At 39.7% G+C, this 72089-nt stretch overlaps 4 protein-coding genes and 2 long non-coding RNA genes across 18 annotated transcripts; 2 read left to right on the top strand and 4 right to left on the bottom strand.

Annotated features, from left to right (window-relative positions):
• Positions 1 to 26649: 26649 nt before the first annotated feature.
• Positions 26650 to 39573, bottom strand: LOC110894559. 13 transcript variants are annotated; one of them, XR_004874688.1, is made up of 10 exons: positions 39492 to 39573; positions 39315 to 39393; positions 39069 to 39123; positions 38740 to 38844; positions 37880 to 38232; positions 37491 to 37538; positions 37298 to 37412; positions 27214 to 27291; positions 27029 to 27119; positions 26650 to 26943 (listed from the first exon to the last, which is right to left on the bottom strand). It is a non-coding gene; the product is annotated as an uncharacterized LOC110894559 (long non-coding RNA). The 13 variants fall into 13 exon arrangements; XR_004874690.1 differs by having other exon boundaries at positions 37298 to 37354; XR_004874683.1 differs by having other exon boundaries at positions 37298 to 37538.
• Positions 28621 to 29600, top strand: LOC110894558 (lysine-rich arabinogalactan protein 19). Its single transcript, XM_022141778.2, has 2 exons — positions 28621 to 29289; positions 29390 to 29600. The coding sequence occupies exons 1-2, from the start codon at positions 28648 to 28650 to the stop codon at positions 29465 to 29467; spliced, it is 720 nt and encodes a 239-aa protein (XP_021997470.1). The 5' UTR covers positions 28621 to 28647; the 3' UTR covers positions 29468 to 29600.
• LOC118484847 (formin-like protein 14) lies at positions 29630 to 32012 on the bottom strand. The gene is made up of 2 exons (XM_035980881.1): positions 31104 to 32012; positions 29630 to 31031 (listed from the first exon to the last, which is right to left on the bottom strand). The coding sequence occupies exon 2, from the start codon at positions 30467 to 30469 to the stop codon at positions 29912 to 29914; it is 558 nt and encodes a 185-aa protein (XP_035836774.1). The 5' UTR covers positions 30470 to 31031; positions 31104 to 32012; the 3' UTR covers positions 29630 to 29911.
• Positions 39574 to 43903: 4330 nt separating the features above from the next.
• On the top strand, positions 43904 to 44883 carry LOC110894560 (lysine-rich arabinogalactan protein 19). Its single transcript, XM_022141779.2, has 2 exons — positions 43904 to 44572; positions 44673 to 44883. The coding sequence occupies exons 1-2, from the start codon at positions 43931 to 43933 to the stop codon at positions 44748 to 44750; spliced, it is 720 nt and encodes a 239-aa protein (XP_021997471.1). The 5' UTR covers positions 43904 to 43930; the 3' UTR covers positions 44751 to 44883.
• Positions 44884 to 44912: 29 nt separating this feature from the next.
• Positions 44913 to 47274, bottom strand: LOC118484846 (formin-like protein 14). The gene is made up of 2 exons (XM_035980880.1): positions 46387 to 47274; positions 44913 to 46314 (listed from the first exon to the last, which is right to left on the bottom strand). The coding sequence occupies exon 2, from the start codon at positions 45750 to 45752 to the stop codon at positions 45195 to 45197; it is 558 nt and encodes a 185-aa protein (XP_035836773.1). The 5' UTR covers positions 45753 to 46314; positions 46387 to 47274; the 3' UTR covers positions 44913 to 45194.
• Positions 47275 to 49030: 1756 nt separating this feature from the next.
• Positions 49031 to 50741, bottom strand: LOC110894561. The gene is made up of 2 exons (XR_002566465.2): positions 49447 to 50741; positions 49031 to 49364 (listed from the first exon to the last, which is right to left on the bottom strand). It is a non-coding gene; the product is annotated as an uncharacterized LOC110894561 (long non-coding RNA).
• Positions 50742 to 72089: the final 21348 nt, after the last annotated feature.

Below are 72089 nucleotides of genomic sequence, written 5' to 3'. Positions count from 1 at the left end.
TCATATGGAGTTAAAATCCAACATCCGACATAATAAATTTTGAGACTTCTAAGCCTTCGACTCGTTCCCCATTTACCAAATTTTAACCCGTTTATGCATTTTATCAAACAACCTATTTATTTGATTCCTATATCTCATAAACTTCTTCTAATTAATGTTACCTACTATATTAGGTTCTATTCATAGGCTTATTACACAATTTAAACCCGTTTTCGCTCGTATGCTTATTTTGACCCGTTAAGGATATGTAAGCACTTTAAAGCTTGAAATCGCTTTCATTCATTTCTAGCATCTTATTCCTACATTTCTCAACAAGTAATCTCCCACTACAACTATATATGTTTTGGGTTTAATGTGGATATCTATATGTTCCGAGTTTTTACCCCTCGGATTACCATTTTACGGCAAAGACTCATATAAAGCCCTTCGACCCAAGAATTTATGTTTTTCACTATCTAACTTGTCCTAAGCATTCATATAATCATAAAACTTATTTCCGAACCACCTTTAAGGTTCGTTCGTCTGAATTAGCTTACAAGGGCAATTTGGTCAATTTTCATCCTTCTTTAACTACAAGGGTCCTTTAAATACTTGATTGACCCAAAATCCGACCCTTTTAACTATAATCTTATTTATAAACCTATGTGCTTCTAAAACACCATGAACATAATTAAATTTATTCGGTTTACCTTAAAGATAACCGAATATCTACACTTTAACATTGTCTAATTCTTATAGAACTCCAAATTCTACATGATGAGTTGTGTAATTATACATACCTAGCTCGGATCAATATATTGACCCGTTTCAATACCTTGCCTTCGTAACCGCTAAGCAATAGCGATGTACTTATCCATTTGCTATTTATTCCTATAACATGTAACTCGACAAACCATTAGACAATATTGTCAAAGGGTGATAATTTCACCTTTTGACCCGTTTATTTACCTAGTGATCTTCATCACTTTAAGTAAATGCCAAATTTCATGTATTATGATAATTTAAAGTCTACTAGCTAGAATACGAAATCAAGCATAACGTAACGGAACCGTAGTTACGTACCTTTTAAGCACTCTTTTTAAACGCGTATTTCCCGGCTTGTCCACTTGAAGATCCGGATTCCTTGCCTAAAGAGTTCAATTCACAATCCGTTTAGAACCCTTTTTATAAGTCTTTACGCACAATTTCTTAACATATTCAAATCTGCGTTTTACTCAACCTTAAACACTTTAACCCTCATTTAGGCGTTTCAGCAAACACTTAGCGGGTCAAATTTCTACATGATCTAAACCAAGTTCATGACTTGAAATCACCATCCAAATTAACTTCAATTTGACAATACACACATATTTTTTTAACACCAATAATTTTAGGGATTATCTCAAAATTTCAATTTACACTAGACAAGAATCTTAATCCTAGTGTTTATCAAGTTCTACTAACATATTAATCACCCACTATGGTGATTTTGATCCATACAATCATCATGCAAGGATTTGACAAGAAATCATCTAGGGTTTGTCCCTAGACCCTATATCACTCCCAATTTCATGTTTACAATCACCTAATTAAGCTCAACATTCAAATTTCAATCACATGCAAGAATTTGGGTTGAATCAAAATGACCTAATTCGACATACCTTATGATCCCTTTGACGAGGTGATCACGATTCTATGCTCAGATTTCGATTTCAAGTTGATTTAGGCCTTCAATTTGTGGTTTTTCTGTGAATTAGGGTTTGGGTGGAGAACCCCTTGCCGCCCTCTGCTTGTTGATCGACCTGACACCTCAATTATGGGGTGTTTGGTTTTGTTTTCACTAATTTAGTAATATAAGTTCAAGTTTTGACAATATTAGTCCCTCACTTTTGTTTAACATAAGGTTTTGTTGTTTTAACCCTATTTAAGTTATTTTTAGACTTGTAGTTAACTAGGTTATAATTTTCCTAGTTATTCATCTTGTTCAAAAACCCGTTTTTTTAAGTCCCGTTAAATCTTGGGCCTTTTTATATACTTTGCTTTCTCAAAGTATTTCCCATCCTTTTAATAAATATTAAATTTATCTATTTAAATCCTGAAATTTACCGGGTAAGTTTTACCACTAACTGTATTTTACCCGTCTTGTAGTATTAACGTGGTTAGATTACCAAACCCGTTTTCGGGGTGTTACAGTAGTATAGCATAATCGCGTATCATAGCATAATATCGTCTAAAACTGCAGCGACTTGTTAGCGTCTTGAGATAGAATAGCAACACGAGTCGTGTGTGTCAATCGAAGTGATAGCAAAAATCGAAAAAAAATTTCAAAATTAAAACACGTAAACAGACAAGTACACTTAAAACACGTAAAATGAACGAGTTATCAGATTTGGCAGTTGCGAGCTCATAATCGAAACACATAAAATCGAGGAATAGATTGTCTGCGACTACTAGACATCGGCTACCCAAAGCGATTCGACTATTCTCAATGGACTTGTCGTCACTTTTCGACTTTCGGGTTCGTGTTGCTGCCTCGATTCTTGGGAATTCAACACGCATACCCTAGGTCCTACTTGTGAGTTCAGGTTGTTGGAGTCCGTCGAGGCTTTGGTGAGAAAAATAAAATCCGGAACAAGTTGTCAAGTTTAGGGTTTCATCCCTAGCTTAGCAACTTCTTCCTTGTTTTAGTAAAATTGAGGAGATTATTCATCAAAATATGGATTTCACTCCTGATTTGGTATAATTCTCCTCATTTGTTATTGAAAATCATGAGGAAGTCATTGATAAATTGGTAAAATTAGCGTTGACCAAGCAATTTAGTCGGGAGTTTGCGGTTTTCACACCTAATCCTGACTAAATCGCTTGATTCTATTTGAAAATTCGAGTGCGTTGACCAGGATATAGTCTGTTGGTTCCTAACTATAGTCTAGGTCTCTAAGACAGCGACCCAGACTAGGTCGTGTCTAGCCTAATTCCCTATAGTTATGGCTCTGATACCAATCTGTCACACCCCAACCGATGGCGGAATCATCGGGGCATGGCACTGAGCGAAACAGATTGTCCAGAAGTTTCCACAACAACTATCATTACCATTTAGTTTAATTAATACGTCCCATACCGTATCCCAAATAGTAAAACAAATTATTACAGATAACAACTAGTCAAATATTCTGTTCCGACAACTCAGATTCAAATATAAATATGAAAATTGTTCAATTGCCTCTAGAGACTCGATCTGCAAGATCTACAGACAACTATGCTCTAGACGCTTATTCTAAGCTCGCCTTCCTAGCAGATAAGCATCCTAATTGCCTGTCACATACGTTAAAATAAAGTCAATACACGAAATGTAAAGGTGAGCATACAAGTTTGATAATAGCATATAGAGTTCAAAATAGTTCACGCGTAACCAGCACGTACACAGAGGAAAACGAAGCATGTTAATTATCGACATGGATCTATTGATACCAATGACTGCGGGTTGAGTGTCCGAGACAGTTCGCAATACATGATTACCACCGTAATCCATGCAAGTAATTGTCCTTAACAACCCCCGTGTGAACGGGTGCTGAGTCCAAACTATAGTACTACGTCGTTAAGGCAGGTAGACAGCATTCCACGTGTAAACATAACAACAAGCATTCATTTAGTCACGTAATACATATAGAACGGTTAGCGTTGGAATAATTGAGTAGTGTGTTCGATTGTGATTTAGATAAGTAACGTATGTAACACCCAAAAGTGCTAAAGCAAAAAGGGTTCGAGTATACTCACAGCGATTGGTTGATGGATTGAAGGGAGCGCTTGAGAGTAGGGTTAGCCTGAATAGTTCGATAGTATAATGATGAGTGACGCGTTAAATGGAAACAAGTGATGATGGGTCGAACGGCCTGGTCGATTGAACTGTAGGTTCGATCGAACGGGTTGTTCGTTCGGTTAGACAGTCCGTTCGGACAGCCTGTTCGATCGGCCAGTAGGCTCGATCGGTTGGTCAGCCCGTTCGGGCAGCCTGTTCGGTCGGCCGGTAGGCTCGATCGGTTGGACTATTCGAGTGGATTGTTTCTTCCTTTGAGTAGGATGTGTTTGTGTATGATGGCTTGTCCTTTTGAAGTTTTCGTTGTAGTATTTGAGAACATTGAAGTGTTCTTACCTTTCAGGTCGATTGATCGAACGGCCTGTTCGATCGGCCGGCTTAACCGATCGGTTAGACACTTCAGTAGTAAGTCCTCGGCAGGATGTCACCTGATCGAACAACATGTTCGACCGGGTGGCATTCCAATACGTCAAACGAGTTGAAAATCGATTAAGTGTTGAAGCATAGTATCTCATTATCCGAAGAGTAATCCAACCCAACTCGTAGTTCGATCGAACAACACTTCGTTCAATACCAAACTTCATGAAATTGTTAAAGTGTGGGGGCCACGTGCTAGCCGATCGGCTGACATGTCCGATCGGTTGGGTTGTTCGTTCAAACAGCCTGTTCGATCGGTCAGCATTCTGACCTGGTCGGCCTGTTCGTCTAACACTTGGCTGTTCTGATTGTTTGACGTTATATCGAGGTATTTTGACAACGAGCTGAACCATGGCAACTTCGTTCTTACTTGTTTCCCCTGCTCGGACAGGAATCACCCAATGTCCGGCCGGTGAACGGTTTAGAACGGTAGTTTAACGTTTAACCCGAAATCGGTGAACCTCGTAGATAGAATCCGAATCTTGAACCACACAACCATTAGAATGATTAGTGAGTTGGCTCAAGATCCGTTTCTACCGGTTTGAAGGCATTGAGTGTAAAAGAGTTGAAAGAAAGTTGGAAATCCTTCTTTCAATCCTTCACATCATGTAAATGTTCAGATCTGTGATAGATCTTAGTTTGTTTATGTGGAAATCGACTAGATCCAAGTGATTCTTGGTGGATTGAGGCCAAAACATAAAGTTCTTGAAGAACACCATGATGACATCATCCTAGAACACTTAGATCTTGATGATTTCACGGTTAGAAATCAAGATTTGAAAGATAGAAAGGTGTAGGAGTGTGCATAGATAAAAAACGTACAAGATTTAGGATGAAATCTTATCGGGTTTGAGAGAAATCTGAGAAATAGTGAAGAACACGAGCTGGTCGGTCAGAGGGTTTCCAAAAGTGGAAAGAATGACAATGACAAGCCTATTTATAGGCTTCCAAAAGGGGAAAGAGCTGGCCGATCAGCCAGGCATCCCGATCAGACAGCCTGCTCGATCAGACAGTCCGTCCGATCGGCTGGGCTGTTCGATCGGCTAGGAGCCTGATCGATCCACAGCCTGCTTTGAGTGTTCGGTGCGACGATTTCTGATATTTCGATTCCGATTGAAGACGATACGAATACGATAGAGTTTCCTATTCAAATTGCTTTTAGTCCCAACCACTATATCTATATACAAGCATCTATATTTCACACTATCCTCTCGTTACCATTCATCATGATTCGATTTCGATTGAGTTCGATTGAGTTTCGAGTTTCGATTCGATTGATCACCACACATAACATAAAGTAAACACGCACAGGTAACACGTAAGGCGCACACACACGTAATATAACACCAAATTCGCATAATTCGAGTTTCGAGTTCGATTGATGATTCGTTTAGCTTGATTATTGATTGATTAACTTTATTGCATTGCTACTTCCTACTATTCACAGTCGCAAAGCGTTTCGCGTCGATTAAACATTCGATTCGTTCGATTACCTTGATTAACAACACTTACTCCACATAATACAAATAATAGAACATAAAATAGACTAATTACAGTCAAAGAAGTCAAACTTGACTTTGACTTTAACTTTGACATTCGGTAACACGGGGTGTTACAAAATGGTTATTCATATGGTTGTCGTAACGTTGGCTTTGGGGTTTTCCAAAAAAAATTGATTTTTTTTTACTTTTCATCCAAAAGTATTTCATAAATCACTTTTAACTCAAAACTATTTGTTTTTTACTTTTAACCCAAAACTTTTTATCTTTTACAATCTATCCTCGTAACTTTTTTTACTTTCAACTTTGGTCCTTTATAGTTTTCATTTTCCGCAAATTTTTCTCTTTATGCTTGGTTCTATATTTTGTGACTTAACACATCGCAACGTGTGTCTTTGGTTTAACGTTTTTACATTTCGTTCTAAATTTTTCGAGTTAACACGACGCAACGTGCGTGTGTGGGTGAACATTTTTACATCGTCTATTCTTTCCCCGTTTGACAGGTTTAACATAACGTGCGGGTCCTAGATTGACTTAGTTATAACTAAAGAATCCCCGCCGCATTACGGCGGGTCGCAATCCTAGTTGTCTATTATATAAAAACTACAATGTATTTATTAAAACTTATTATTACTAAATACAATTTTTTATTATTGTGACAATGTTTAACTTAAATAACAGAAAAAAACGTTGAACGGAACACGTTTTAGACATATTACGACTGTATTTTTTGTTTCTTTCTTTTGTTTGCTGTAGGGAGTGCACCAAAACAAACGAGGTTCTCACCCGCCACAACGCGCGGGTCTCATGCTAGTATTTAAATAATTCTTTTTAATTACATTAACATTTTATGAATCAAATAAAAGTTTGGTACTTGTGGTTTACCAAAAGTTTGAATTTGGTTTTTAGTTTTCCAAAAGTACATAAATGGTCCCTATGGTTTGCACTTTGTAACACATTTAGTCCCCGGCTTTTTCCAAAAGTACATGAATGGTCCCTGTGGTTTGCAGTTTGTAACGTATTTAGTCCCGAACTTGGACACCTTTAAATTTGTTGGCTAGGGACTAAATGCGTTACGAAGTGCAAACCACAGAGACCATTTGTGTACTTTTGAATAGCTAGGGACAAAATCTAAAATTTTGGTAAACCACAAGTACTATCCGTGTACTTTGCTCAAAGTTTTATTTGACTCATAAATTTGTTATTATTGTGTTTAAATAAAGAAAATCAAATTTGAAGTTTTTGTTTGATTATAAAAGGAATATTATGCTTAAATTTTCAAAAAAAATAAAAAAAAGAAAAGAAAAGAAAAGAAAAGAAAAGAGAGCAAAAGCGAGATTATCTAAAGAAATTATTTTTTCAATAAGTTTCGTAGAATTTAGAGAGGATCACCCTCTAATTTTTTCACCATCACTAACTTCATCTTTTTTTAATTTATATCGACACTTTAACCCGGTGTAACCTCGGGCATGTAAGCCATCTCCAGCTATACACACTGTTTTGCCTGTTGTATTAGAAGACAAATATGTTCACGAGGAGACACAAAATATGTTTTAAGGCATTCGTGTTCAACTCAGTCACAACCGTCAACAAATTCGTTTGTTCATTGTTGCAATCAAGCTCAAAGTAGAATACTTGACTCGCTGAAGACTTTGGTATTAATCTTATAAGGGTATGTAGCATTATTTTATCTTATTGGTAATTCTTTTGTATCTGGTATTGTAGTAAACGTTTCCTACGAGTATCGTTATTATTACTAGTGGGGACTCTTGCTTCGTGGTGGATCTTTACATTTAGTGAGTTTAAATTGTTATTTTTTTTAACATTCTTATGCAATTCCATCTCCATTTCATGTCCTTTTCATAGGTAATAAGTTTGATATAACATTTTACATTGAAGCTACCACAGATAGACACAAAAGCCACCTAAACAAAATTTTTAACAAAATTCCTTCATGACAGTCTCATACAGGTTGCGGTTGGGTTCCACTCTACTGTGACCTAATGAGTATGATCAAACTGGCCAAATATTTCTTCTTCAAAAGAACTTTAATATAAACTGATATGTGCCCTTGGTTTTTATAGGCACATAATGTGTGATGCGTTCATTACACTGATGAGAATCATCATTGTTGCGTTGCGTTTACATGATGAGATGATATTATGCCGATATCCATAATGCTTTTTAATTGATTACCAATTTACCATCAAATCAAAGTTTGATAACTTGGGGCAACCACATACCCTAAATATGGCACCAACCACTCTTAGACCACCCGTAGTCCTCAGTTATTTGGGCCTTTTTTTATAAAACAGCGCCCCACCACGCTACACCCACTGCCCCCCGGGGCGTTTTTGCTCAGAAAGTTTGAAAAGCGTTTTTTAAACAACGCTCTTGCCCCATTTTGAAGATATTGTTGGCCCAATCACATGTAACCATCTTTTTCTTTGGCCAATCATTTTTTTAATGGTGTTTTATTTGTTTAATTCTTTACACCCCTTTTTAACATAATGCCCACATCCCCACTTCACTTATTTTAGAAAAAAACGTCTCATAATGGCTCATTGCTGACTGGACCGCCACATAGCGGATAATGCCCAAACATGTTCCTTTACCACTACACATGGTCTTAAGCCTAGTGATGACATGTCATTAGATTTATCGTTTTACTTTTTTGTCGTATTATTTGCTTTTCAATAGGTTGTTGTGACTTAAATTCTCGACATTTATTGACGCCATCAATGATAAATCAGCAAAAAAAAAAAAAAAAAAACACCAAATAAATATAGTGCAGGAATAAAAAAACACAATATGATAAGGATTAGCAACGATGAAGTATATGCCTCACATTATGTGGTGAATCGTATTCGAAACCATGATATGTTGGTTGTATACCTGAAGCAAATTAATTCTTCAATCGTGATATGCATGATTAAACCGTGAATGATTCGTTGTATTTTTGAAGCAAACATCTTTTTAATAGTGAACAAATAAAATTTGCCTGACGAATATGACTTCGTCGTGGGTGGGCCATTAGGTCAAAAGTCAACAGTAGGCCAAGTGGAATTTAGGTCGGTCTTTCAAGTTTTTTTTTTTTTTTTTTTTTTTTTTAGTAAACTGCCATTTTAGTCCCTGTGGTTTGGGCACTTTTGCTATTTTAGTCCAAATCTCAAATTTTTAAATCTGGGTCCCTGTGGTTTCACTTTTATTGCCATTTTGATCCAAAAATGAAATCAAGTCATATTTCTCAAATTAAATCCTCCTATTTTGTCCTTTTCCTTAAGGACAAAATGGTCATTTGTTATTTATTTTATTTAAAGCTTTAGTTGCAGAAACAAACACTATCTTCTTTACATCCATTAAACCCCCTTCAATCTTCAACCCTGATGATAACAATGGTTAACCGGGCAGGGTTAACTCACTGATCTCGTCAAGAAGGGTTAATCCCTTCCTCCCGAGGATCGTTGACTGGATCACCGGTGGGTTGATCTCCTGCACAAGGAAACAAACCGTGACTCGTAACAAGGAGGATGGGGTGGGGGGTGCTCCTTGTTACCACTCTCCGGCGTAAGAATCAGTAATCTGCTTGGGAAACAAAGTATGATAGTAGTAGTGGTGAGAGAGTTGTGAAGCGATACCTCAAACCTGGTTTGGGGTTCGTATTTATAGCCGAGGAGTGAAGGAGGAAGATGATGGACAGACTGACGACGTGCTGCACCCTTGCAGGTGTGTCAGGCTTGTCGGGTGTGGAGGTTACGCCACGTCAGTCTGTTACTTACGTAGCCCTGACAGATGATTGTCATTGGTGCTACTTGCACTGTGGTGTCAGTCCCACTTGTTGGGCGTATAGGATGCGGTGCGAGCCGCATCGCTGCCTGCGGTAACATCTGATGTTACCGCGTCCCTTGCTTGTGATCAAGAAATACGCGAGACGCGGTGCCAGCCGCATCGTCGCCTGTGGTGACTGTTGCTGTTGTCCAGTTTCCTTGTATTGATAGAAGTGTTCACTGGACGCGGTGCCAGGCCGCATCGCTGTGAATACTTCCGTTTTCATACACCAGATGTGATGCTATGCCGCATCACTCTACCGTTCTCATATTCCAGGTAAGTCCTCCTCCATCACTGGACAGATTGGATTCAACCACTGTGTCGATGCGTTCCCGCACAGACATAAGTAGGTTGTTAGCTAGTGGGGGTTTTGATAAGGGTAATGGTCACTCGCGGTCGATGCTGACGCGAGATCTGGGACCATACCCCTTCAAGTCCCCCCAGTCTAGTGTTGCTGCCATATGCAAGTTGCATGTGGGAGGAGTACTGGACTATGGTGTTTAGAAGGTAGTTTGGAGTCTGGAGAAGATCCTAGACCATGTGGATGGTCTTTGCTCTTTGTAAATTAAGCTGGAGATCTGGAAGGGTCATTTGATGCCTCTTCCGTACCGGTGAGAATGTTTCGTCTGATGCGAAATTCTCAGCCTCTGGTTGGGTGCCACCTGTTGGTGTGTCGAACCAACCTTGAGACCTTGCTGGGCATATGCACAAACTTCGAACCAATCTCTGAGATGTTGGTTGAAGGTGTGCACAAACTTCGAACCAACCTTTGAGGTGGTGAATAAAGAAGAGAGTTTGCTGATGTCATGATTGGACATCAAATGATGATCCCTTTTGTGGGGTGTTCATGTTCTTCCAATTAGCTCTCTAGTAACCACACGTCCTTTGTGGTTACCTCGTTGCTTGACATTGTTGGCCACGCTTGTGGGAACAATGTTGAGTACTTGCGTCATTGTTGGCCATGTTTGGTCGAACAATGTGATTCTGGATAATGGTCAAATAAACATGGTCATAGGCATGGTAATGCCCACCATTGTTTATTCTATCCGTCTTACAAGTAGGGTAACAAAGTCATAAGCAGACTTGTTACCGCTTGTTCGATCGCTTGTTGTTCGACGAGATCTCGTATGATCATTGGGGATCTCGTCCGCATCTCTTCCTTAGCCACCTTCCTTCACGCTCCAATACCGAGGAGTTTTCCTTGAAGTAGTTTCGCTCCTCGATGTGAAGACTTAGTTGTGGCTCTTCCGTAGCAACCGTTTGCGGAAGCTATGGTTGTGTCCGCAGCGACTCATGAGTCTGCGGTTTTGTCACCCCATACTCGCTTGAAACGGGTGTGTTGCTCGGATGTGGCTCTTGAAGGATCAGGAGTCAGGGTTGTTGATGTGCGTGCGCGTACATTCCCTTCCTTCTTCTCGTTGAAGAAGTTGTTTATGCACCCTCTGTGGTTGTGAACCGGACAGGAGGGATTTGAAGCTTGAAGAGAATGAAGGCAATGCGGTTTACCTATTTCTGAGATGCGGTTCAGTCCAAAGAACAACGCTGGTTCTGAGTATCTGACACACCTGTACGGGCTCGTGTGTGTCATCTCCGCATATTCCACGTGTGCTCGTGGGTATGTGCGGATATGTTTATACCCCCACAACCATGGAAAGATATAATTTTTTGGCTATTTTATGGGGTATGTAAAAAAGACGACATGCGGTATGGGTTATGGTACGGTATACCAGAAAAACCGCATGCCGCTTATAATTTGGATAATGTGGTCGCTTTTTGTTGCATACGTGGCTGATCACACGTGTGAGTTGGTGGAAGTTGGTGAGATCTTTGTGGCATGTGCTGAAATGAAAGGACATTTGCACTGCCCGAGGCATTAAATGCACTGTAGCAAGGAGTGTAAACGTCTCTCTTGTCAGGCGCGTGGGTAGCCCCGCGCGCGTGATAACCATCAGCGGAACTGTAGGTGTACACGTGTTGCCGCATAATTGGTTCTTTTTGAACATGATGATTCGTTTTCTCCCTCCGCATTAATTGCGATGGGTATATAAGGGGAAACCGTTCGTGGTTTCCCCGAAATTTCAAAAATTTTCCGTTGAGAGAAACATTTCCTTTGTCTTCTCCGAAGAGATTTCCTGAACTTCCGGTGAGGTTATTTTGAGTTTTTAGTGCTCATCTTCTATACTTCTGATGGCTGAACCATCGAATCCACACAATGTGGAGGGTGAGAACCCTGAACAGCCGGTAGTGGCGGCTGATGAAGACGAAGATGATGACGTTGACGCTTCTGGTGGTGGGTTACCGGTGTTGAAGTGGTCAAAGAGTGGTTTTCAGAACTTACTGACCACTGTAAAAATGGCTGATGATTGGAAAGCAACTTACCCACAAGAGGGGGACACCGGTGCCGATGCTCCGACCGGTTATATTACCATGTGGGCAGATTTTTTCACCGAAGGCAACCTTCGGTTGCCGGTGACGGTGTTTGTTGCGGAGGTGTTGGAGTACTATCATCTCCATATCTCCCAACTTAGTCCATTTGGGATGTTCCGAATCAGGAACTTTGAGTATACCTTTCGTGCTCATGGCTTGCCCATTACTGTTGAGAATTTCCGGCGGTTTTACCAGTTGACGGTGAACACCGGATTTTTCTCTTTTAATCAACGGCATGGGAGTTTGAAGTTGATGACACCCCCTAAGGGTGTGACCGGCTGGAAGAAGAAATTCTTCTATGTTAAAGCCTGTGCGGTATATGCCAATATGACTTTCCGGGATGTCAATATTGGTGTCACTGATGAAGATATTCCTGTTGCCATCGCGAAGATTGTGGACTGGTTCTCTAGGCTGCGGCCTATTGAACTCAAGAAGTTAGACAACAACCAGCTGTGGGTGTTGCGGATGATGCTTACTAGGCCGGACAGGAAGGCAAGGCCCGTTGTGTGGGAAAAGAGTGGTGGTAAGCCTGTTACTCTTTATTGTTTTCCTTGCTTCATTATCCTTGTAGTAATATGCATGCATGTGTTGTATCAGAGACTGCGGTTGGTCTGTGGAGGATGTTTGAGCCCGATTTCAAGGGCAAAGTTGAGCTGATTCCGGTTGAGCTACGGGAAGGTTTTAATCTAGAAATTGTTGGCAACTTCCGCGTACCCAAACGTGATGCGTTGCAGGCACCCGTGCCAGAAGGCCCATGTATTTTTTTGTAGTTGCTCTTGTTTTCATAGATCACCTTTGTAACTTGTTTGCTTCATTGTTTCGATGCAGGTATTCTTGGGGATCTTGGGAAGTTTGAAAAGAGTATCCCCAAGAAGCACGTGGAAAAGAAGCAGGTGAAGAAACCCGCGCGGGGCTGCGGTAAGGAAAAAACTGAGGGTTCTGCTGCCCCTCCCTTGGTACCACAGGCCGCAGGTATCTATCGATCTTCTTATCGCAGATATACCGATTACGTGGTAGTATCTGATACCCTTGAGGGTTTGGGTGTTCTAGGTAGTGGTGCGGCTGCGGGTGGAACCGCTGCGCCCCCCCCCCCCGGTTGTTGGTAAGAAGAGAGAACCAGAGCAAAAGGCTGCTGGTGGTGGTGAATTAAAGCGTCGGAAGCTGCAGTCTAAAAGGGCTGCTCCGGCGCAAAAGAAACCTGCGGTTGCTGCTGGTAAGTATATAACTGTTGCAAGTGTTTTGTAAGCACAACTTGTTTATTGATAGTTATTGCCTTGTTTATATTGCAGAACCCGTAGATGCAGGATATTCTTTCTTTGATGCTCCTTTGTCTCCCTCGCATACCACAGCTGCGGGTGCGGGGTATCAAAGGAGCCTGCGGCACCTTCTGTAAAGGTGGTTCCTGATCCCCCCATACAGGTGGAGGAAACGGTGGAGAAGACTGCTACCCAGATTTTTGATACTGTGGATTCCTCCAACAACCTGATCAGCCCAACTGATGGCGATGGGTTGAACTTGAGGTTTTCGGATGCTGGGAAGCAGAAGTCGGATGCTGAGCCGCAGAAATCTCCAGCTGCGGAGAAGGTTTCTGGTTCTGCATCCGGGGGTGCGGGTTATGAAGGACCTCCGATTCAACCTGGGGAGTCTGAATTGGAGTATTATTACCGCACCTATACACAGGATCGAAGTACAATTTATCACCGACCCCCCTGGACGATTATGCAGGGGGATGATATTTCCAACGATCCTTCCGCGTGCAAGGAGATTCTGGGTGGTCTGGGCACCCCATTTGAAACTGAACGTGTCCGTGCCGCACCCCGTGAGCTGCGCATCAACCAACTTTCTACGATGTTAGTAGGAAGCTCCATTGTGGCGAATGCCATTTTGGAAGATTACAAGGTGCTAGGCCGCAGGGAAGAAGAAGCTGCTCGTTTGCGGGCCGAAGCGGAAGAGTTGGTGAAGGCTGCACGTGCGGGTGTGGAGCAGCTTGAAAGAGATAGAGCTGCTTTTGATAAGCAGAAAAAGACTGCAGAGTGGGCTGCAACTGCTGAGCTGAAACAGGTTCGTACTCTTGCCAAGTTACTTTCTGATGAACGCAAGAGTTGGAACGAAAAGTTTTCCAATGAGCGCAAGAAGTGGAACGAATCTTGGGCTAAGAAGAATGACAATTTGTTTCGTGCTCGTCAGGAGTTGACGAATGCCAAGGCAGCGAACGCTGCTTTGGGCAAAGAGAAGGCTGCAGCTGAGGTGGTTGCGGTTAACGCTCAACAGGTGGAGGCTCGGGCTGTAAAGGCGCTTGAAGAGGCCAAGGAAGCGGGGGCTCGTGCTGCAAAGGCCCTTGGGGAGGTCAAAGAGAGAGAGAGAGTCGCTCTTCTAAGGCTCTTGAAGAGGCAAATGCTGAGCGCACCCGTTTGAATCAAGTGGTTGCCAGCCTTCAGGTACGATTCGCTATTCCTGTTGTATTTTTCTTTCCACCTTTTGAGAATGTTTACTGATTTTGTAACTGTTTTTTGCTCTTTGAAAGGCTGAAGTTCAGACCCGGGAGGTCGCGGTTACAGACCTCACAGCCCGCGTGACTGTTGCGGAAGAGCGGGCTGATGCTGCTGTTGAAGCCAGAGATGCGCTGACTTCTTCGCTCCAACAACTGGAGGCTGATCGTGAGTGGATGCGGAGTCATGGCATTGGACATGTAAGTATTTTGTGACTTTTGTATCAAAGGTTGACCGTATAATGACCTTGTTATCCTTTTGTTGCAGATTGTTCAGGCCATCATGGATGCTCCTGAAACCGCAACTGGTTTGGACTTGGTCAAGGAACGTGCCCGCGATGCCGGTTTTAAAGCTGGTTACAGCCGCTGTATAGGTCACATAAACGTCATGTCTAAAGGCGGTTTTACTGAAGAGCAGTCCGGGTTTCGTGATGTGGACACCGAAGCGCTCCTTAACGCGGCTGTTGCCTCCTTTTACGATACGTCCCTCTCTTGTGTGGAGAAGTTGGACGAATGTTTGGAGGCTGCAGATTATGTAGACCGGTTGCGGATGCTATATGCCGATGTAGAAGAGGATCCTGCTGGTGGCGGCCAAGATGGCGCGGGAACCAGCGGTACCAAATAGGGTTTAGGTTGGCTAGTGTGCCCCCTTTTTTGTTTTCCTCTTGTATATGTTAGAAACTTCATGTAAATCCATTAAGCATCGCGTGGGTGTTTGAATTTTTTGAATATAAAGTTTGTTGTTCAATGTGTACAAGTTTTTTTAATTTCTTGCATGTTTGAACGTGTATATGCGGGACTCTACCCATTGTGAATGGGGTCAAGTATACTCCATACCTTTGTCGTATGAGTACGCGTCAATTCCGTCATTTACCCCGTTAGGGTTTCAAAACTGAGTAAGTTTTGTAAAAACTTGTATATCCGGGACTTTACCCATTTGTGAATGGGGTCAAGTATACTCCATACCTTTGTCGTATGAGTACGCGTCAATTCCATTGTTTACCTTTTTAGGGTTTAGGAATTGTGTAAGATTTGTAAAAACTTGTCTATCCGGCCGGATAGATACTTAATATTCTGCCTTTTGCTGGCCTATTACAATATTTGTGTGTGGTTGGCACTTTGTGTGAGTATCGCGAATGAAGATTTTGCCAATCTGTTTTTGCGGATACCGCAAAGTGGAACACGCATTTGTAATAGTAGTAACAAACAATATTGCATTGAATTGCTCGTTTATATAATTGCAAATGGCCTGCGGCCCGATAGGTTACATGAAAATGTAAAAACATGGCTTACATGTAACAGCGTCTAAGCTGTTGTGCATTCCATGTACGTGCGATAGGTTCGCCTTCTAACGTTTGCAATTTGTACGCGCCTTTTCCCAAGACCTCATTGATGAGGTAGGGTCCTTCCCACTTGGGGGCAAGTTTTCCTGAGCGTTCAGCATTAGATGCTTCATTGTCACGGAGGACGTAGTCTCCCGGGTTGAAAGTACAAACGCGGACACGCGAGTTGTAGTACTTTTCCAGTTTGGATTTGTACTTAGCCTCATTGATGGCAGCGTTTTCACGCCTCTCTTCCAAGAGGTCTAAGTCAATCCTGCGTTCCATACTGTTGTCTATTTTTTCAATAGCCAACATTTTGGGAGAAGGGATGCCTACTTCCGCGGGGATCACCGCTTCTGAACCATAGACTAGGCTGAAGGGTGTTTCCCCATTGCTCGTTCTTGGGCTCGTACGGTGAGCCCATAGGATACTTGGGAGTTCATCGACCCAACCACGTCTGGCTGTTCCTAACCGTGCTTTGATGCCTTCCACTAGACTTTTATTGATACTCTCGACTTGGCCATTCCCTTCTGGGTGTGCCACTGATGAGAATATGTGCTCAATATGCAGTTCTTCTAGCCATTTTTGGAATTCGTCGGCAGCAAAGTTGGTGCCGTTATCGGTGACGATGCACATTGGTAGACCGAAACGGCAGATGATGTGTTCCCATATGAATTTTCTTGTTATCATAGCCGTGGTCGAGGCGAGCGGTTTTTCCTCTACCCATTTTGTGAAGTAATCAACCGCTACTATGATAAATTTGACCGCACTTGGTGCGTCAGGGAAAGGTCTCACCACGTCGATTGCCCATTTTTGAAAGGGCCATGCGGTGGCGACTGGGACCAGGTTGTTCTTGGGGCGCAAAGTTTTTGGAGCATGTCGTTGATAGTTGACACATTTGCGCAATTCTTTGACGGCGTCCAGGTGTATGCCGGGCCAGTAATACCCAGCATTCATGATTTTGGCCACTACCATGCGTGGTCCGGCGTGTATGCCGCACGTACCCTCGTGTATCTCTCTAATGAGGTATGTGGCATCCTGGGGGTTGACGCATCGTAGGAGTGGCCCTAGGTATGATTTGCGGTATAAGATACCGTCTCCCATCTGATAATGGCATGCTTTGTATTGCAGCTTGCGTGCCTCTGACTTGCTTTCGGGAGTCACACCTGATTGCAAATATGCAATAATCGGTGTCATCCATGATGTTGTGCCGTATTGGATGACGTTGACCTGGCGCAGGGGTACTGATGGATTTTGTAGAGTTTTGATACGTATCTCCTTTGCCAGGTGTTGGAAGCTGGTGGATGCAAGTTTGGAGAGTGCATCTGCGGATTTGTTTTCACTCCTGTTAATATGCCGGATATTAAATGAAGTGAACTTTGATGTTAGTTGCAGGGCTTGCTCGAGGTAGAGGATCATGATATCCCCCTTTGCGGCATAGTCGCCGCGTATCTGTCCTGCAACCAACAAAGAGTCGACGTGTGCTTCCAGATGTTGCACGCCGAGTTTGACTGCTAAACGTAGTCCTGCCAGTAAGGCTTCATATTCGGCCACGTTATTTGTGCTTTTGAAATCGAGGCGGATTGCATATGTAAGTTCTTGGCCATCAGGGCTGACGAGTCGCAGACCTGTGCCTGCACCTTCTTCGTTGGAGGCCCCATCGGTAAATAGTGCCCATGTTTCTGAGGAAGATGGTGTTGGTGCAGGGTTTTGTGCTTCTTCGCATTCTGGGATGCGATTCACCGGTACTTCGGCGGCGAAATCAGCTAAGATTTGGCCTTTAATCGCGGGGCGCAGTTTATAGTTCAGCGTGTGCGCGCCCAGCTCTATTGCCCATTTTGCTAATCTCCCAGAGATGTCAGGTTTGGATAGGATCGGGCCGATCCTGTAATTGGTTAGCACCGTGATGACTTGGTTCGCGAAGTAGCGTCGCAGCCGTCTTGATGCGTGCACTAGTGCTAATACCAATTTTTCCATTATTGAGTACCTTGTTTCTGGGTCGTTGAGCATCTTGCTGATGTAATAGATGGGTGTTTGAACCCCCTCCCGCTCCACTATCAATACCGCACCTACCGCGTTGTCCGCGGCAGATAGGTATAATATGAGTGGCTCATTCTTGCGTGGTGCGGTCAAAGTTGGGAGTTGTATCAAACACTCCTTCATTTCCCGGAAAGCGTTCTCCGCCTCTACGGTCCACTGTTGTTCCTTCTTTAAACAGTTCTGCAGGGTCTTGATGAAGGGATAAGACTTAGCTGCATGGTTGGCTAATAATCTATTTAGTGCGGCTAGCCTGCCGGCTAGCCGTTGCATGTCTTTCATCGTTGAAGGCGATGGCATGCGCTCGATCGCCTGAACTTTCTCCGGGTTTACCTTGAATCCATCTTTGGTCATGATGAACCCAAGGAATTTGCCTTCTTCCATTCCAAACGAGCATTTCCCTGGATTGAGCTTTATGTTAACGCTTCGCAGAGTGTGGAATGTTCTTTCGATGTCTGTGAGCATAATATCTTCCTCCATGCTCATGACGACTTGGTCGTCCATGTAGATTTCGACACTTTTGCTTATTTGCCCGCGAAAAGTGTCATTCATCAGTTTTTGGTAGGTTGCGCCCGCGTTGCGCAACATAAACGACACTTTTGTTTAACAATAATTCCCGGTAGGAATGCGGAATGCCGTTTTGTCTTCATCCTCGATTGCCATTTGTACCTATTGGTAACCTTTGTAGCAATCAAGGAAGCACTTCCATCTGAATGGTGCCAGATTATCGACTTTTTCATCGATTTCTAGGAGTGCGTAACAATCCTTGGGGCAGGCTTTGTTGAGGTCCTTGTAATCGACGCACATGCGCCAGCCCCCGGATGGTTTCTCTACCATGACTGGGTTAGATAACCAAGTCTGGTATTTAACTTCCCGCAGGATGCCTGCGGAGAGCAGTTCTTCGACCTGCTCTTACATCGCCTGATTTTTAGCGGATCCAAGGTGGCGTTTGTCTTGGATTACCGGTTTGATACCTGGCAAGGTATTCAAGTGATGTTGCGCGATATCACGTGGGACCCCTGTCATGTCTGCGGGTGTCCACGCGAAAATGTCTTGGTTCCTGAAGAGAAGCTGCTTCAGGTGCGCTTTGGTGGTCGGGGACAAGGCGTGACCGAATGTAACCTTTTGTTCTGGGTATCTCGCGTTGAGAACCCATTTTTCTGGTTGGTTGTTGGGGGTGGGCCTTGCGACCTTGGTCGGACGTACTTCATCCGACATCATGACGTCCTTGCGTGCGTAGATTATCGCGACCCCCGATTCGGTTGGGAAACCGACAGCAGAATGGGGGACGGACGTAATCATATTGAAATTGCCTTGGGATTCCCTCCCAAGGAGTACGTCGTATCTGGAGGTGTGAGGTAAAACCATAAAGTTTACCTCTTCTGTTCTTGTGTGCCTTCCGCTGGTAAGACGCACAGGAAAAGTAATCTGGCCCAGGGGAAAGACAGTTTCCCCTGCGAACCCGGCCAACGGGTAATCTACTGCTTGCAACCGATCTTTGTCCTCCTGGTCGAACTGTTTGAAGCATTGTTCGTAGATTATATCAGAATTACTGCCCGGGTCGATGAATAGACGCTCGGTGCAGTAATGTGCCAGTTGGCCTGTAATTACGACGGCGCGCCTGTCGCGCGATCCGGCTCGGACTTTTGGAAAGACGACTTGCTCGTCTTTCCAGTCATTGTCCGGCCTTCTCGCCGCTTTGTGCGGCCTACCTTTAACTCCGTTGATCATGTGCGTGGAGGCCACGTACATGGTCTTCTTCCCGGAGGAGGTGCCTTCGCTGTGAGGGGTGATGCGCTTGGTGGGTTTTTGTCCACCCGGCAAAAAATGTTGCAGTTTCCCCTCTTTTAAGGCTCGCTCAATCTCCAGCCGGAGACTGATGCAGTTGTTTGTGGTGTGGCCCGAGTCCTTGTGATACTCACAATAGAGTGTGAGATCCTGATTTTTCTTAGACTTCATCGGTTGGGCCGGTCGCAAGAGCTGTGCGTCCGTAAGAAGGACTTCGCTTGGCGACACAGTGATCTCGGTCCAGTTGCGGTCCCGAGAATCTTTCTTTGGTGCCCGGTTGTCCCGTTGGGGGTTGTTCTTCCTTGGGTCAAACGGGTTGGTCCGTGGGAAGTATGGTTTGGAAATATCGCGATTTCCAACGTCCTGGTTGCGTTTATTGTTACGCTTGGACCCTTGGTGGGAGGTGTCGGGTTGGGGCTGTGCCTTTGCCACATGCGGTTCGAGAGACCGCTGCGTCTGGGCGTATGTCTTAACCGCGGCCATGACATCTTCCCATTTTTAGGCAAGCCCTCTTTGCCGGAGATGGTCATGACCATCTGCCTGTCCCTAACGGCCTTGATGAAATGGTTCCGTGCCATTTGGTCTTGCACGTCACCTATCTCTAGGCACTCTTTATTGTACCGGACGAAGAATGCTTCTAGAGATTCGTCGTCCCTTCACCAGATATTCATGACGTCCAATGAGTCACGTACGTGACGTCGTTGCTAGCTGAAATGAGCGAGTAACTTTGCATGCAAGTCCTCGAATGAGGCCAGTGATCCTACTGGCAAAGAATCGAACCATGCCCTGGCCAGGCCCGTGAGGGTCTGGGGGAAAAAATTGCACCAGGTGGGTTCGTCCCACAGGTCGTTGCACCCTGCGCCCATTAAAACGTTCATGTGGTCGTCCGGGTCGGACGAACCATTGTATTTCCCGACGTTGAAAGGGAATTTTGTTGTGGTAACATGGGCGTGGGCAATTCGCGGGGCGAATTTGGAGTTTTCGGCCGCAGCTTTCGGCCTGTATGGCTGGTTCTCAGGGCGTTTTGAGGCCCTGAGGTATGTGTTGCGGGGATGAGTGGGAGGGACATAGTTGCGTCCTCCCGGTCTGTTGTTGGTGTCATGTGAATCCCCGATATATGTATGGTCGTCCGGGTCGGTACGACCATACCCTTCGGTATACGGTTACGGGCCCAACCGGCTCTGAATTCCAGAGCCATGTCGGGATGCGGACCGTTGCCTGTCCTCAACGTAAGGACCTAGGCGGGTATGCACCGGTCCCCTGGTGTGGGACCCGTACGAGGAATCGTTCTCGTTTATTGTGCGGACCTCACAGTAAGATGATCCGCGGTATTCACGTCTGTTTCTCGAAGCTGGACGTGAATGTACCCTGCCTTCGTATTGTAGAATACGGTCGGCAAGGGTGTGCGGTGCTGGGGTAGGCCCAGCTTGTATTTGCGCTTCCGCACAAGCGCGGTTGTATGTTGCAGTCAGGAGGGTTGCCTGCTGGTCATACCAGGTATGAAGGTCCGTGTCTGGTGGGATCACAGCTGCGTACTGTGATAAGTCATGTCCGAACGTAAGGGATGGGCCCCTTTGCATCGACGTGCCGATGTGTCCGGGTTGCGAGGTTGAGGGATTGACCCCTATCGGACCTAGGTTTGTGGGATTTTGGTTATCCCCAGTGTTGTTTTGGTGATCAGTCATGATCTTGTGAGAGGGGTAAGGATGGTTTAAAAAGTGCTAAGAGTAGCGGTGGGCGCCAATGATGAAAAAATGGTTAACCGGGCAGGGTTAACTCACTGATCTCGTCAAGAAGGGTTAATCCCTTCCTCCCGAGGATCGTTGACTGGATCACCGGTGGGTTGATCTCCTGCACAAGGAAACAAACCGTGACTTGTAACAAGGAAGATGAGGTGGGGGGTGCTCCTTGTTACCACTCTCCGGCGTAAGAATCAGTAATCTGCTTGGGAAGCAAAGTGTGATAGTAGTAGTGGTGAGAGAGTTGTGAAGCGATGCCTCAAACCTGGTTTGGGGTTGGTATTTATAGCCGAGGAGTGAAGGAGGAGGATGATGGACAGACTGACGACGTGCTGCACCCTTGCAGGTGTGTCAGGCTTGTCGGGTGTGGAGGTTACGCCACGTCAGTCTGTTACTTACGTAGCCCTGACAGATGACTGCCATTGGTGCTACTTGCACTGTGGTGTCAGTCCCACTTGTTGGGCGTATAGGATGCGGTGCGAGCCGCATCGCTGCCTGCGGTAACATCTGATGTTACCGCGTCCCTTGCTTGTGATCAAGAAATACGCGAGACGCGGTGCCAGCCGCATCGTCGCCTGTGGTGACTGTTGCTGTTGTCCAGTTTCCTTGTATTGATAGAAGTGTTCACTGGACGCGGTGTCAGGCCGCATCGCTGTGAATACTTCCGTTTTCGTACACCAGATGTGATGCTATGCCGCATCACTCTACCGTTCTCATATTCAGGTAAGTCCTCCTCCATCACTGGACAGATTGGATTCAACCACTGTGTCGATGCGTTCCCGCACGGACATAAGTAGGTTGTTAGCTAGTGGGGGTTTTGATAAGGGTAATGGTCACTCGCGGTCGATGCTGACGCGAGATCTGGGACCATACCCCTTCAAACCCAAAACAATAATCATTCACCAGATCTCTTCACTCCCTTCAACCTCTACATTTCAATTACCCACTTCCACCCCTCCACCAACAAAAACCCTAACCCTAATCACCCCAATTCCATTTCCCACCGATTCACCTGCAAAATACCAATAAAAAACACAACTTTCAAGATCCAATCATCATCCTCATCACACATGCTCGAAAAAGAGACCGCAGGAACCACCGTCCGCACACTTTTCTCCGATATTCCGCCGCCGTTACAACCTCCGGAAGCTCCTCCACCGCCGCCGTTCATCATTGTAACTCTAAAATATCACCAAATTCCAAAGTTTTGCTTTCTCATTGTTTAATCCTCATTAATTTCAATTCCATTACCTGCTGTTCTCAAATTTCCCTAAATTCTTCTTCATTTTCTACAATAATTTTGCCAGGTATGTCGTTAAAGGGTTGATTGAATATTTTAATTCAATACATGTGATTTTGGTCCTTAATTTGAGATGGGACTCTGGTCGAAGGACCAAGAATTGGAATTTATTTTTAGTTTAAGAAAATTGCAGCTTTTTCAACCAATATTTTGAGAGTTACTTAATTGTGTACGTAAACGTCAAATTAGAGTTTTGCAATGAAGAATTTAGGGGTGTTCATATGAGAATTGCGACTACCGAAACAAAAGATAGGGGGATGAAATTTGAGAAATATAATCTTTAACTTTTTTTATAAAATATAAAATGACCATTTTGCCCCTGAGAAAAGGACAAAATAGGAGGATTAAATTTGAGAAATATGACCTGATTTTATTTTTGGACTAAAATGGCAATAAAAGTGAAACCACATGGACCCAGATTTAAAAAGTTTGAGATTTGGACTAAAATGGCAAAAGTGTCCAAACCACAAGGACCAAAATGGCAGTTTACTCTTTTTTTTCCCAAAACCGAACCAAAGACCGAAACCGACATTTACTATAATGGAGAACTGATGACGAACTGTATTACAAGTTGCCAGTCTAGTGGGGTTGGTGGCCCATTAATAAAGAGGGAAAGATTTTAGGGAACATCTATTTGGAGGTCTTGGTCAGTGACGTCTCTGAGAATTGACGTACCCTGTTCGAGCTCGAAAAATGGGCCCGTATGCTTTAACGATAAACAACATAATTACGAAAATGACAAAAATTTAGTATTGGATTGGGCCCAATAAACCTATTGTTAAGTTGGGTAAATTATAAAAAATACAAATCTTTTGATAATGGGTCTCTATATTGGATTTGTTACGTGTGTACAATTTTTTTTTTTTATTTTAACATATATATATCGATTTTTTTTTTTAAAAATCCCGTGCCCCTCGAAAAAACGGGCCTTGTGCGGAAGTCTTCCCCGCACACCTAAAGAGCCGCCCATGGTCTTGGTTCAAGTCCAATAGATAACACGATTAAAGAATTTCGCTGAGGGGGCTGTTGGTTATTTTGGACTTTCTAGAGGGTTGGATGGGCTTGTTTCTAATTCTTGGCTGGCTATATAAATAGGAGTTAAAAGGGAAAATAACAAAACTGGCCATTGACCGTACTCTGTTTCAAAACTAGCCACCTCATGCGTCTTTCGAGCGACGTTTCAAGCACCGGAAGCGTATTTGGAGTGACGTCGCTGAAACCCAATAAAAAATGGACACGTGAGTTTTCAAAAGTATGTAACAATTGCCGGAGATAAAGGAAGCGTGAAACTTGCCGGAAATCAATTCTTATCAACTCTTTCACAAAGTATTTAACAATCCCGGGAGATTAAAGGAAGCAATCGCTGGAAGTCTGAAACTCTCCCACAACTTGTTCCCAACCAGACGGAGACGTCTACAACTCGCCGTAGACGGAGACGTCTGCAATCTGGTTGAAATTGCATCTGGTATCGTTTGGAATTTGAGTGTTAAGAGAGTATGTTTTTGTCGTCGTGTTAAATGTAGTACACCAGATATAGCATCCATGGAAGTGCGAACACCTTTTCTTTTGAGTGATGTAATATGTAGGGGTGTGCACGGTTCGGTTCGATTATTAGCATTATCCGTAACCGTAACAGAAGTCATCGATTAATCGCTTTGGTTAATTCGGTTAATTTGTCGGTTTTCGGTTCAGTTCGGTTAATTTTTGGTAAATAACCAATTCAAACAGGGCTAAATTTTTTTGCTTAGAAATACATGTAATGGAGGTATAAATACATGAAATAGATGTATAAATACATGAAATGGATGTATAAATAAATGAAATATAGGTTTAAATGCATGAATAGATGTTTAAATACATAAAATGGAGGTATAAATAAATGAAATGATGGTATAAATAAATGAAACGAAGGTATAAATAAATGAAATAGAGGTATTATTACATGAAATGCAAGTATAAAGCATGAAATACATGAAATAGATGTATAAAAGCTAGAAATATACAAAAAATAAATGATTCGGTTCGGTTTAGTTAATTTCGGTTAACCGATGGTAAAAAAAATATCCGTTAACCGACTTTCGGTTAATTGGGTTTTGGTTAATTTCGGTTCGGTTTTGTCGGTTTTCGGTTCGGTTTCGGTTAACGGTTCGGTTATTGCACACCTCTAGTAATATGTCTGGATTCAGATTTCAAATGCGTGAGTTTGATTTTGAATTTGAATTTGATTTTAGACCATAAGTTATCCAAACAAAATGTGTGTCTTACCAGGAGATTAGAAACCGCGGGAGATGCTTCAGCCTGGAGGTGTAAGGACCCAAACACTTCAAAGACGCTTCAGGTGCTTGAAAAGTCACTCCAAAAACACTTGAGGTGGCTAGTTTTGAAAGAGGATATGGTCAATGGCTAGTTTTGTTATTTCCCCTAAAGATTGATAGGGACAACTTTTCTTTTTTTCTAAAAAAAAACACGATCGCACTTCTAGAGTTTCATTCCAATATGTATTGTTGATCTCACATTCTGTTAGTGTTTCTTGTTTTTACAGATAAGTTGTCTAGATTATTAAGCTTGATAGTTTCAGTTCTCATCGTTTAGTGTTTATGCGATTGTTTAGAATTCAGATTTGATTCGTTTTGTATTTCCTCTGATAAAACGTTCTTATAATAAATATTTAAGGAGTGTTAATTTTGACATGGTATCATAACTCAAGTGATCTCTCTCGATCGATTATAGTTGTTGTCTATTCGAGTAGATTTTCTAAGTTAGTTCTTGTATGTCATCTGTCATTCATAAATATCATTGTAAGTCCCATTATTCCTTGTGGCTTGTTGCAGATGTAAGTAAGTTTTTCTCCAACCACTTCATCACTACCTCATTGGCGTCAATGGATCAATTAATGGATCTAGATTATAAAATTCAATAAACAACACAAAAATAAAAACCCTGATACCCAAAACATAACAGCACCCGCTAACACACCTTCGTATTCCATATTCTTTCCAAATCCAAATAACCAATTAACCATCAACTGCATTCAGTGAATCTCCCATTTCTGATTCAATCCATTATTCCGTAAAACAGAATCCATTTACTGTTACGGTGGTTAGTGGCGGAAGTGGTGGTCGAAAGAGTAGATCTTAGTTTCAGCGATGGTGGTGTTGTGTTACTGGTTTCGACGATGGTGGCGATCATGGGGAAAGATCTGATAGAGACGAGATTTGGAGTTGTGCGTTGCAGGTTTTTGGATTATTTATGATGGAGGCGATGGTGGTGATGTGTTATTGGTTCCGGCAACAGCGAGATTTGGAGTTGTAAGTTGCAGGTTTTTGAAATTATACAGGGCTTTTGAGATAAAAAGCAAATGGATAAAAATGCCCCTTCAACTTACATTTAAAAAGACACATATCAATACCATATAATACGTAGCGTATTGCGGTATGCATATAATGTATACTAGTGCTAATACCCGCGAACTTCGCGGTTTTGACAAAATAATATGTTTTTCAGGCATTGACAAAGAACATTATACATTTATGATGATCGTAACGAAACTCCGAATGAAATTGTTGTTGAAGTCTGAAGTTCATAAAGTAAATACAACCAACCAACGTATTATTGATATAAATAAAACGAAAAGATAAGTAAATGATGAAATTATGTTTCTATAGTTTGAACTCTCAATAGAAAGCCTATTAAAACGAAAACATAAATAAATGATGATATCAAGTTTTTCTTGTGTGAAATAATAAGCGACACGAAACCTTATCGTGTCGTGTTCGTATATGAGATTTCGTGTATCGTGTATTATCGTGTACAGCCTTAGTTTCAGGAATGTGAGGGTTTACAGGAATAACTTTTTTACTTGTCTGATTGGTACTTTTTATGAAAACTCATGTGAGCCAAACCATGTAAAAAATTCACGTGATAAAAAAGCATCCACATAATTCAAGTCATCCATAGAAACTGCATTTGCCTATTGTTTATTTCAAGAATAATAACTGACCCCTTAAGTTATTTTGGTTAAAACGAAAAAATCATTTCGAAAAAGAAAATTACATGTAGAGATTAGTCTCTAAGAATGTGAGTTCAAGTTTTAAAAGCCATCATTTTGTGAAAATCATACATATTTTTTTTTCTCAACGTAGTAGTATTATGAGGTGATTTGAAGAACCTAAATGTCATAATGTAAGGTAAACACTCAACAAAAAGACAATATCTCCCATGGCTTCCACTCTACTCTCATTGAGATCCTCATTATCAAAATTACTTCCGCTATCATGTCTGCATTTTATTTTCTTGTTTACTGACCTGGATAATGTTAAAATGACTTAAAAAGCAAGAACTTACAATTTAAATGAAATGCAAAGCAACCAATAAAAAGGCTTATTCTAACCTTTGTGGAGTCGTCTCTTAGATGCCCCATGAGATAAGTAAAGAAGATAGTAAGTTGCTTTTGTAAGAAATTATGCCCTCGTCAAGTACAACTACATACCAGTCAAAATCCAATGAATTTAGTGTAACTTACTGACAATAACATTACAAAATTTATGGATACTTTATGGGTTAAAAAATGTTTACCATTGTGGAAAAATCACTTGGATCCTTGACCAAGAATTGGATTTGTTGGTTTTGATTTCCATTCGATGCTAGCACCAACTGTAAAAAAATTATTAGGAACGTTAGTGAACCATGAAATTGGAACATTGGTATTTATTCAATGAACATAAATATAACTGGACTCGCCTTAAATAAGTTTATAATCTTGTGATATTAATGATTTATATACCTAAATAAGTTTATAATCTATATAAGTTTATAATTAACAAATTCAAAAAATTAATGCAAGTCTAGAAAAATTATATACCTAAATAAGTTTATAATCTACATAAGTTTATAATTAACAAATTCAAAAAATTAATGCAAGTCTAGAAAAATTATATACCTAAATAAGTTTATAATTAACAAATTCAAAAAACTTGATTTTGGACTGATCTAGCAACTTGAATCAAACCTCATGGACGAATTTAGCAGTTTTACCCATTCATTAACGGAGGTTCTAACAGTGTTAATTTATTGGACTGGAATAGCAACAGAAACTAGGCTCAGGGACTGTTTTAGCAAAAAAAATTGATTTTGTACTGATCTAGCAATTTGAGTCAAACCCCAGGAATGATTTTAGCAATTTACTCTATAGGAAATTTATGGTGTTTTATGTACCAAGGAAATATTAATATAAATATAGTAAACTGTAAGATTTATGTCATTATGTGTTTTTAAAGTTAAAAGTAGAAAACAAAAACTACCAAACCCCCTTTAATCAGTTATTCTTTCACATCATAATCATCATCAGTCAAACTTCTTATCTAATTCGCGTTTTGTGAATAGGAGAGATTTGGAGATTAAATATTTTAAGAAGGGATAAGGAGGGAAACATGATTTTTTTAGAGTTTAGAAAAGATACATACAATAACGCCTGTCATAAATCCTTTAGATTTTATGACACACTTTTGTACATCGTAAAATCAGTGTGTGTCATAATTCGCGTGCCATTAAATGAAACTTGGGAACACAACGTAAAGGTATACTATCTAGTAGTGACTTTTGGCCTGAGAAGCCACGACTTCAATTAAACATTTGAGTAACCAACATCGAGTGGCTTTGCGTATCATGTGAAACATTGTCTCTCTGTATTGATTTTCCATATGAAGGCTATGTACTCATACTTTAGGTAGTTGGTTAACATCCTTAAAATGTGACTTTTGGTCTATAGAGAAAGATGACCAATAATGATATGAAATATTTACCAAAATCATAAACATCATCCCTTACCTACAAAAATTGGAGTTCAAGTTATATCTCAGGGGTCAAATAATCAAATTAAGCAATTAGAGATGTACCACCCACATGAAGGTCATGTAGCACCAACCCTCTTCATTTCATCTGAAATTACACATGTCACATTATGTTATAAACCCTCATTTCTTTCATCCAAACACAATCCATCTACCAAATATGTTGTGGACTAATATTATTCTAGCTTGGATCTGCTTTTTGGTAGCGGTTTCCAACGGCCAATCGCCTGCGGCTTCACCATCAACTACGTCTGCCACTGTACCACCCCCTTCCACCACCCCAATTCCGCCAACGCAACCACCACCCGCCACCCCTCTACCGTCCCTGTCCCCTAAAACTCCTCCAGCTTCGGCCCCATCTGTCCCGCCACCTCAAATCCCACCACCACAACCGCCAGTGGCTCCACCCGTATCCACTCCATCCACTCCACCACCCCCATTGCCAGCCCCAACACCACCACCACCATTGCCTGCCCCAACACCACCACCAGTTGTCCCACCACCTGTTGTGGCTCCAGCGCCAGCAACTCCACCACCAGCACCAGCGACCCCACCGCCAGCACCAACTCCTCCACCACCAACACCATCACTAGCTCCAACACCGGTTAGTGTTCCACCGGCCCCAACACCTGACACGAGTCCCTCCCCTGCACCAGCTCCTAGAAGACACAGGCACAGGAGGCACATGCACAAGAAACATCATGCACCAGCACCCGCACCGGTTCCTAAGAGCCCGCCAGCCCCACCAGTAGCTGCAGATTCTGATGATACTGCACCAGCACCATCACCAATACTTAATCTGGTAAGTTTCCTACATGTTTCACAATCAAAATGTCACTTTACATGCAAAAAAGCACATAAAATACATGATTTTACTGACCTTTTGCTTTCTTTGATCACAGAACAACGGCAGAACTCGCTTTCAAAAGGGAGAAAGATTCGGATTTATTATTGCTGTTCTACTCATTCTCATGATTTAGCGTCGTAAGATCTTGAAGAACACACGATTTACAAATCAAGTTTTTAAATGGAATGAAGATTGTAACAATCAACATTTTTTTCGTTATATTGATTTCTTTAAATTTTAATGCTATATTGCTATATGATTTTGCACTCCTGATTCATTTTGAATGCATGTATAAAGTTCATGTGAATTTACATATTTCATGAAGACTTGCTCCAACAATTAGCAACATTACATGGAAATGTAATTAACTTTATCTTAATTACCGTTTTATATACGGGATGGACGATGTAATGGAATGGATGAGGTAATGGAATTGATCATTACCATTCCATGTCTTGTTTGGTTATCATGTGTGAATGGAATGAACCATTACTTTTTGTTGTTTGGTAGGCGAAAAAAGACGAAGGAATAAAATCAGATGGCGGTGGTCAGTGATGGGCGATGATGGGGCACGGTGCTAGGTGTCAGTTGTAGCGGCGGTGGTTGGCGGTGGTTGGCGGTGGTGGTGGGTGGAGACGACGGCGGATGGTGACAACGGTGGTGGTGGTGGATGACGGTGGAGGTAGGTGGCGGCGGTGGTAACAGGGGTGGTAGCAGCGGTGACGGTGGTCAGAGGTGGCGGTTGACAGCGGTGGGTGGCGGCGGTGATCGGAGGTGGCAGTGGCAATGGTGGCAGCGATGATCGAAGGTGGGTGGTGGCAATGATCGGAGGTGGCAGTGGCGCGCTGGGTGGCGGTGACGGCGGTGGCGAGGACGAAGGTGGGTGACGGCGGTAGGTGGTGGCGGGTGGCGGCGGAGGTGGGTGACGGCGGCGGATGACAATGGTGGTGTGTATGGTAGCAACAGTGGTGGGTTGTAGTGTTGTTAATGAAGGGTGAAGAGGGAATGGAATGGAAAAAAAACAGGGGGGACGGATGGAATGATTTTGAGGGAAATGGAATGCATTTTGGAATGGATGATTCCATTCCATCGACCAACCAAACACTCTTTTCTTCATTCCCTTACAATGGTTCATTTCATTTCACCTCTTATTCCTGCTACCAAATGCTACAGATACGGTATCGTCTAAGTGACATGCTCAATAAATTACCGCTAATATATTTAAATATTTAAAGAGATATATAGATAGGCATCAAATTAGTGTCACACAAACTGCCACTCATCAGTTACATCTTGAAATACTTTTAAATCGCTCTTCGTCATCAGTTACGACCAATTATGTTTCTTAGCCACAATGAGATCGTCGTCCCAATATAATTTTAGTTGTTAATTTCCATCTTGATTGAATTTCACAAAGTTTGCCTTCCTTTGCATGTAAAGCATTTGTGATTCATGTGGTGTACTTTCTTCTACATGCAATGATTTTCACTGTATATTTACAAATTTAAAGCAAATTCATAATCGATCCTAATGTTTTCGTCTTTACACACATTGAACGGTAACTCATAATAATGTACGAGAACACATTGTTAGACCATCTCCAATGTTACGTGCGTCCTTAGGCATCCTTAGCTGACACGTCATCTGCCACGTCATATACTTACAAATCCTTAAAAACCCTTATTTCATCTCCAACCCTACAAATATCATTACCCTTCTTAATTTCCACCTCATTACTTACCCAATACACACAATATTTAAATAATTACCTAAATATTTTTGTAGTATTTATATATTGATGTGTACCACTTGGTTTGATAGATAACCCGTTAAAGTGGGTCAAAAGGCGGTGATTGAGTGCTTGAAAGGCCCCCATGCGCAAGATTTTTTGACTGTTATCCCGATCGAGGGGCTGGGGCAATGCATGTCGGCTGTTGAGTATAGGGCTATCCTCAAATACCGGCTGATGATCCCTATGTATTCAGAAGACGAAACCTGCCCAATTTGCCGTAAAGCCTGCATGGATAAATACGGGGAGCATGCTATTCATTGTAAGGAGCTCCCTGGTTTCAAATATCGGCACGACTGGGTGAGAGATGTCTTGGGGGACATCTTGAGGAGAGCGGGGATTTCTGCCAAGAAGGAGGCCCCTGTGAATTTCCTCACAGATCCCATGGAAGGGAGATCTACATTAAGACCAGCGGATCTGCTCGTTTTTGGCTGGGCGGGAGGGAAACATGCTTATGTGGATCTCACAGGAGTCTCCCCCTTAGCTGGTTTAAGGGAAAGCGGGTTTGTAGCAGGACAGGCTATAAGGAAAGCGGAATCTAAAAAGGTGGATAAACACGCTAAAGCATGTGCTGATAACCAACATGCATTTGTCCCCTTCGCCTTCGACACCTTTGGCTCCCTAGCTCCAGAAGCTATCCGTTTGTTGACTAGGGTCCAAAAGGTTGTCCACAGCAGTTGCTCATCAACAGGGGGGCAGGGGTTTGTCTTTAATAGGCTAGGGTTTGCTATTCAGAAGGGGGTAGCGGCGCAGCTTGTTGCTCGCTTACCTGCGATATTGATGTAACTCGGCCAGTTGTTTATATATATATATAAAAATTTGCAATATTAAAAAAAAACTCCTAAGAAAATAGATGAAAACTAGAAGAATATTTAGAGAGAAACTCAAGACTTAATTCATTCCATTCATAATAATCCCAACACAAATATGGCTTATATAGCCTTACATACGAAATGGAAATGCAGAAGAAACATAACGAACCACTACCCCACTACTTTGAAAACAAACACATGCATGCAAAATAATTAAAGAAATAAAGAGAACATGCTAATAAAATTATGGAACATGGAGGAGGTCGTGGGCACGTATCATATATTTAATAAACCGATATTGAAATTTATTAATAAACATATAAAGCCAATTTGTTAAATTTAGCCATATAATATTGAAAAGTATATTTATTCACAGTTCTGTTTTGCTGGCTTAGGAAATTTTGAACCAAACTGCAAACTATAGTCATGAAAAAGACAAACCGATTTTTTTTTTTTAACGGCTAACTGCTTTCCACGTGTAAATCCACCCTTTTGGAGCTATGTCCAAAGACCGACTACTCGACCACCGCTAGAAAGCGTACCACCCCCTGATGCGCTGAAACCCCGTGGAATAGGTAAAATTGCGCCCCCCTCAGACTCGAACCCGGGTAAACCCCGGGCCAAGCATTCACCGAGATGGGAACAACCACTGCGGTGCAGTGGAAGACCCAAGACAAACCGAATTAACCAGCCAGGTTGGTTGGGTTGGCCGGAATAGCCAAAACGATCCATTTTAGACGGCTTGTGACGACCAGATTTTTTTAATAAAAGTATTCGCATGTTTAAATGATTGAAGAGTAACCAGATAAATATTATAAGCAGCAAACATATGTTTGACAACATGATGAATAAAAAAGAATATATTGTACACAATGATAATGATTAACATATATATATATTTTAAATCAAGGCCGGACTTATAGTATAAGTAACCCAGACTTGTGCTTAGGGTCTCTAATTAAGGTGCTGTTTGTTTTTGCAGACATAAATTGTCTGCAAGCTGATTTCATCTGTTTTTATGTCTGCAACTGAATATGTGGTCTGAAGATCTGCAAGCTGAAAATATAAGACTGTTTGTTTTTATAAGTTGATACCGGTCTGAAGCGCATCAAACAATGACGAAACATTCACATTCTGCTTCGATCCAGCGGAGGAGAAGAGAGAGGTCGGAGAAGGAGCTGGTCACCGGAGGAGGAGGGAGGTCGCCGGAGAAGGAGGTAGGTCGCCGGAGGAGGAGGGAGGTCAGAGAAGAGGTAGGTCGCCGGAGGAGGTAGGTCGCCGCAGGAGAAGAGGGAGGTCGCCGGAGGAGGAAGTAGGTCGTCGGAGGAGAAGTGGGAGGTCGGAGAAGGAGGATGAGCGGCGGTGGGAGGGGCTGATGTTTGAGGGAGGAGAAGAGGGAGGTGTGAAGATGTTTTAAGAAGGGGGTCCATAGCTTATTTTTTAAGATGAAAAAAGCTAAGTTCAGATCTGTTTAACAAAAAAAAAAAACAGTCTTCAAAGGTAACGTATGCGCGCCTACAGACATCAGCCCCCTTGAAGATGTTTGAAGAAAAAACAAACACCCCCTAAAAGAAAATTAATATATAACTACTAATAGTGATGCAAACTTATTGTTTTAGATTTGTCTGATTTCCTATACAAGGAAACCACTATGTTATAGACTTATAGCTATGTTAGATTTTTGTTTGGTTCCAAACACAAATAAAGAATCATTTATAATTTTAAAAAAAGAAATTTCATTTCGTTTTGGGTCTACAAAAAGGTTGGAACAACCTTGTTTAAAATCATATGATCATCCAGGCCCATAACTAATACAAGAAAACGAACGCATAGTATTATAAGTTTTGGGCTTTTAGTTTTTATAGGTTAAACAAAAAATGTCACATAAAGTTTTAAAAGACACTAGAAAGGAGAATTGCACTATGTGATAATAACACCAAGTACCAAGCCCATCTAAACTAATTTATAATACATGCATAGCTTGAACTGATGCACCTTCTTCCACAATTAATGCTGGTGTTACAGGCTGACTTCGGAGGTGGATAATCGATCATGCTGTTATTTGTTGGTGATCCATTGTGCGTATTCTTTTGTGGACGAGGTGATTTCTTCTTAGCTACATCTCGACACGCTGATATAAAAAAGCCTGCTTGAAAGAGAATGTGATGCAGATTTCATATTAAAAAAACAATGAAGAACTGTATGTGCAAATAAATACGTTTACATACTTGAAAATACGATGACTAGCAAGAGCCAAATGAAGATCACACCAACCACACATCTCTTCTTCTCCATCTTTCTATTTCAAGCAAAAAGGAGAGAGTATAATAAATATTTTCTTGGCAACATGCCATATATACATATATATATTATTAATTTATATTCAAATATTATTTTATTTTGAATATGAAGGCATTGCATAATAATGCAGGTCGCTTAGACGACCACCGAGTCGTGGAGTATCAAATACTGTGCAGTGGGTACGCGAGAATATGGAGTCAATGTATATAGCTGAAGTTGCACGTCTTTGACTCCAGACTCCTCAATGTTTATGACGTCACGTAAAACGCAAAAACTGACGCTTCATGAAGTCAGCACCCGGGAAAACCATTCACCGAACTGGCAATTTGTTTGTAGACCGGGAATACCGTTCCCCGTCATGGGTATTTTTTTTTCAATCATAAATCGGTTTATTCACAGAAACACACTGACTCTGGGGTGACCTTTTTTTCGTCTGTTGGGATGTGAATTAAGTAAGGGTCACATGAACGTTGGAATTTTAAAAAGATTAATTAACTTTTTCAAAACCTATACAATGAAAAGGGAAGGTTATTGTACAAGAAAATCTTAGCGTACAAAACGTAGGAGACAATCTAAGCTGTTGATTTACAACATCAATGATTGACATTAAGTGATTCTCAAATTTTGAATTCACAAAACTAATTAAAAGCAAGAGAACAGGGAAGACCTACCCACTTGGGTGGGTGGGTGGTCGCACCCCTTGAAAAAAAAATGTTTTAGGGTTAAATTTCGTGAAAAATCTTGACCGCCCCCTTTGAAAATTTTCAACCGCCCCCTTTAAAAAAATCTTATAAATTTAAAAAAGTAAACATTAATTTTTATTAAAATATAACCTAGTATATATAATTATTCTTTGACCACTTTACTTAACAATTTAACCTACTAACTTTCACTTAACAATTTAGTCATTCGCCCACTAAACATTCCATTGTTACCCAAGCCCAATTAACCCAACCCAATTAAATTTGAAGTTAAATAAAATAACCAACCCAACCACCCCTTCCAATTATTTCTCCCACTCTCCCTTTTCTGATCGCGCAACGATCGATGCACGAAAGCAGTCAATAGGCACGGTGGTAGCGGCTGCATTCTCACTGGAAAAGCTTGATTTTTGCCACCCCACCACTTGGAATACAAAATTTAACGAGGTACTTTCGTTTTTTATGTGGGTTTTAGGAGAGAATTAGTTACAGAGATGTTAAAAGGGTTTGAAATTTTATGTGTTTTGATGATTTTTTTTTGTTGTTCTAGACTTTAGTAGCATGATTTTGTTGTTTTGATGTTTTTTTGTTGATCTAGACTTTACTAGGGCTTGAAAATTAAAATTGAAATATAGGGATCGGTTTATATGTGATAGAAACCATGAGTATGGAAGTTTTGGCGAGATTTCTCATGGAGAACCATTAGAAAAGTAACTCTATATGATGTTTTGCATAGATTTCAAAAAATGAAAACATGTAGGGCACAATTTTAAACATGTTTATAATGACGTTTGACATGTTTTTGATGGTTATATAAATTTTAGTTTGATGTTCTATTGTTTTACATGACCCGACCTGATATGAACCGATTTTTTTATATATACCAAGGGACTAAAATCTTTAAAAATATTCCGCACCCCTATAAAAAAATTTATGAGTCCGCCACTGCAAGAGAAACAAGTGGAAAAATAACAAAATAGGAAAATCCAATATCTCTCTCTATATATATTTTAGAGTTAATTACACAAATGGGTCCTGTGGTTTATACATAATTTCGCCTTAGGGTACTAACTTATTTTTTTAACAGGTTTAGGTTCTATGGTTTCAATTTTGTAACACCTTTGGGTACTAACACCAAAATTAGTTAATTAATGACTAAAATACCCTTGCATTTTTTTAAGTTTATCAATGTAACAAATTTGGGTACTAACACCTAATTTTATTTAAGTTTAAATCAATTTTACAAAATCTATTTATTTTTTTTATTTTCATTATTTTATTATATCTCTTAATTAACATAAACTCTATTTATTTTTTTATTTTCATATTTTTATTAAATTTCTTATTTAACATAAAATCTACTTGTTACACCAGTATTTTTTTAAATAGATTTTTTAAATAAAATCTACTAGCTATATAGTTTTATGTAAATTAAATTTTCATTTTCAATTTTGGATTGAAATGATTGGTAATAATAAATATCTTTCATGTAAAAAAATTAAGCCTTTTTTTAACTAGTTTTTTTGTTCATTTACATTTTACTATTTTAGAAAGATATTTAATTTACATAAAACTATATAGCTAAGTATTTTAGATAAAACTATATAGCTAGGTATTTTAGATAAAACTAAAAAAAATTAAGCCTTTTTTTAACTTGTTTTTTTTTTTTGTAAAATAGATTTTTAATTTACATAAAACTATATAGCTAGTAGATTTTACTGGTGCAACTAGTAGATTTTATGTAAATTAAATATTTTTCTAAAATAGTAAAATGTAAATGAACAAAAAACGAGTTAAAAATGGCTTAATTTTTTTTACATGAAAGATATTTGTTATTATCAATCATTTCAATCCAAAACTAAAAATTAAAATTTAATTTACATAAAACTATATAGCTAGTAGATTTTATTTAAAAAAATATATTTAAAAAAAATACTGGTGTAACAAGTAGATTTTATGTTAAATAAGAAATTTAATAAAAATGTGAAAAAAAATAAATAGAGTTTATGTTAATTAAGAGATATAATAAAATAATGAAAATAAAAAAATAAATAGATTTTGTAAAATTGATTTAAACTTAAATAAAATTAGGTGTTAGTACCCAAATGTGTTACATTGATAAACTTACAAAAATGCAAGGGTATTTTAGTCATTAATTAACTAATTTTGGTGTTAGTACCCAAAGGTGTTACAAAATTGAAACCATAGAACCTAAACCTGTTAAAAAAATAAGTTAGTACCCAAAGGCGAAATTATGTATAAACCACAGGACCCATTTGTGTAATTAACTCTAGAATATAAAACACGCAGATACACTTATGTCTATGTGACTTTCTTATATTAAATTATAATAATCATACCTGAATATTGAGATACTAATAATGGCATGGATTCAAAGTAAACCTTCTTATATGCGTCTATCAATCATGAGGTAGAACTGTTTATGAGCTTTCATAATTCATATGTATAATATAACTAAGCAAAAACAAACAACAACAAACAATGAATGAGAAACCAATTCAGATAGTAGATAAAAGAGTCGGAGAAACACACCTGAGGGCGAATGAAATCGGAACACCATGTCATATTTGACATACAAATCTGGTGATAGACACAATGACACATGTATTAGGCATCAAACAATTTTTTTAAGAAGAAATCCACATGCATCGAATTGAATGTGAGGGTAACTTTATTCTGTCATGATGTGTTTACAAACCCCATATGATATATAATTCAAGACTAAGAATTTGTTTAAAAGTTGGTGATTATTTTAGAAAAAACAGACCATGAATGATTAATGATTAGTAATTTTTAAATAAGTTTTCACCTTGCATCAAATATATAATCATCACGATATACAATGTTTCTTGCAAAATCAAATATTTAATGGCTAAAATTTATCTATTTAATGCAAAATCAAATACCCGAGTCGAACCTACAGGTTCAATACAGAGCTAATTGAGGTCTTGACCAATTGGAAACTGAAAACCAAGCCTTTGCTCTATGTAAATGATTTAATGGCGTATGCTTTTTTTTGCACTGCACTTGTAGCATATATCAATACAAATGTATGAAATTGAAGTTTTAAATCTCCAAACTATGACTGAAGCTACGGTTAACCCACAGATGGAAGAAAAGAAAAAGCACCCTATAATTACCATCTTTAATTACCCAATAATTACCTAGGAACCACAAACGCATTACCCATCTTAAGCTCAAAACTCCAATTCAAAGCTCCAAACTATGACTGAAGCTACAGTTAACCCACAGATGGAAGAAAAGAAAAAGCACCCTACACGAATCAAGAACCCCACGAATCGATATACCTCAGTGCCCATCATGAAATATTATTTATGCAATACCAATGACTCAGATTGTTAATACTATAGCCATATGTGAAACAAAATTATGTCTCTTTGTTAGTTTAATCAAATGGGATAATTCCAACAAACTATGTTACAATTATAAACCAAGGTGTGTAATTTTAATATGGTATTGTTACAATAATACACATTTTAGATCATCAAGTATGTATAGAACAACCATCAGTACATAAATAACAATAGTTTAATAACAAATTGGACGGAAAAGAACAAAACGAAAATATAGATCTCACATCAAAATAAAAAAGATGATAATAAAAATATAGATTTTTTGTGAGCACTTTATATAGATGTTTGCATGCTAATTTTAATGAAAAACACTTTAACATGCCAAACCACGTTCCACATCGATGTCCATAAAACCCAACAAACCTAACCAAATAATCAAAGAAACAGGAGAAGATCATGGCACATACCCGATAACATCTGATCATCACCATCATCGGGTTCACAGTAAAACCCTAATCGCCACATAACCAACGTTCTACATCTTCAGGTGGGTTCGCAGCAGAACCTGAATGCTAAAAATACAACATCGAAGTGAAAAAATCATAACCTTAAGATTAGGAATGCAACCGAATCAAAACAGATTATTGAAAAACCCTAAAATCTTATCATTACCCTTTAACTTATAATAAACAAAATCTTAGGAAAACCCTAAAATCGGTATGAAAATATTGACCAAAGTGAAAAAATCGAAATAACAAAATCAACATTAATGCTAAGCAAACAGATCGAATGATACCTCTGACAGAAGAAATGGACGGCAATTTTTGTAATCTGCGACAGTGGAGGAGACACTGAAAATTAGGGTTTGTGAATGATAAATCAAGATTAAACAATATGAAAGACGAATCATAAAAAAAAACATATGTGGATCCGATCTAGGATAGAAAAATAACTTACAAAGAACAAAGAATCTAGGGTTTGATCCTGGATAGTAGCAAAGAACATTAGAATAAAAAGTTATAGCTAATTAACATATACAAACCTGCTTATTGAAGACGAATGAAGGATTGAATGTATGTCGCAGATGGATGGATAAGAGAAAGGGGTTTCTGGAGAAAACCCTAGGATCGCGAGTGAAAATCAGATCAATTTAATCAAGGATTGAATGTTAAAGAATGATAAAATCATCATTTTTAATTGAAATTATGTGTGAACTAACCTTGTTCTGAAGATTAATTTGAAAATCTTGATGAGCGGCGGTGAAGAAAGCGTATGAGAGAAGAAGAGTAAATAGGAAAATTGATCGGTTTATTGGTTTAAATATGGACCGAAAAATGAGGACCCGAATAGAGTAAGTGGATCCCGTGTCAGGTTAATTCAAGGGAAATGAGGAGAATGCATATTTTGGCGGGAAAATGAGCTTTAGAGGCCCTAGGAGGGGGACATGTGTCCCCTAATTAAGGCTTTTATTAGGTTGTATAGATATGTGTGGGCATCGGAGGGCAAAAGTGAAAATGCACTAAGTTTAACGTTATTTTACTAATTTCATGAAAATAACGTTAAAAACTGAGGACGGTTAATCATGCATCATGTGGTGGTGGCGTTGATAGCTGAAAGACAAAAGGATACATGCACTAATCGGTCTTTGTCCCGATAGCTGAGTGTTATGTGCCTGATGTCTAAGACTTGATGCAAAACTACTATCGAGCCAGGGGTCTCATTGGAAGCAGTCTCTCTATTCCTATGAGGTAGAGGTACATCTTACCCTTCTCAGACCCTACATTTGCTTTGCTATTGATGAGATTTACCGAGTATGATGATGATTATACCATATAACTTTTTTCACCAAAACTCAACTTTCTATTTGATTCTTGCCCTACAAATTAAATCCTTTCTTTGGTTTTGTCTTCGTTCATGTGCACAGCACAACAGCCAAACAAATTATTGGTGAAATACAAATTAATTGGTTGGTTTCGATGATCTTCGATTAACAGGTTTGGCTTAATACCAATTATTAGCAAATTAGAGTTTAAAGACATGAGATTTTTGAGAACTCTTCTCGACATTTTTTTATTTATCAAACGAAAACTTGAACCAAAAATTACAATAATAGGTAAACATACCAAAAAAACAAATAAAATAAACTATTACAATAAATTATAGCCTCATTCGAACTTCAACACGTTAATTCTCACTAACTTATCAAGATTAACCCTTTTGACAGGATTTACCTTTTTCAAAACCCAAGCGTTTGATTTCTCAAAAGGTTGCTTTTTGGACAAACCTGCCTTCGGTGGGAGATGGTCTTGATCGTTTCCTTCGTCCATGTAGCTTCGGTAAGCTAGCCAATCAATTTTTCAAGCAATGTAGGCAACATCTCCAAAAGATCCATAAATGAGTGATGAATCGGGTTCAAAAAAGAATCATAAGACCATGTGTAGTGGTAAGTTGTTATAATGCCCCTATCATGGGGCATTATCCGACACGTGGCATCCTAGTCAGCGTTGGGGCATTATAGCAAAAGTGGCGTAGTGGGGCATTATGCCAATAACGCCCATATTATTTTTAATGAAAAAAAAAAAAACAAATCAGCGTTTAAAAAAAAAAAAAAAAAACAAATCAGCATATTTGATTGGTTGCTCAAAAAGTTGTCAGGGAATCTTAAAATTGATTGGTGGGTCAAACCACACAAGGAACCAAATAAGCGTTTTTATTAAAACGCCGGCCTCCAAATTTTTGAATTATAACGCCCAATAACGCCCGGTGTAGTGGGGGGAGGGGTGTTTTGGGGCGTTATTTTTCAATTTTTTTAAAAATCACGCCCCACTACGGGTGGTCTAAGAGTTTAAAGAAATGTTACAAAGATGAAAGTGTTAATTGCGCTACAGATCAAGTTTGACCAAGAAAAGAAGCTAATATCAATGTTAATTGCCTAAAATTAGTAGCAGGAGTTTAAAAAAGAAGTCAACGGAAGTCAATGACTAGATTAAATCAAAGATCAAATCCCAATCTCAAACAAAAAACGTTAGGAATCCCAAACCAACAAGCAACAAAGATAATAATAAGAAGTTCTCAATGATTAGGAAACATGAGAGAAAAACTTACAAATATAGGAAAGAGTAAACTGCTAAAATCGTCCCTGTGGTTTGACTCAAATTGCTAGATCAGTCCAAAATCAACTTTTTTTGCTAAAACAGTCCCTAAGCCTAGTTTCTGTTGCTATTTCAGTCCAATAAATTAACACCGTTAGAACCTCCGTTAATGAATGGGTAAAACTGCTAAATTCGTCCCTGAGGTTTGATTCAAGTTGCTAGATCAGTCCAAAATCAAGTTTTTTGAATTTGTTAATTATAAACTTATTTAGGTATATAATTTTTCTAGACTTGCATTAATTTTTTGAATTTGTTAATTATAAACTTATTTAGATTATAAACTTATTTAGGTATATAATTTTTCTAGACTTGCATTAATTTTTTGAATTTGTTAATTATAAACTTATTTAGATTATAAACTTATTTAGGTATATAAATCATTAATATCACAAAAGAAAAAATCCTTTTGTTAGTTATTTTGAAAAATTATTTGTTAGTTATTTTGATTATTATTATTATTATTATCATTAAATGTTTACTAATTATATACTTAAGTATTTAAATAAGATAATACTTAATTTAATTTAAATAAAATTAGTTTTAAAAATATAAATGTAGCTTTTTTGAAGAGCGTAATTTAACCGGCCCAACCTTAAATATTGATTTTATTTTGATGTTGTTGTTGTTGTTACCATGTAAATATTTAGTATTTATTTAAGGATTTAAATAAGACAACAGTTAATTTAAACAATATTTAGTTATGAAAAATACAAACATTATATGTAAATTTAAATATTAAGAAATTAACATATTTTTTTATTTGTTTTTATTTAAATCGTAATATTTAATGTTTAATATTTATCAATTATTTTAATTTAATATTTGTATTATAAAGTTCTTTTATTCATTTTTTCTACTTAATTAAGTGGTTTCTTATTTAATAATACTTATCATTCAGGTGAGGTCGGACAACATGTCGTGTCAGAACAAGTCTCATAAAAAGGATTATTTTGGTTTGAGTCAAAACGGGTTCGGGTCAAACCAGTGTTTAAGACAGGTCAAATAAAATTGCGCTCTCCAAAAGAGCTACATTCTGTTTATATTTTTATAACTAAACACAAATTTAAATTATATGTTTAGGGTAGACTTGTAATTTATCTTAAATTTTAAGACATTTAAGAAAATATATAATGCATTTGGTACAAGTATTGATGCATTAAGAACCTGTCATTTACCATTTTTTTGCTCTTGTGATATTAATGATTTATTCAATGAACATAAATATAACTGGACTCGCCTTAAATAAGTTTATAATCTTGTGATATTAATGATTTATATACCTAAATAAGTTTATAATCTATATAAGTTTATAATTAACAAATTCAAAAAATTAATGCAAGTCTAGAAAAATTATATACCTAAATAAGTTTATAATCTACATAAGTTTATAATTAACAAATTCAAAAAATTAATGCAAGTCTAGAAAAATTATATACCTAAATAAGTTTATAATTAACAAATTCAAAAAACTTGATTTTGGACTGATCTAGCAACTTGAATCAAACCTCATGGACGAATTTAGCAGTTTTACCCATTCATTAACGGAGGTTCTAACAGTGTTAATTTATTGGACTGGAATAGCAACAGAAACTAGGCTCAGGGACTGTTTTAGCAAAAAAAATTGATTTTGTACTGATCTAGCAATTTGAGTCAAACCCCAGGAATGATTTTAGCAATTTACTCTATAGGAAATTTATGGTGTTTTATGTACCAAGGAAATATTAATATAAATATAGTAAACTGTAAGATTTATGTCATTATGTGTTTTTAAAGTTAAAAGTAGAAAACAAAAACTACCAAACCCCCTTTAATCAGTTATTCTTTCACATCATAATCATCATCAGTCAAACTTCTTATCTAATTCGCGTTTTGTGAATAGGAGAGATTTGGAGATTAAATATTTTAAGAAGGGATAAGGAGGGAAACATGATTTTTTTAGAGTTTAGAAAAGATACATACAATAACGCCTGTCATAAATCCTTTAGATTTTATGACACACTTTTGTACATCGTAAAATCAGTGTGTGTCATAATTCGCGTGCCATTAAATGAAACTTGGGAACACAACGTAAAGGTATACTATCTAGTAGTGACTTTTGGCCTGAGAAGCCACGACTTCAATTAAACATTTGAGTAACCAACATCGAGTGGCTTTGCGTATCATGTGAAACATTGTCTCTCTGTATTGATTTTCCATATGAAGGCTATGTACTCATACTTTAGGTAGTTGGTTAACATCCTTAAAATGTGACTTTTGGTCTATAGAGAAAGATGACCAATAATGATATGAAATATTTACCAAAATCATAAACATCATCCCTTACCTACAAAAATTGGAGTTCAAGTTATATCTCAGGGGTCAAATAATCAAATTAAGCAATTAGAGATGTACCACCCACATGAAGGTCATGTAGCACCAACCCTCTTCATTTCATCTGAAATTACACATGTCACATTATGTTATAAACCCTCATTTCTTTCATCCAAACACAATCCATCTACCAAATATGTTGTGGACTAATATTATTCTAGCTTGGATCTGCTTTTTGGTAGCGGTTTCCAACGGCCAATCGCCTGCGGCTTCACCATCAACTACGTCTGCCACTGTACCACCCCCTTCCACCACCCCAATTCCGCCAACGCAACCACCACCCGCCACCCCTCTACCGTCCCTGTCCCCTAAAACTCCTCCAGCTTCGGCCCCATCTGTCCCGCCACCTCAAATCCCACCACCACAACCGCCAGTGGCTCCACCCGTATCCACTCCATCCACTCCACCACCCCCATTGCCAGCCCCAACACCACCACCACCATTGCCTGCCCCAACACCACCACCAGTTGTCCCACCACCTGTTGTGGCTCCAGCGCCAGCAACTCCACCACCAGCACCAGCGACCCCACCGCCAGCACCAACTCCTCCACCACCAACACCATCACTAGCTCCAACACCGGTTAGTGTTCCACCGGCCCCAACACCTGACACGAGTCCCTCCCCTGCACCAGCTCCTAGAAGACACAGGCACAGGAGGCACATGCACAAGAAACATCATGCACCAGCACCCGCACCGGTTCCTAAGAGCCCGCCAGCCCCACCAGTAGCTGCAGATTCTGATGATACTGCACCAGCACCATCACCAATACTTAATCTGGTAAGTTTCCTACATGTTTCACAATCAAAATGTCACTTTACATGCAAAAAAGCACATAAAATACATGATTTTACTGACCTTTTGCTTTCTTTGATCACAGAACAACGGCAGAACTCGCTTTCAAAAGGGAGAAAGATTCGGATTTATTATTGCTGTTCTACTCATTCTCATGATTTAGCGTCGTAAGATCTTGAAGAACACACGATTTACAAATCAAGTTTTTAAATGGAATGAAGATTGTAACAATCAACATTTTTTTCGTTATATTGATTTCTTTAAATTTTAATGCTATATTGCTATATGATTTTGCACTCCTGATTCATTTTGAATGCATGTATAAAGTTCATGTGAATTTACATATTTCATGAAGACTTGCTCCAACAATTAGCAACATTACATGGAAATGTAATTAACTTTATCTTAATTACCGTTTTATATACGGGATGGACGATGTAATGGAATGGATGAGGTAATGGAATTGATCATTACCATTCCATGTCTTGTTTGGTTATCATGTGTGAATGGAATGAACCATTACTTTTTGTTGTTTGGTAGGCGAAAAAAGACGAAGGAATAAAATCAGATGGCGGTGGTCAGTGATGGGCGATGATGGGGCACGGTGCTAGGTGTCAGTTGTAGCGGCGGTGGTTGGCGGTGGTTGGCGGTGGTGGTGGGTGGAGACGACGGCGGATGGTGACAACGGTGGTGGTGGTGGATGACGGTGGAGGTAGGTGGCGGCGGTGGTAACAGGGGTGGTAGCAGCGGTGACGGTGGTCAGAGGTGGCGGTTGACAGCGGTGGGTGGCGGCGGTGATCGGAGGTGGCAGTGGCAATGGTGGCAGCGATGATCGAAGGTGGGTGGTGGCAATGATCGGAGGTGGCAGTGGCGCGCTGGGTGGCGGTGACGGCGGTGGCGAGGACGAAGGTGGGTGACGGCGGTAGGTGGTGGCGGGTGGCGGCGGAGGTGGGTGACGGCGGCGGATGACAATGGTGGTGTGTATGGTAGCAACAGTGGTGGGTTGTAGTGTTGTTAATGAAGGGTGAAGAGGGAATGGAATGGAAAAAAAACAGGGGGGACGGATGGAATGATTTTGAGGGAAATGGAATGCATTTTGGAATGGATGATTCCATTCCATCGACCAACCAAACACTCTTTTCTTCATTCCCTTACAATGGTTCATTTCATTTCACCTCTTATTCCTGCTACCAAATGCTACAGATACGGTATCGTCTAAGTGACATGCTCAATAAATTACCGCTAATATATTTAAATATTTAAAGAGATATATAGATAGGCATCAAATTAGTGTCACACAAACTGCCACTCATCAGTTACATCTTGAAATACTTTTAAATCGCTCTTCGTCATCAGTTACGACCAATTATGTTTCTTAGCCACAATGAGATCGTCGTCCCAATATAATTTTAGTTGTTAATTTCCATCTTGATTGAATTTCACAAAGTTTGCCTTCCTTTGCATGTAAAGCATTTGTGATTCATGTGGTGTACTTTCTTCTACATGCAATGATTTTCACTGTATATTTACAAATTTAAAGCAAATTCATAATCGATCCTAATGTTTTCGTCTTTACACACATTGAACGGTAACTCATAATAATGTACGAGAACACATTGTTAGACCATCTCCAATGTTACGTGCGTCCTTAGGCATCCTTAGCTGACACGTCATCTGCCACGTCATATACTTACAAATCCTTAAAAACCCTTATTTCATCTCCAACCCTACAAATATCATTACCCTTCTTAATTTCCACCTCATTACTTACCCAATACACACAATATTTAAATAATTACCTAAATATTTTTGTAGTATTTATATATTGATGTGTACCACTTGGTTTGATAGATAACCCGTTAAAGTGGGTCAAAAGGCGGTGATTGAGTGCTTGAAAGGCCCCCATGCGCAAGATTTTTTGACTGTTATCCCGATCGAGGGGCTGGGGCAATGCATGTCGGCTGTTGAGTATAGGGCTATCCTCAAATACCGGCTGATGATCCCTATGTATTCAGAAGACGAAACCTGCCCAATTTGCCGTAAAGCCTGCATGGATAAATACGGGGAGCATGCTATTCATTGTAAGGAGCTCCCTGGTTTCAAATATCGGCACGACTGGGTGAGAGATGTCTTGGGGGACATCTTGAGGAGAGCGGGGATTTCTGCCAAGAAGGAGGCCCCTGTGAATTTCCTCACAGATCCCATGGAAGGGAGATCTACATTAAGACCAGCGGATCTGCTCGTTTTTGGCTGGGCGGGAGGGAAACATGCTTATGTGGATCTCACAGGAGTCTCCCCCTTAGCTGGTTTAAGGGAAAGCGGGTTTGTAGCAGGACAGGCTATAAGGAAAGCGGAATCTAAAAAGGTGGATAAACACGCTAAAGCATGTGCTGATAACCAACATGCATTTGTCCCCTTCGCCTTCGACACCTTTGGCTCCCTAGCTCCAGAAGCTATCCGTTTGTTGACTAGGGTCCAAAAGGTTGTCCACAGCAGTTGCTCATCAACAGGGGGGCAGGGGTTTGTCTTTAATAGGCTAGGGTTTGCTATTCAGAAGGGGGTAGCGGCGCAGCTTGTTGCTCGCTTACCTGCGATATTGATGTAACTCGGCCAGTTGTTTATATATATATATAAAAATTTGCAATATTAAAAAAAAACTCCTAAGAAAATAGATGAAAACTAGAAGAATATTTAAAGAGAAACTCAAGACTTAATTCATTCCATTCATAATAATCCCAACACAAATATGGCTTATATAGCCTTACATACGAAATGGAAATGCAGAAGAAACATAACGAACCACTACCCCACTACTTTGAAAACAAACACATGCATGCAAAATAATTAAAGAAATAAAGAGAACATGCTAATAAAATTATGGAACATGGAGGAGGTCGTGGGCACGTATCATATATTTAATAAACCGATATTGAAATTTATTAATAAACATATAAAGCCAATTTGTTAAATTTAGCCATATAATATTGAAAAGTATATTTATTCACAGTTCTGTTTTGCTGGCTTAGGAAATTTTGAACCAAACTGCAAACTATAGTCATGAAAAAGACAAACCGATTTTTTTTTTTTAACGGCTAACTGCTTTCCACGTGTAAATCCACCCTTTTGGAGCTATGTCCAAAGACCGACTACTCGACCACCGCTAGAAAGCGTACCACCCCCTGATGCGCTGAAACCCCGTGGAATAGGTAAAATTGCGCCCCCCTCAGACTCGAACCCGGGTAAACCCCGGGCCAAGCATTCACCGAGATGGGAACAACCACTGCGGTGCAGTGGAAGACCCAAGACAAACCGAATTAACCAGCCAGGTTGGTTGGGTTGGCCGGAATAGCCAAAACGATCCATTTTAGACGGCTTGTGACGACCAGATTTTTTTAATAAAAGTATTCGCATGTTTAAATGATTGAAGAGTAACCAGATAAATATTATAAGCAGCAAACATATGTTTGACAACATGATGAATAAAAAAGAATATATTGTACACAATGATAATGATTAACATATATATATATTTTAAATCAAGGCCGGACTTATAGTATAAGTAACCCAGACTTGTGCTTAGGGTCTCTAATTAAGGTGCTGTTTGTTTTTGCAGACATAAATTGTCTGCAAGCTGATTTCATCTGTTTTTATGTCTGCAACTGAATATGTGGTCTGAAGATCTGCAAGCTGAAAATATAAGACTGTTTGTTTTTATAAGTTGATACCGGTCTGAAGCGCATCAAACAATGACGAAACATTCACATTCTGCTTCGATCCAGCGGAGGAGAAGAGAGAGGTCGGAGAAGGAGCTGGTCACCGGAGGAGGAGGGAGGTCGCCGGAGAAGGAGGTAGGTCGCCGGAGGAGGAGGGAGGTCAGAGAAGAGGTAGGTCGCCGGAGGAGGTAGGTCGCCGCAGGAGAAGAGGGAGGTCGCCGGAGGAGGAAGTAGGTCGTCGGAGGAGAAGTGGGAGGTCGGAGAAGGAGGATGAGCGGCGGTGGGAGGGGCTGATGTTTGAGGGAGGAGAAGAGGGAGGTGTGAAGATGTTTTAAGAAGGGGGTCCATAGCTTATTTTTTAAGATGAAAAAAGCTAAGTTCAGATCTGTTTAACAAAAAAAAAAAACAGTCTTCAAAGGTAACGTATGCGCGCCTACAGACATCAGCCCCCTTGAAGATGTTTGAAGAAAAAACAAACACCCCCTAAAAGAAAATTAATATATAACTACTAATAGTGATGCAAACTTATTGTTTTAGATTTGTCTGATTTCCTATACAAGGAAACCACTATGTTATAGACTTATAGCTATGTTAGATTTTTGTTTGGTTCCAAACACAAATAAAGAATCATTTATAATTTTAAAAAAAGAAATTTCATTTCGTTTTGGGTCTACAAAAAGGTTGGAACAACCTTGTTTAAAATCATATGATCATCCAGGCCCATAACTAATACAAGAAAACGAACGCATAGTATTATAAGTTTTGGGCTTTTAGTTTTTATAGGTTAAACAAAAAATGTCACATAAAGTTTTAAAAGACACTAGAAAGGAGAATTGCACTATGTGATAATAACACCAAGTACCAAGCCCATCTAAACTAATTTATAATACATGCATAGCTTGAACTGATGCACCTTCTTCCACAATTAATGCTGGTGTTACAGGCTGACTTCGGAGGTGGATAATCGATCATGCTGTTATTTGTTGGTGATCCATTGTGCGTATTCTTTTGTGGACGAGGTGATTTCTTCTTAGCTACATCTCGACACGCTGATATAAAAAAGCCTGCTTGAAAGAGAATGTGATGCAGATTTCATATTAAAAAAACAATGAAGAACTGTATGTGCAAATAAATACGTTTACATACTTGAAAATACGATGACTAGCAAGAGCCAAATGAAGATCACACCAACCACACATCTCTTCTTCTCCATCTTTCTATTTCAAGCAAAAAGGAGAGAGTATAATAAATATTTTCTTGGCAACATGCCATATATACATATATATATTATTAATTTATATTCAAATATTATTTTATTTTGAATATGAAGGCATTGCATAATAATGCAGGTCGCTTAGACGACCACCGAGTCGTGGAGTATCAAATACTGTGCAGTGGGTACGCGAGAATATGGAGTCAATGTATATAGCTGAAGTTGCACGTCTTTGACTCCAGACTCCTCAATGTTTATGACGTCACGTAAAACGCAAAAACTGACGCTTCATGAAGTCAGCACCCGGGAAAACCATTCACCGAACTGGCAATTTGTTTGTAGACCGGGAATACCGTTCCCCGTCATGGGTATTTTTTTTTCAATCATAAATCGGTTTATTCACAGAAACACACTGACTCTGGGGTGACCTTTTTTTCGTCTGTTGGGATGTGAATTAAGTAAGGGTCACATGAACGTTGGAATTTTAAAAAGATTAATTAACTTTTTCAAAACCTATACAATGAAAAGGGAAGGTTATTGTACAAGAAAATCTTAGCGTACAAAACGTAGGAGACAATCTAAGCTGTTGATTTACAACATCAATGATTGACATTAAGTGATTCTCAAATTTTGAATTCACAAAACTAATTAAAAGCAAGAGAACAGGGAAGACCTACCCACTTGGGTGGGTGGGTGGTCGCACCCCTTGAAAAAAAAATGTTTTAGGGTTAAATTTCGTGAAAAATCTTGACCGCCCCCTTTGAAAATTTTCAACCGCCCCCTTTAAAAAAATCTTATAAATTTAAAAAAGTAAACATTAATTTTTATTAAAATATAACCTAGTATATATAATTATTCTTTGACCACTTTACTTAACAATTTAACCTACTAACTTTCACTTAACAATTTAGTCATTCGCCCACTAAACATTCCATTGTTACCCAAGCCCAATTAACCCAACCCAATTAAATTTGAAGTTAAATAAAATAACCAACCCAACCACCCCTTCCAATTATTTCTCCCACTCTCCCTTTTCTGATCGCGCAACGATCGATGCACGAAAGCAGTCAATAGGCACGGTGGTAGCGGCTGCATTCTCACTGGAAAAGCTTGATTTTTGCCACCCCACCACTTGGAATACAAAATTTAACGAGGTACTTTCGTTTTTTATGTGGGTTTTAGGAGAGAATTAGTTACAGAGATGTTAAAAGGGTTTGAAATTTTATGTGTTTTGATGTTTTTTTTTGTTGTTCTAGACTTTAGTAGCATGATTTTGTTGTTTTGATGTTTTTTTGTTGATCTAGACTTTACTAGGGCTTGAAAATTAAAATTGAAATATAGGGATCGGTTTATATGTGATAGAAACCATGAGTATGGAAGTTTTGGCGAGATTTCTCATGGAGAACCATTAGAAAAGTAACTCTATATGATGTTTTGCATAGATTTCAAAAAATGAAAACATGTAGGGCACAATTTTAAACATGTTTATAATGACGTTTGACATGTTTTTGATGGTTATATAAATTTTAGTTTGATGTTCTATTGTTTTACATGACCCGACCTGATATGAACCGATTTTTTTATATATACCAAGGGACTAAAATCTTTAAAAATATTCCGCACCCCTATAAAAAAATTTATGAGTCCGCCACTGCAAGAGAAACAAGTGGAAAAATAACAAAATAGGAAAATCCAATATCTCTCTCTATATATATTTTATCTTATCTTATCTTACTATACTAATAAATGAAAATCTTTCTAGGACACATATCACTCTATCATACCTCTTGCCATTAAGTTTTAGTTTTTTTATTTATTTTCTATTAAATAATAATTTTTAAATTTATCTCCACGTTGAATAATGATATTAAACTAAAAAAAATATCAAAAATATCAATAGTGAAGATAATCATCATCATCAAAAAGAATATGAATCTTTTAAAAAGAATTTTAAGATTCTTACATTATTTTTGTTAAGAAAATATATCTAAAAACAATTTGTGGCATTAATTTAAATTTAAATTAATTTGAAAAACAAAATATCTAAAAACAATTCGTTAATTTATTTATATACTATTATTTTGCAACAATGTTGTGCAATAGGAGTTGTATTGTGTGCATTGTGTTTTGTAAGATGATTTTCCACTATGTATCAAACCGGTACCGGTATCGAATTTACCGAACCGGGTATACTTTCGGTACCGACTTTTGAGATTTTTGGTACCGGTCTAGTACGATAACGGTTCAGTACCGGTATTTATCGGTTTTTACCCTCAAATGTTGCAACAATGTTGTGCAATAGGAGTTGTATTGTGTGCATTGTGTTTTGTAAGATGATTTTCCACTATGTATCAAACCGGTACCGGTACCGAATTTACCGAACCGGGTATACTTTCGGTACCGACTTTTGAGATTTTCGGTACTGGTCTGGTACGGTAACGGTTCGGTGCCGGTATTTATCGGTTTTTACCCTCAAATACCGGTATCGAACCGTACCGTACCGAGTGTATTCGGTACCGGTACCGATCGGTACCGAGCTCATCCCTATTTGCAAGAACCCTATAGTTTATAAATTTATGCTTGGTTTTTGTTATGATTTTGTAACATTAATATTTTTTGATCTAACGCATTTCATTGACCTGCACTTGATTACAGTTTGTACGAAATGAAAATTATAAATATGTGTTTGCTTTTTGCTATGGTTCTTTAGCATCATATTATGTGTTCAACTCAAAAAGCCCCGCAACGCAACGCGCGCGGGTCTTTATCCTAGTTTAAATTAAGTAGAAAAACAAAATCACACATATTTAATTTATTTTTATCTAGATTAATCAATAGCATAGTTTTTAGCATATGTATTTAACATAGTATCTAGGTTAATGAATAGCACATATTTTAGCATATGATTCTAACATATTTTATTATATTTTTTTCTCTTATAATTAGGGGAAGAGGCACAAGCCAAAAGCTAATCTTGCACTGTTATATACTCTACCTTAAATACCCTACCTTAAAGTATTCTAAAATCATAAATAAATTAAACAATTAAATACCAAATCCTGCACTGTCACATCAAATCTACCTTAAAGTATCTTAAAAACACTAGCGGCACATACTCTAGAGTATCGTGGAACTTTTTTCTAACATAAAATAAATTAAACAATTAAATACCAAATAAACATAATTCAAATTCAAATAAACTACAAAATAAATAATTCAACTGTATAAATAAATTATTGAACATAATACAAAATAAAAATAAACTATTCCTCGTCTGAATCTTCTAGATAAGGGAGATCTTAAATTGCAATATGTGTCCCAAGATCAATGCGAAGTCGAAAATGCGTATGTGGATCCATAATCTCACCAAAGGCATCATTGTCCAAAACGGGTTGAACTAAAGGATCCCTCATGTAGAATGGTGAGAAGGCATACCCGTCGTCCTTAAAATCATGTTTTACAATATCATGCACACACACATATTCCATTGTTAAATGGGCATCTCCCAAAACACGATATCTGATAAATAGTTGACTTGGTCTCTCGTTATTCTAAACTTATTTCGAATGGGTTTTCCGAATAGCCTTGACCTTTGTATTGGACTATATTATTAGACTAGGGTTTATTAGTATGAGCCCACGGGCCCGGTTAGGTATCTAATGTTCTTTATGATCTCTATATATTGTAACCTAACGTATCAACGATATCAATTGAGTATTTCCGCCTCTAACATGATTAGAGCCAACCTAGGTTTTATATTGTTTTCGTCACGTCACACACAAATAACCACAACCCTAATTGTCACCACTTGAGAAAAAACCCTAGATAGGGCGGCGTGACGCCACTGCCGCTTCCACCTTGTTCGGCTGCCATTTGTTTTTGTTTCCCAGTTATTATTTTATTTTCCATTTAATATGATCACAATATATAAAGATAAACTAGGCCCGTGGGCTCATACTAATAAACCCTAGTCAAATAATACACTCCACCACTGCAACCATTTCCATCATCTCATGATCTTCACATGCCTTGAGTACCCTTCTTTTTTTTTTTCACTTAACCATGTTTCTCATCACATGAAAATGCCTTTCAAACAAATCAAGGTATTCTGATATACTATGTATGTTAGGGTGTACGAGGTGTCATCTAGAGATGAGCATAATCGGGTATTCTTAAAACCCGGAACCGGTTCCAACCCAAAACCGGGTATGGATACAAGTGAGTGGATCCGGGTTCTCAGTGGAGCCGGTTCCGGGTACAACCCGGGTACACGTCAATATATTTAGAACCGGCGTAACCGATTTCGGGTACAATGGAACCGGGTACGGGTACTGTGTGGAACCGGGTACGGGTACTATTTGGAACCGATTACTTTGAGTTTTTCAATAAAGCTGCTTGCACACTGTTCGGAACCGGTTCCACTGAGTTCACTCGATAAAGCTGTTTTTTTTTTTAACTTTTGTACCGTTAGGAACCGGTTTTTAAATATAAAAATCGATTTCGGGTCCATTCATTTCAAATTGCATCCATCTTCTTTCTTCTCTAATTCTAAACACATTCAAAGAACAAGAACATATGGCATCGGAAGAAGGAGTTGTTTTGGTTTTAGAAACCAAACGTAACCCCGCAATTTGGAAATATTTTGATTTGTGTTTGATGTCGGATAACCATGAGATGGCTAGGTGCAAGAATTGTGGGAAGTTCATGAAGGCGGCAGCCAACTCCACCCTCAAGAAGCATACCGACAAACATTGCCCGGTGACAAAGGCAAAAAAGGAAGAAAAGGGCGAAGGATCCGGTTCTTCTAAGTTCATGAAGGCGGCAGCCAACTGTCACCCTAGGATGGCAAACGGTGACAAGTCATTGGGCTGGAACACTATCGCCAACCCCGGTGACCACCCAATAAACTAAATCGAAAGTGGAGCATTCACCCTTCAAATTGAGAAGTGACCGTTGGTGGAGCCCCTAATGGTAATTACCGTTTTTTAAATGTTTTTTTTTATTAAATATCTATTTATACGTCAACCAATTTACCTCACTTCACACCATTTTATATTTTTGGTACCCACTCTCTATATTTCTCTTCTCATTTCTTCACACATTTTAAATTTTATACCATAATTTATGAAAATGGCGGATCAAATACTGTTGTTTATTTCACCCGACAATAGCGACGGTGGTATCTTCTCAAGCAATAGTAGCTTAGTTTTTTTTTTCAAAAATCTCATCAAACAAGCCAAACTAGAAGACACATACACATCTAGTAAAAGACGATATGTACGTCATGGTCGGTTCGAGGAGCCCATGATGATTTTTTCGAGGTAGGTTTCGTATATCGAAAAGGTTGTTTTTCGTGGTTTGAAGAGAGCATAGACGGGAGAATGAAGAAGAGTTTTACACCGTTGCAAAAAGTTACATCGGCGATTAAACAACTTGCATACGATAACACTCTAGATGAGAATGACGAGTATTTAAATATGTCCGAAAGGACTTCCCGTGAATGTCTAGAATTTTTCCAGTGAAATCCTATAACAAACCAAACATATACCCATTGAATAACGTCTAGACCGACATCGGTGTTATTAGAGTAGGTATTGGTATTCTTTTTTTTGTGATTTAGTCGAATATAAAGCAAATGTATAACCCACTCGTTTAAGTTAGTGAAAAATATGTTAAAAAGGATTGGTCAAATGTTTAGGGATTTTCTTTAAAAAAAAGTAGGCAGAAGAAACCACAACTTGTTAAATTAACGATTAACAAGAACTAAATATATGTATAGTTATATATAGAAATTTGTAAGTAGTTTGACCAGTTTTGCCAATTTAGTCCAAAACTTTTATTTTAGTCCATGCGGTTTCATTTTTGTGCCATTTTGGTTTAAAAACAAAATCAACTTAGATTTTTCAAGAAAAGTCTCCTATTTTGTACTTTTCTCTAGAGACAAAATGGTCATTTGCCACTTTCTCTATAAACTCTGCTCTCTCTCTATAAACTTTCTCTCTCTCTCCTCTCTTCAGAGCACAACCACCCCTTTCTTTCCCCCTCTTTCTCTCTCTAAAACCTAAAACCCTAGCTTTTACCCTCTCTTGCTCACTCTAAACTCGTTTAAATGAGAGAGAGGGTAGATGTTTTTTTAATTAATGACCAAAATGCCCCTCAGGAAAAGGACAAAAATCAGGTTTTTTTTAGAAATCTGACCTGATTTGAGATTTGGACCAAAAAGCAATAAAACTGAAACCACAGTATGCAAAAACTTTAAGATTTGGACTAAAGTAGCAAAACTGGCCAAACCACAGGGGCTAAAATGGCAGATACTCTAGAAAGTTTTGTCTGTTTTGTTTTGCATCTATATTTATATGATTTTGGAAACATTTATAAGTAGAAAAAAAGAGTTAGACCACTCGGTGTGGGGCTCGTCCTGGGTCGTCCTGGGCGGCGACGAGACTTCACACCATTTCCGCCGCCTTGCCGTCGTCGTCTCAATCGTCCAAGGGGAGCCGCTGAAGACGCGCACAAAATGACAAAAATGTTAACATTGGGATGCGACCGTTGTAAAAAATAATCATTTAAATTCCTTTTTAAATCCAACGGGCAGAATTTTAAAAAACCAAAAAAATATTGACACTACCTATAAATGAATGCAACCGGTTGTGAACCGGTTTGCCTTGATATATAATAATTTATATACAACTAATCGTCGTAGAGGGATGAGTGACGAAGATGCTTTCAAAACGACGATGGATAATTACGAAACTACGCATGGGTCCATTTTCCCACACGTACGGACTTGGGATGTTTTACGAACCAATCGAAAGTGGGCGCCGGTTCCAAATGAGGTTGCAATGGCTAAACAACAAAAAACCTCGGAGACCGGTAGTTTTAGTGTGGGAGGCTCGGACGCATGATGTCAAATTAATATAAACGACGCCGAATTTGATAAAGAAAAGTACGCGGTTCGAGAGAAGGTGTTAGTGCAGTAATGTCTATCGCCTCCGTCAATCCAGTTCGTAGCAGAATCTAAAGAAACAAAGCTTTATATTGTAATTTGCAAGAAAAAGGCAAGGTGGCAATATTGTAAATAAGAGGGAATCTCTTATAAGCCTTAGCCTATAAATAGGAGCCTTAGGGTTTCTTTTAGAGGCTTTTGGCCATTTGTAACTTGGAGAGCTTGGTAGTTAGAGAGAGAATCTAGAGAGAGAAAGTACTCCAATAGTGATTCAAGGTATTGTACGACTTTCATATTGATGTGTGTAAAATGCAACATATAAATCACATCAATTAAGGCATAAAACTAACCCTTTTTAAGTACTAATGTTGGAAAAAGAGTGTTTTTGTCTTCCTTTTGTATTTTCAGGATGAAATGAGCTCAAAATCACAAAAGAAGCAAAAAGACAACTAATTCTAGCATAAATACAAGAAAAGGAACAAAAGTAGACTGCCCGGACCCTCAACGGCACCTCCCAAGGCAAAGAAGAGACAACAGAGACTGAACACGCCCCGTGTCCAGCGAACACGGGGGCGTGCCCAGGAAGCAGCAGAAAAGACAAACCAGTAGAAGCTTACATTGCCCACCACGGGGCCGTGTCCAGCGGGCACGGGGGCGTGGTGAAAGTACAGCAGGCGCATTAATTGTAATTGCGAATTACAATTAATGAAGAGAGAGAATGTCAGACGGGCACGGGGGCGTGTCCAGCGGACACGGGGCCGTGCCCAGCCTTCTGTTCAGCCTATAAATAGGGGTGCTTGGTTTCATTCCATCTCATCCCTTGGCACACCACCTCTCTCACACTTCATCCACCACCCACCACCACCATAACACCATCATCCATTGTCCATCATAGAGTGTGTGAGTCGTCTCGGGATCCAAGATTGATCGTAAGAGTTCTTGACAATCAAGGCCATGTTTGCCTAAGTCTCTTACATCACTTGGTGAAGACAAGTGTTTAGTATAATACTTTTTACTTTTAATCTTTTGCACTTTTTATTTGGTTTTGTATTAATGACTTTAATAACTAGTTACTTATGTTGAAGGTGATCTTTCCTTATCGTTTGTCCGTGGTGTCTTGGCATTATTTTACTGTCTATATAAAATAAAAGATTTTCACCATTCATATCTCCACGGTCTATATGGAGGTATGTTGGCTACCTGGTCGGGGGTTAAGGGAACGGTTTGGTAAGGGTCTTGCCCTTGTTCAGCGTTTAGAGGTCCTGCTTGGGATCTGGGTCAAATTTAGTAGGATCTCCTTCAATGCCCATAGGTATTGGATGGCGGGGATCCAAACTCTTTGACCCCCTCATAAGTTAACTACTATTAATACTATAACCCGGCTATTTAGGACTGTATCCCTGCTGACTCAGACTACTTAGCCGAGGGTAACGTCACCGCCAAAAGCGGGGCCTACCACAATTTGCATTAATAACTTAATTCATTATCTTCCAATAATCCGACCCTTTAGGATTGTATCCTTGCTGACTCAAACTACTGGGTTGAGGGTAACGTCGCCTTCAAAAGAGGGGCCTACTACAATAACTAAGATAATCTCTTAAACAAGTGCAAAAGTGCGAAAATAATCAAAGGTTATACTAATACACGTGTCGGATCCAAGTGATTCATCTTGTCTATCTGTTTTTATTTTATTTTATTTTTCAGCATTTAGTTAGTTTTTATTTTTCTTAGTTTAAAACATTTTTCTCACTTTTTGATTTGATTAGACGTTGAGGATAAACCGGTATTAAAAGCTCTTGTGTCCTTGGACGACCTCGGTATCTTACCAACACTATACTACGTCCACGATGGGTGCACTTGCCCATATGTGTGTTTAGTGTTAGTAAATATCGTGTTTTATAAATTTAAAACTTGGCTAAAAGTGTAAAAAGGGGCTTAAATATATATCAAAATTATAACACACTTCACGCACATCACATATCTATCAATGGAATCACAGATTTAGTACGGTTTTGTGTTTCGGTCTCGTTCGTGCACGGATTCCGCACGTCGCACGGTCGTTTCGCAATCGATTCGGAGTGAAAACCGGGACCTACAAGTGGTATCAGAGCAGGAGCTCGGTTGCGAAGATCAAACGCACAGATTCGTACAAGATCCGATCAGATTCAGAGCCAAAAACATCCAGATTTGTCAAATTTTTCTTAATTTCCGTGTTCTTCACGTTTTTCTATGAATTTTGCGAAATTGACAGGGTTTTTACGGTTCAAATTAGCTAATTTTTTGATATGTTGTGCGTAATTAGATGATCTATAACCCTACAAATTTTCAGGTCAAAATTCAAAGCCGTTTGGGAGAAATCTGCATTTTTGTGTTCGTCTTTGCTGAAACTGTTCGTCACCAGTTCATCAGATCTGTTCGATCGAACAGCATGTTCGTTCGGCTAGCATAGTGCTGATCGATCGAACAACAAACTCGTTCAGCCAGCATAAGAGACCAGCCGATCGAACAGCATTACATACTGTCCGATCGAACAACATTAAATACCAACCGATTGGCTAGCATTGGCTAACCGATCGAACGAGAATTGTCCCAACCGATCGGCTAGCATTGGCTAACCGATCGGACAGCGTTTTGGTCTCACTTGAATCGGCTAACATAATTCATGTTCAATCGAACAGGGTACTCGATCGGCTAGCATATTTCTGTTCGATCGAACAACAGACTCGATCAGCTAGCATATTCCTGTTCGATCGAACAACTCGATCGATCGGCTGGCATTAATCTCATCCGATCGGCTAGCATAAGCTAACCGATCGAACAGCTCTAAGCATTAACCGTTCGGGTAGCAGTTCCATCCGATCGGCTAGCAAAAGCTAACCGATCGAACAGCCTTAACTCCTAACCGATCGGTCAGCTATTGTCCAACCGATCGGACAGCAAGCTTTGGCCCGTTCGATCGAACAACATAACCCCACTCGATCGAACCACTTATTTGTTCAATTCTAATTGTCTGACCCAACCGATGCAAGTCTATTTGGTGCATCCGATTGAGCTTATCATTGGTCTATTTGATTCACGATTAATCAAGAATTATTTCACATTTAACTGAGTTCATTTGTGTGAATTGTTTACAGGTGATTTACAAAGTACAGATTTCAAGACAAAATTTGAAGATGTCGGGCAGCGGTGAAGAATTTTATAACACGTTTTACAACGCTTTCACTTCAGAATCATCAGATAGAAGATCCGAAATAAGAAATTATTCGAAGGAGATTTCAGAGAATTTAAAGTATGATAACATGTATGGAAGCCAACAGAAATGTCACACCCCGAATTTCCACGTGTCACCGGTGGGCCCGGTGGGGGATTACGTGACGTAGTTGATATCATCATTTGTCAAACAACACAAATTATAATACACAGCGGAAGCAAATGAAAATAGATTTATTTCAACTATTAATTGTAATATCAAGTATCACAACCAGTCAAAATAGATCCACAGGCGGATCGAAAATAAAAAGAAGGAAATTGTTCAACAGATATATGCATCCCAAAAGCTTGCGAGACTCTACGATGCTAAGGAGAAACCAGCCTATTTCGTATAGCACCTGCACTTAATCTTTTTGGGGAAAATACGTCAGTTTGCACTGGTAAATACAATTTAACTGACTCATTTTGAGAATATTTAAAAATTGGTTTTAAATGCACAAGGCACAAAACATTTTATAACTTGGGAATATTTAATCGGAGTTAAACTTGTAAAAGATTTACATGTTTGTTAACCGTTCAGTCGCCCGAGTCGTATCGGGTTTAAGGTTAAATGACACACCACATGGTATAATTCCGCGGCGGGAAGCCAACGTTAATACCTTAAAAATAATGGACATAATACCGGGTGTACGCCTACACCCGGGTGTCAAGGTCGTGGCCAAAAATGATGCCAAGGATATCCGGGACATGGTCATTAAGCTCCCAAAGGCATAAAAACAAACAACACCAAGTTTTTAAACGGGTCCCATTGATAATACCCAACTACTAATGAGATGGGGTCAATCGCCCGACCAAGCGGTATTTTATATACCGTACCCCCAAGCCCGTATAAGGGAAAATAAGTTAAAAGTATTTACCTGAGCAAGTATAACCACAAATTCAAAAATATTGCACGTGTCTTTTACTGGGCTCCTATTCTGGAACGAAGGTTATAATAACCTATTAGAATCCTAACGGGACTTTTAACATAGCCTAAGCTTAGACCGGTTAGTTTCGAAGAATAAATATGGTTTAATCGCGAGGAATGCGAAAACCGGGAAGGAATGTGATTTAGACCCTACAAGCTTGGATACTTGTATAATATGGGTAAACTAAACACATTCTGAATTTTGAGACTTAGATGATATGGTTTGACCCGCTTCAGCTAATTATGCGAGAACTAGTCACATAAACCGATCCGAACGCGAAAGTGCGTAACGAGTAACCACATAAGTCATATGCAAGTTTCCTGAGATTATATGCACCAAATATATTGTAATATCAGTAAGGTATGTCCAAATATGCCCCAAATGTTTTTAAACGCCATTTAGGCCTCATAAGGGCATTTTGGTAATTTTACATAGGCTAAAAGGGTAAAAACGGAAAGTCTGAGTTTCCAACTTTAGTCTACTGTTATAATATATATTTTTATAAAATATATCAGTAGGTATTAGACCTTCTATATATAAACTCGTTTTGACATATACTATGTCGTAGAAATGCCTAAAAAGGCGATTTGGAGCCAAATTCCGGGTTTTAAAAGGAAAGCTGATATTTTTATATTTCCAGAAGGCTCAAAATATCATATTTAATATAACAAATCAGTAGAAAAAGGTTTGGGGTCAAAAGGTTATGTAAAACTCATTTTATGACCGTAAAGGGTAAAACCGGCATAAGCCGAAATAAGCTTAGAACCTCTAGTTATGCTCAGCCTAAAAATGAATAAAAATCTTTAAAATTCCCAAAATATTATTATATAACAGTGGGTGTAAAGTTTTGGTATAAAATTCGGGTTTAGATAGGTTATGCGTTAAATACGCTAATTATTTATTAAGAAAGCTTCTAATTACGCTAACGAGCATAACTCTTAATCTAGACCTCAAACTGATGTCAAATTTTGGGGACAACTTTATATTTCAGTAGCTAAGGTGTCTACCCTTTTACATTTTCAAAAATTATAATTTTTTGGACATTCGGGCATAATGGTCAACATATGGGCATTTAACGGAAACATGCATATGAACATGATATCTAATGAACCACATTGTATAATCACAGGAGGATATACTAACATGTTAATAGGTTCAAAAGAAGCTCTAAGGTATTTTTAATCTTGAATTAAACGGGTCAGAACTGAAAGTCAAAGTGAAAGTCAAACTATGCGACTTTCGGTTCCGAACCGGGTCTAAACAGAAAATCGTCGAGTTGAACATGTTGGAACATGTTCTTATACTTATTACCAAGTTATATTAATGTTCAAACAGGTTACATTCAACCTACATTGCTAATTATGCGTTAATTTGAAATTTAGCATTCTGTTGACTTTTTATAATTAGCTTTGACTCGACAATTAGCATGCTTAGAGTGGGAATCTGGAAACACCCTTTTAAGGGTTTGTTACCCACTTAATTACCTTCCTAAAGGTATCTTTAATTCGTGATTAGACAAAGCACATTATGCTTAATCACGAAGTCAAACCTTAATTACGACGGTTTGACTTTTACTTAATTAACTAAGCTAGAAAGGATTAAAGATGGTTAAGGACACTTACAAAAGTCCTAAGATGGATTAGAGAGCCTAAGAATATGTGTTGGTGACCAGAGGAGTTCCAGAGAGCTTTTAGCCAATTTCTAAATGAGCAAGTTCATATGGTCACACTTCAAGCTCTTTATATAGTGAACTAGAAGCTCCAAGATCTTGACAAGCAAGTCTAGGGTAGTTACAAGATCACCCCAGATGTCCCTAAGGGTCTAAATACTGCCTAGGAAGCCCATAGAATCGGAAATTTACGTTTTAAGTCGGTTAAATGCATTGGACAGGCAGCTGTCCAAAACTCACTGCCAGCGACGGTCTTACGGACCGTAAGCTTGAGGCCTTACGGTCCGTAAGGACCTCTTGCGGACCGTACGCTACATGATTTGCGGTCCGTAACTGACTTTACTGAAACATGGTTCAGGTGCCCACCTTACGGACCGTAAGCCTAGGGCTTTGCGGTCCGTAACCGATCCATGCGGAACATTCCCAGGTACCCTGCTTACGGACCGTAAGCCAAGGGCCTTGCGGTCCGTAAGCGATGGCCAGAAGACAAAAGTTTTGCAAACTTTTAAGTCTTGACCATGCAACCACAAAAACCCGAAACATGCTGCCTCTTTTCAGATGTGGGACCTTCAGGGCCAGCCATTGCATGTCCTATTTCTTCTTACATGTTCCCATTCATATCAACTCAATAAAGGACTTGTATGTTGACGGAGATTCAAAGAAATGAGTCTTGGAATTTTATAGAAGTTGGCCAAGCTTATAAAAATTCTTATTCATAAGAATTTTATTAAATTTAGGAGTAGTAACAACCTATAATTCCATGGCCCTTAATAAAGATAAAACTTTATTTATTCAAGAGCAACCGGTTATCGAATCAGATGATCATCAATTGATTTAAGGATCTTGGGATTTAAAAAATTTGGGTTGCTCAGAGGTGATTTAATAACGTGTCGCCCTTGGGTCGTTCAGAGGTATTTTAAATAACATGACGCCCCTTTTTTATTAGAAATCCTACCACATATCTCTTTATTAAATCCGGTTTTTCTGACATGTCTGTCACGGAGGACACGTGTCTTTATTCAATTGGACAGGAATTTTCGAGGTGTTACATCCTCACCCCCTTAAAAGAAATCTCGACCTCGAGATTTACTGAAACAATTGAGGATATTTCTCCTTCATCGTGGATTCTAATTCCCACGTATAATCAGGACCTCTGCGGCCCTCCCATTTGACCTTGACAATGGGTACATGCTTCCTCCGAAGCTTCTTTACCTGTCGGTCCTCAATCGACACAGGTTTTTCTATAAACTTCAAGTTTTCATCAATATGCACATCTGTATGCGGTATGACTAGCGATTCATCAGCCAGACATTTCTTCAAATTGCAGATGTGGAACACATTGTGAATACCACTAAGCTCTTCTGGTAAGTTCAACTTATAAGCCACTGATCCTACACATTCGATGATCTCGAATGGTCCAATGTATCTTGGGCTTAACTTACCTTTCTTGCCAAATCTCATTACTCCTTTCCAAGGTGATACCTTGAGTAAAACCTTATCGCCAACCTCAAACTTGAGGGACTTTCGCTTACCATCGGCATAGCTTCTTTGCCTATCACGGGCAGCTTTTAGGTGCTCAGTGATTTTGGTAACTTTGTCGGTCGTCTCCAGGACTAATTTGGGTCCTGATACTTGAACGTCTCCTACCTCTGCCCAACAAATGGGTGTTCTGCACTTCCTACCGTATAGTGCCTCAAAAGGCGCAGCCTTAATGCTGGTGTGGTAGCTATTATTGTACGAGAACTCGATCAGAGGCAGGTGTCTATCCCAACTTCCTCCTAGGTCTATCACACATGCACGAAGCATGTCCTCCAGGGTTTGAATAGTACGCTCGCTTTGTCCATCCGTCTGAGGATGATAGGCTGTACTAAAATTCAGTTGCGTACCCAGAGACCTTTGGAAACTTTTCCAGAAGTGTGATGTATATCTGGTATCCCTATCAGAGATGATGGATACTGGTACGCCATGCAGGGCTACTATCTTATCCACGTACAGTTGGGCTAGCATGTCAGAACTGAAAGTTTCTCTAATGGGTAGGAAATGAGCTGACTTAGTCAGTCGATCAACTATCACCCAAATAGTGTCACTTCCCTTCGGCGTTTTAGGTAACTTGGTAATGAAATCCATTGTTACCATTTCCCATTTCCAAGTGGGAATCTCAGGCTGTTGCAGCAAACCTGACGGTTTCTGATGCTCAGCTTTAACTTGAGCGCACGTCAGACATTTAGCCACATGGGTGGCTATAGACTTTTTCAAGCCTATCCACCAGTAATTTGCCTTTATATCCTGATACATCTTGTCCGCTCCAGGATGAACGGAATATTTGGAACTGTGGGCTTCCTTAAGGATAACGTCACGAAGACCTCCAAAAATAGGAACCCATATTCTTCCATTTAACCTCAGGCCGTCTTTACCATAGGATAACTGCTCTTCAGTTACTCCTAGCTTTTCATTGGGGTAGTTAGCTTCTAATATTGCCTCTTTTTGTGCGGCTAACAACCTTTCATTTAGACTGTTCCTGACCTCAATGCTTTTGGCATTGATTCTGATTGACTTCATCCTTTCCTTCCTGCTCAGGGCATCTGCGACTACATTGGCCTTGCCGGGATGGTATCTTATTTCACAATCATAGTCGTTTAGAGTTTCCATCCAACGTCGCTGCCTCATGTTCAATTCTTTCTGGTTGAACAGGTGCTGAAGGCTTTTGTGATCAGAATAGATCACACATTTGGTGCCATACAAATAATGTCTCCACAACTTTAGTGCAAATACAACGGCACCCAATTCTAAATCATGAGTGGTGTAATTCTTCTCGTGCACTTTCAATTGTCGTGAAGCGTAGGCAATGACCTTGCCTTTCTGCATCAACACACAACCCATCCCGGTGTGTGATGCATCACAATATACTACAAATTCATCGATCCCATCAGGTAACGTCAACACGGGAGCGTTACTTAATTTCTGCTTCAAAGTATCGAATGACTCTTGCTGCTTAGGTCCCCAATTGAACTTGCTATTCTTGCGAGTCAGCAAAGTTAGGGGTGCTGCAATTCTTGAGAAGTTTTCGATAAATCTCCTGTAGTATCCAGCCAAACCTAGGAAACTGCGGATTTCCGTAGGTGTCTTTGGCTCCTGCCAATTCATGACAGCTTCAACTTTAGCGGGATCCACTTGAATACCACGCTCACTAACCACATGTCCAAGAAATTGGACTTCTCTTAACCAAAACTCACATTTGGAAAACTTTGCATACAACTTTTCTTGATGAAACAATTTCAGAATACAACGGAGGTGTTTCTCGTGATCAGCTTTACTCTTGGAATAAATGAGAATGTCGTCAATGAAGACGATGACGAATTTATCCAAGTAAGGTTTGCAAACGCGATTCATGAGATCCATGAATGCGGCAGGTGCGTTTGTGAGCCCGAAAGGCATCACTAGGAACTCGTAGTGACCATAACGAGTCCTAAACGCGGTCTTGTGTACATCTTCATCCTTTACCTTCAACTGATGATATCCCGACCTTAGATCTATCTTGGAGAAGTAGCTTGCCCCTTGAAGTTGATCGAATAGATCGTCGATCCTGGGTAGAGGATACCTATTCTTTATGGTAACCTTGTTGAGCTCTCGGTAATCGATACATAGACGCATCGAACCATCTTTCTTCTTGACAAATAGAATTGGTGCTCCCCAAGGAGACGAACTAGGTCTAATGAAACCTTTGGCTAGCAAATCATCTAGCTGCGTTCTCAATTCCTTCATCTCCGTTGGTGCTAGCCTATAAGGCGCTCTAGCAATAGGTGCAGCTCCAGGAACGATATCAATTTTGAATTCCACTTGCCTGTCTGGTGGCAAACCAGGCAGTTCTTCTGGAAACACTTCAGGGTATTCGGATATAACGGGGATATCTTCAATCTTGGGCTTTTGCTCATCAATGGTTACTTGTGCCATATAGATGACACAACCATTCTTCAAACATTGGGACGCCTTGAGCATAGACATCTGCTTAGGCAATCCATGACGCGTATCTCCCTGAATGGTGAGAGATTCACCAGATGGAGTCTTTATTATTACTTGCCTTCTACTGCATACAATCTGGGCTTGGTTATGCGATAACCAATCCATGCCCAATACTACATCGAAACCGGCTAATTTGAAGGGTAGCAGGGATAGAGGAAAAGAGTGGTTCCTAATGGATATAACACATCCATCTAACACAGTCGAGACTGTTTCTAAGGTACCATCTGCTAACTCTACCTCATACTTTGCACTAAGGGCTTTAACAGGCAATCCTAACAGCTCACAGAATTTACTATCCACAAAAGACTTATCTGCGCCAGAATCAAATAATACTCTTGCGAAAACGTCATTAATGAGAAACGTACCAGTTATGACGTTATCGTTCTCGATGGCCTCCTGAACATTCATTTGAAAGACCCTGGCATTGGTCTTCTTTCCTTCTTCCGCCTTCTTGGCATTCTTTGGGCAGTTGGTCTTTATGTGCCCTTTCTCATTGCAACTGAAACAAGTTGCATCTTTTAACTTCTTGCATTCAAGAGTCCGGTGTTCAGAAGACTTGCATATCCCACACATCTTAGACTGGGATTTCTGTTCAAACCTGCACCTCCCAAAATGGTGCTTTTGACAGGTCTTGCACTTGGGCTTATCGCCCGACCGATGCTCGTTCCTTCTGGCCTCAGAGCCCTTCTTACCGTCATGGTTTCCCTTATGTTTCTTGTTTGATCGACGTGAATTATCATCTTCACGTTTTCTCTTGTCAGATTCCGAACTTCTTAGAGCTCTCTGTCTCGCTGCATCCTGAGTGAGAGACAGAGATAAGTCGGTGACAGATTGGAATGTAACAGGTCGCGAGGCCTTCACACTGGCCTTGATCTCTGGGGCCAAACCCCCAATAAAACGCGTGATCCTTTTTGGTTCAGGGGTTACCAGATAAGGTACCAATCTGGATAAGGTGTTGAAACTGGTGAGGTATGCTTGGCAATCAAGGTTCTTCATAACCAAGGATAGGAAATCGGATTCAATACGCTCAACCTCATGCTGAGGGCAATAGTTTTCCTTGATAAGAGTAACAAACTGCTCCCATGACATACTGTACAGGGTAGCTTTTCCAGATGCCTGGATCAATGCTCCCCACCAGGCTAGAGCCTCACCTTTGAAAGACTGGGATGCAAACTTAACCATATCCCTCTCAGCACATCCACTGATGTCTACCACTGTCTCAATCTCCTCAAGCCATGTCATACAGTCAACTGCCCCTTTCTCCCCTGTAAACTCTCGAGGTTTACATGACACAAAATACTTATACGTGCAACCCTTAGCACGTGGGGCTTCATCAACCACAAGCTTCTTGGGGTGAACACTGTTTTCATTTGAGGAATGACGATCCTCATCTTTCTTAGGTTTGGGAGGAGTAGGTGGCGGCTTGTTGCGAATCTCAGAATGATTCTTTGGTTTCGCATGTGGTGCAGACAGATTTCTACTGTGGGTTTCACTGTACTCACTGTACTGTCGCGCTAAGGCTTTCTCAACTGCTTCATTCACAATCGCTTTCAACTCGGCACTAGTCACTAGGAACTTTGCATCATCACGGTTCTCAACCGGATGGCTATTGGCTTCCTCTGACCTGGCCATGTAGCTTCAATGCTACATATAATTAATAGACAAAGTTTTCACTTGAAGGCTCCTTGTAGTATTTTATGTTTTATTAACCAAGGTTTTAAATTGCCATTTTAGGTTAATTTATTAAAACATTAGGATGTTGTTATTATCCTATAATACTTTATTATTAGCACATAAGGCCTAGTCACAAGGACAATTAAGATATTTAATAACCAAGATTTTACAGTATCTAGGTGTTTTAGGTCGAATCATAATTCTCTACCATTAATTAACAGGGAGTCATGAGTTGCCACTGTTCTTAGTCACGGAGGACATTTAATTATTGCCCACAGGCACTTCACTTTCAAAGAAGTGGTTAAATAATTTAAGGGAAATTAAAATTAACCCAAATATACATGGCCTGTGTGACTTTACTGTTTCACAGCTTGCCAAGAGTATTAACATACTAGATGTTAATAATTGGAATCTATTATGTGGGTTATACCATCTTGGCCAGGTTTGAATAACACAAGGGCTAGGTTTTACCTCTAAGATTCTTTTAGTAATTAACGCAGAATAGTCCTAAATTGAGATGTTAATTATGGATCTTAACCTAATTATGGAACTGCCATCTTGGCCTTGTTTTATAAATTACAAGGCTAGGTCTTGGTTCACTTTAGATTTTACCAATTAATTTTAATGGCAGATCCTTTTAAATATTTCATTTATTTTCATATTTTATGCATGCAATTAATAAAATGAAAACTTAATTAAATCATCTCACGATATTGTCTTAAACCAGTACAACAATTGCCCAAACGGGACTTCTACTAAAAATAAATGGAAATGCCCACGCAGGGGCGGGAAACAAGAACAAACCCACGCAGGGGTTAACTAACCAAACTTGCTCACGTAGGAGCAGACTACAAACCACAAGCTCACGCAGGAGCTGAATACTGGAATAACAAGTCCACGCAGGGACTGAATGACAACCTAAATAAAATAATCAGGGTTTTCAATGACCCCTCCTCTTTGACTTCCCCTTAAGCAAGTCTGACAGCCCTTTAAAGAAACCTTGCCGCTCTCTGCGGTCTTCACGAACTTCTTGTTCAACTTGGTTTAGCCTTTCAAGGACTTCCTGCTGAATCTGTGGCTGTGGCGGCTGATACACCGGTGGAGGAGGTGGCTGATGCTGGTACCCATAAGTCGGGTAACCAGTAGTCCATGGTCCTCCATATGGTCCTTCAGGATGAAGGGCATTGTAGTCCCGAGCTACTTGATACGGATCTACCTCCGCATAACCGTAGTTGTAGTTGTAGTGGGTGTGCGCCGGATGCTCGAATGGGTTGTATGCTGCTGACCCAGCATACGCAGGAATCGGGTTATCGAAACACAAAGGTGGTACCACAGGTACTGAGTTAACATCTGGTATAGGGCTTGACGGACCACCATCATATGGGTCCTCTTCCTCCTGAAATGGCGGATAATGGCTGCCACTTGATGGCTGGGGAGTACTGATTCGAACTCCACCTCGCACAGACATCCGTGCATTAGACCTTCTCCGCCTTGGTGGCTCCGGAGGCGGCTGCTGCTCCACTGGCGGTGGTGGCGGCGGCATGACTGCCACAAACTGTTGACCCACCGAAGGATCCTGTTGCTGCTGATGATGCGAGTGTTCAGACGGGCTGAAATACCAGTCAATATTTCGGAACCTCTCCTCGTAGCTGTCTGGACCACGATAAGGCGATCCGTGGAAAGATGATCCGTCAGATATCTCTATCGGGTGGTTGGGCGTCCCCGTAGCAGGCTCCATAGGGTCAGTATCCTCGTCCATATCGTTATCCCCGGAGAAGTGGTCTTCCGGTCCAAGTGGGTTAAAACCCACGGGTTCTGGCAGAAGGTTAGCCGGGTTAAATCGACTTTGGAAAACGGGTGTTGGGTCGCCAAAAGAATGGTGAGAATTGGATCTCTGAAGAGGTATAAAAGCTGGCGGCTGGTTGTCGGGCTCGTTTTCAGAATGGGGCCCAAATGAGTGTTGGTACGAAGGAGAGGAGCTAAGGGATACTGATCGCCTTCCTGGTTCAACATAGAGCCTCCATGGCTCTTGCGGGCCGGTGCTCATGGTAATGGAAGGAGTACGTCGATGCGACGGCCCGGCCTCGTGATCATGTCCTGACACGGGTCCTTTGCCTCTACCGCGAAGAAATCTGGGTGGCATGATGACCTGCATACGATAATCAGACAACAACAACAATATAATAAAAGACTCAAAAATAAAACAATTCAGAGTTTGTCCTATGTTCAATGTCTAGACTCGGAACTCGAAGAATGTGCAATTTGTGCACTGAGATTAAACACAAAAGGCTAGTGTTTAATTCACTCAGTGTTGGCTCTGATACCAACCTGTCACACCCCGAATTTCCACGTGTCACCGGTGGGCCCGGTGGGGGATTACGTGACGTAGTTGATATCATCATTTGTCAAACAACACAAATTATAATACACAACGGAAGCAAATGAAAATAGATTTATTTCAACTATTAATTGTAATATCAAGTAATACAACCAGTCAAAATAGATCCACAGGCGGATCGAAAATAAAAAGAAGGAAATTGTTCAACAGATATATGCATCCCAAAAGCTTGCGAGACTCTACGATGCTAAGGAGAAACCAGCCTATTTCGTATAGCACCTGCACTTAATCTTTTTGGGGAAAATACGTCAGTTTGCACTGGTAAATACAATTTAACTGACTCATTTTGAGAATATTTAAAAAGTGGTTTTAAATGCACAAGGCACAAAACATTTTATAACTTGGGAATATTTAATCGGAGTTAAACTTGTAAAAGATTTACATGTTTGTTAACCGTTCAGTCGCCCGAGTCGTATCGGGTTTAAGGTTAAATGACACACCACATGGTATAATTCCGCGGCGGGAAGCCAACGTTAATACCTTAAAAATAATGGACATAATACCGGGTGTACGCCTACACCCGGGTGTCAAGGTCGTGGCCAAAAATGATGCCAAGGATATCCGGGACATGGTCATTAAGCTCCCAAAGGCATAAAAACAAACAACACCAAGTTTTTAAACGGGTCCCATTGATAATACCCAACTACTAATGAGATGGGGTCAATCGCCCGACCAAGCGGTATTTTATATACCGTACCCCCAAGCCCGTATAAGGGAAAATAAGTTAAAAGTATTTACCTGAGCAAGTATAACCACAAATTCAAAAATGCACGTGTCTTTTACTGGGCTCCTATTCTGGAACGAAGGTTGTAATAACCTATTAGAATCCTAACGGGTCTTTTAACATAGCCTAAGCTTAGACCGGTTAGTTTCGAAGAATAAATATGGTTTAATCGCGAGAAATGCGAAAACCGGGAAGGAATGTGATTTAGACCCTACAAGCTTGGATACTTGTATAATATGGGTAAACTAAACACATTCTGAATTTTGAGACTTAGATGATATGGTTTGACCCGCTTCAGCTAATTATGCGAGAACTAGTCACATAAACCGATCCGAACGCGAAAGTGCATAACGAGTAACCACATAAGTCATATGCAAATTTCCTGAGATTATATGCACCAAATATATTGTAATATCAGTAAGGTATGTCCAAATATGCCCCAAATGTTTTTAAACGCCATTTAGGCCTCATAAGGGCATTTTGGTAATTTTACATAGGCTAAAAGGGTAAAAACGGAAAGTCTGAGTTTCCAACTTTAGTCTACTGTTATAATATATATTTTTATAAAATATATCAGTAGGTATTAGACCTTCTATATATAAACTCGTTTTGACATATACTATGTCGTAGAAATGCCTAAAAAGGCGATTTGGAGCCAAATTCCGGGTTTTAAAAGGAAAGCTGATATTTTTATATTTCCAGAAGGCTCAAAATATCATATTTAATATAACAAATCAGTAGAAAAAGGTTTGGGGTCAAAAGGTTATGTAAAACTCATTTTATGACCGTAAAGGGTAAAACCGGCATAAGCCGAAATAAGCTTAGAACCTCTAGTTATGCTCAGCCTAAAAATGAATAAAAATCTTTAAAATTCCCAAAATATTATTATATAACAGTGGGTATAAAGTTTTGGTATAAAATTCGGGTTTAGATAGGTTATGCGTTAAATACGCTAATTATTTATTAA

The sequence above is a fragment of the Helianthus annuus genome, chromosome 12 (assembly GCF_002127325.2).
Source record: "Helianthus annuus cultivar XRQ/B chromosome 12, HanXRQr2.0-SUNRISE, whole genome shotgun sequence".
Classification (NCBI taxonomy): Eukaryota; Viridiplantae; Streptophyta; class Magnoliopsida; order Asterales; family Asteraceae; genus Helianthus; species Helianthus annuus.
This window is presented reverse-complemented; position numbering and strand designations above follow the sequence as displayed.

Bases quoted from the DNA above. Each gene is read 5' to 3' on its own strand.
- LOC118484847 (XM_035980881.1), bottom strand. From the start codon at position 30,469: ATGAACCATTGTAAGGGAATGAAGAAAAGAGTGTTTGGTTGGTCGATG.
- LOC110894560 (XM_022141779.2), top strand. From the start codon at position 43,931: ATGTTGTGGACTAATATTATTCTAGCTTGGATCTGCTTTTTGGTAGCG. The intron at 44,573-44,672 runs GTAAGTTTCCTA...CTTTGATCACAG, and splicing joins CATCACCAATACTTAATCTG to AACAACGGCAGAACTCGCTT.
- LOC118484846 (XM_035980880.1), bottom strand. From the start codon at position 45,752: ATGAACCATTGTAAGGGAATGAAGAAAAGAGTGTTTGGTTGGTCGATG.
- LOC110894558 (XM_022141778.2), top strand. From the start codon at position 28,648: ATGTTGTGGACTAATATTATTCTAGCTTGGATCTGCTTTTTGGTAGCG. The intron at 29,290-29,389 runs GTAAGTTTCCTA...CTTTGATCACAG, and splicing joins CATCACCAATACTTAATCTG to AACAACGGCAGAACTCGCTT.